Source organism: Prinia subflava, chromosome 4 (assembly GCF_021018805.1).
Source record: "Prinia subflava isolate CZ2003 ecotype Zambia chromosome 4, Cam_Psub_1.2, whole genome shotgun sequence".
Classification (NCBI taxonomy): domain Eukaryota; kingdom Metazoa; phylum Chordata; class Aves; order Passeriformes; family Cisticolidae; genus Prinia; species Prinia subflava.
In genome coordinates, this window is record NC_086250.1 from 26544600 (window position 1) to 26616688 (window position 72089).

At 38.6% G+C, this 72089-nt stretch overlaps 2 protein-coding genes across 3 annotated transcripts; both read right to left on the bottom strand.

Annotated features, from left to right (window-relative positions):
* Positions 1-9674: 9674 nt before the first annotated feature.
* On the bottom strand, positions 9675-27864 carry GAS2L3 (growth arrest specific 2 like 3). Its single transcript, XM_063396234.1, has 11 exons — positions 27803-27864; positions 24824-24985; positions 23958-24085; positions 22553-22599; positions 21443-21611; positions 20943-21061; positions 20054-20195; positions 17425-17488; positions 16614-16752; positions 14836-14943; positions 9675-14114 (listed from the first exon to the last, which is right to left on the bottom strand). Exons 4-11 carry the CDS (start codon positions 22568-22570, stop codon positions 12738-12740), a joined length of 2136 nt encoding a protein of 711 aa, XP_063252304.1. The 5' UTR covers positions 22571-22599; positions 23958-24085; positions 24824-24985; positions 27803-27864; the 3' UTR covers positions 9675-12737.
* A 1246-nt stretch (positions 27865-29110) lies between these two features.
* Positions 29111-55006, bottom strand: NR1H4 (nuclear receptor subfamily 1 group H member 4). 2 transcript variants are annotated; one of them, XM_063396236.1, is made up of 8 exons: positions 50734-51114; positions 45344-45484; positions 41282-41415; positions 40657-40755; positions 40011-40110; positions 38910-39056; positions 30404-30517; positions 29111-29349 (listed from the first exon to the last, which is right to left on the bottom strand). In XM_063396236.1, exons 1-8 carry the CDS (start codon positions 51077-51079, stop codon positions 29111-29113), a joined length of 1320 nt encoding a protein of 439 aa, XP_063252306.1. In that variant the 5' UTR covers positions 51080-51114. The 2 variants fall into 2 exon arrangements, with proteins under 2 accessions (XP_063252306.1, XP_063252305.1); XM_063396235.1 differs by lacking the exon at positions 29111-29349 and adding an exon at positions 54869-55006 and having other exon boundaries at positions 30245-30517; positions 50734-51096.
* Between the last annotated feature and the right edge of the window lie 17083 nt (positions 55007-72089).

The window sequence follows — 72089 nt, forward strand, 5'->3', positions numbered from 1 at the left end:
TTAAAATAAACATGTTGGGAAGAGATGACATATAGCTAACACAGCAAAAAATTCAAAATAACAGACTTAGAGTACCAGTTCTTAAATAACCCTGCCCGCAAACTATTAAGTCTGTATCAGCATTGTCTAATCTTGCATACTTCTGGTATGTTTATAGGTATATTTAGCCAAATGGGACGACAATAATTACTTTCAAGAAATTCTGTTCCAGCTAAGCATATTTGACATTCACACACAGCATAAAAGTGCATACGTGGGATTTTTTTCAAAGTTTAGATAAAGCAGAAAAACAGCTTTTAGATTTTTATTATCTGTGTGTTTCCCAAGTCAAACTTTTCAGCTTAACTCCTCCTTGTCCAGCTTGCAAATACTGGTGTTAGCTGGTAGACTGGCTAGCACATAACCAGATACAAAGAGCATGTTATACTAACGGGGATTTGACACGACTAAATATTTTACATCTTAGCAAACACTCTATCCTTTCCCCTCTGTAGAAGGGGAATTATCCTTTATCTGCCTCTCCTTGGAGGAGATACGCTGCCTCTGGTGAGCCATATCTCCCATGGCTGTTACTAACTAATATCTGGATTCCACAAGAACTGATATTTATATGAACTTTTAGTGGAAAATAAAAACCTGTACACATGAAAGTATATGCAATGTGTACTCACACTACATCTGCTGACGTGAAGTAATTTCCTTTGGTTAATATTAAGACTACAGATACACATGCAAGGACAGAGTTTTGCACTCAACTACAGACAAGATGCACAGCACACCATGTTGTACAGAAGAGGGCATATTCTCACTGCTTAGCTTCACTTAGCTGCTTTAGGAGGTGAGCCTCCATAAGTTTCTCCCATAAATGAAGACAGACGGATCAACTGGAGTAATGTGTAGTAAGATCAAAAGTCTAGTCTGAATAATTCTTGATAAGAGCTTTTCTCTTTCCTATTTACCATTAAGTAATGATACAGCATAAGGAAACTAGCTACCTAATTTAGCTGGCTAAATTAGTTTCCTGAAATAGGAGGTGTAAACCATGACCCACTGTATCCATTTTTTCATCCAGTTTCCTTCCATAATTTCCTGGATTCTATAAGCATTTCAGAGTTTATTCTGGGGAGGCACTTCCATAACTGTGTTATCTACCTCTGTGGGAAAAAGCAGTACCAGCCTCCACTGTTACAGCTTGTTTTCTTCTACACAGGGAATGCATCAAGACCAGGACACACTGCAAATCATAGGCAGATGATGAAGATCACACTGGCTCTGTACAGGTCAAAGCAAAAATGACAAATTATTGAGGAAAAGATGTCACATCCACCTGTCTCGCTTCAGAGCAGTGGGTTGAACCTCTGGCAGAGCCAGAACACACTAAGTGCTAAAAACCTCAAAAGGTTTCCTTGTCTTCTTATCCAAGGATTTTGATACTGCCTCTGTGGAAGAAGAGAGTGTAAAAAGCAGTTTTGGAAATATCTAAAAGAAAACAACAAGAAATACTTTTGCTCTGCTTACACACAGAAAGATCTATGTCACTAAGAAAAGCCTTGATCGTCAGCTAATCACCTCAGACTGCTTATCTGTCAGATAACTTCAACTTGATTGAGAGCCCTTGCTGTGACTTCTAATGTAAGTGTAATAAAATACACTGCTATGGTGTGGGAACTGACAGTGGTCAAATAAGGGGGTTTCAGTCTTCAGGCATTAGCTTGAGCCTGTGGGAAAGCCAAGTACATGGCTCTCTCACTGTGGTCTGGGAAATCATGGGGAGGAACCCAAACAATCCTTGTAGATATTCTCTTCCTGACACCTGGTGTTTTTCTAACTTGTTTACTGGCAGAGATGCTTACAAAAGGGTGTAGGCTCTAAATGACTGATCATATGCATTGTCCCGAAGTGCTGCATAAAAGGAGTTTGTTTCTAACAAACCTTAGCTATATGCCCTCCAAAGATGATCAGAGTTTTGTGTTGTTGTTCTATTGCCGTCCCTAATCAGACGATGACATTCTGGATGTCCATTTCATCAGTGATGTTGGTGACAGGATGGATTTTATTTTGTTTGTCTGCTTAGCTACACATGATGAGGTAGGAGAACAGTAAATCACTGATTTAAACATACCATAGCAGAGAGGCTGGGGAGAGTTGGAGCATACTGCATGAGAAACATTTAATTTACAACAATCATTTATATTTACACTAGGGACTGCAACATCATTAATAATCCCCACTGCAGAAAAAGCCCAGGAGAACAATGATTATAAACATCTTTCCTGAAAAAGCTTGATGCAAGGCATTGAAGGCCAAACTCCAGCAGAAAACATTCAGAGTGTGGAACCTAGATGATTCAAGACTAGAAGTTATTGGTTGTCCTCTTTCCCAGTAGTGCACTATAAAATTTTAAGTAATTATTAATTTAATTTTTATTTTTAATTTTTAAAAATGCACACTGATAACATATATTGGCATTTTCATGAAAAGACAAGTATCTCAAAAAGAGACTGGCTTGTGCATTCTATAGCCTACCCAGGAAGAAGTCTTTAAACTTGACAGCTTCTCTTCCCATCAATAACTGTGATATTCCAGCTGAATAAAAATTAAGTAAATCCTAAAAGCTTTTTTTTTTTTACTATGGAAGTGGAAAATAAAAGAGCAGACTTTACAGCAGCATGAAGTTCACTCAATCCTATCTATTTAACTAAGTTTTCATATCTAGTAAGGAGAACTCCGTTCAGAAAACAGCTTTGCTGCAAGTGCTGACAAATGGGCAACACAGGGTTTGCTATAGACCTTGACAAAAATAATTGAGGGCATCAATCACAAACTATTTGGAAAAACTCACTGTGTATTAGATACAAGTTATGACTGTCTCTTCCTAACTCAAACATTCATTCAGCACTGGTGAAGACTGAGATGCAGGTGCCAGCTTCCTGAAATACATAACCTAACATCATCATTCACCAAGTGGGTCCTGTCCCAAGAGCCTTGGCACAGTAGGTCTCACCTTTGCCTGAAAGTGTGCATGCTCAGAGACACAGAGGGACTTTGAATTCCACAGCAGGGTTTCCTCATACAAGATAGAAGAGACAGAAGTACAAGTTAAACCTTTAAAGAGAGACCTCTGCTCTGCAAACAAAGTAGACTGAATAAAGCCTTCCCATTGCGCAGAGTAGTACAAATCTTCTCCTCAGCTCTGTAACTTTTATCAATTTCCTGTCTCGTACAGATTCCACACAGACCCCCACAAGCTCCACAGTCTCTGCTGCTTTCAAAGGCCCAGAAGGCTCAGGTATGTCTGCCCCACCTTTGCAGATGCTGACACTGGAATGTAGGGAAACCTTGCTCCTCTGCAAGAGGAACATACTCTGAGTGCAGTGGGCTCCCCCAGGTGGCACCCAGGTTTGTCAGGATAAAAATGAACAATTTGATAGATAGTAAATGGAAAAGCTTAGTTTTCATTGTCACTGGATAACATAGTCTTACTGAAAAGGTCATAGAAATATGAATGATTATCCTCCTTTTCTGAACCCACTCCTAACTTCAGCACATAGCCACACACAGACTCCTAATGTTTTTACTTCTGTTTCAAAACATATATTTCTGTCCTGATTTTTCATCATTCAGCCCTTAACAACTGATTCATAAGCAGTTTTCACAGTTAAAAAAACCACAGGATTGTTTTCTAGCTCTTGGTATAGGATTATGAGCAAAAGAACAGGTACAAAAATAGCTGCTTTCAAATTCACAAACTCATTTGTTATTACTGAATTTCACATGTTGAATTGAATGGCAAGCATAGAATTTTAACGCATTTTATGAGGTTGCTCATTAAGGTTCATATTTGCAACTTCTTGAGCTTCAGCATAACTTTAGGATCCCATTGGCCCAAGCACAGCTTGAGAATTCCTGCTGCATAGGAATAAAGCATGCAGAGAGCTTGAGCCTTGTTTCCAAAGAGCCTTTCAAAACACCAGTACATACCCAGCTCCTCTTAAAACACTGAACTCGTCTTGCTTTGAGAGACATCATTACATCTCATGTTTGTCTTAGACTTCATGAACTGCAGAAATCTGTGAAGACTCAGGCAATGTAACAGCACATGCCCTTGAATTTTTATTAGTCTATGCAGAATCAGATTTTATAGAGAGCAGTACTTGTTCAGCTAAAACCACTTTATTGTCACAATACCACTGCATTGTTTTTACAGATACTGCAGTATTTTCCAAAACTCACATTTCTAATTTGCTTTTTAAAAATTCCTTTGTGCTTATCTGTGTGTCAAGTGAAAGGCAAACTAAGCCAAACACTACCATAATTCATTATCTACTAGAACATGTGGTGATGAGAATTTCCCAAGAAGAGCATTCACAGAGAAGTAAAAGGCTGAGCTGAGAACATGTGTTGAGCTCACCTGCAAAGTTTGCTTTATAGAGATGTTACTGAAGCATCCAGGACTCCAAAGGCAACATCTCTCTCATCCACTGGCAGTCACCTAGTCACCAGGTTGCTTTTGGTCAAAATTTCTTTATTTTTGGGAGATAAATACAGGTTTTTAATCTTTCAAGTGTAACAGAGCTGCCTGTCCCAGTATGTGGTTGAGGTGGTTGTAGGTTGTGACTGGAGATCTTGGCATGGAGGGAGAAGACAAGGCCTGAACAATGCTGTTGTAGAAAGCTCAGCAAAAGTTTTTGAGACCATAGGTATAACTTAATGACTGCTTAATATAATTTCCTTATTAAGGGATGGGGAAGCAGTCAAAGACCTAAATTAAGCTTATATGCTTTTTTCTAAGCTTCATAAAACACTCTTAACCCAATTCTTGGAAAATCAATCACACAATGCCTTTTTGTGCAGTCACAGCAACAGCAAAACTCTCACAAATGACAGTTCTCCAGGCACCCATTTCCATCAGAATGTTTACAAGAAGTTTGTTGTCCAAGTTGGAAGTGACTGGCTAAGAAGATAAATATGGTAAATACTGAAACATCAGCCATATGTTGTATGCGGCTACTCTTTCTTAATTGTTTTCTTTCCTTCACCTTTGGCATTTTACTATTAGTTTATAGACCAAACCCAGCTGAATAACTCAAACATTTGGATCTAGCATAAGCACCTATTTTTGCTTGATTTGAACAGGAACACTTGTGGCAGTGACATGGAGTAGAATAGCTAAATTGGAATGGACTTATGCCATTCATTTGTCACCAGCCATGCGACACAAACCAGACCAGCCAGGGTGGCAATTGAAATAGGGATGGGAACGATCAAGTGAGCCCGGAAAATAATTTTAATAATAGCTTGAGCCAACAAAAGAACATAAGCCAAACACAGTATGGGGCAACCTCAAAAGACCCCACAATGGGGCAAACATAACAATATATAACAATAATACAGACTCCAGCCCGGACAACAGACCAGTAAACAATTACATTACCACATTACGTTTTACATATATAAAAACGTTGTTCACCAATCATATACAAGAACTCAGAACATAACCTTATATAGTGCAACTTCATTAACTTAACCATACCCACAATTACATTCTTCTCTCCATAATCTAACCAGATGTTCCCCTTCCTAGTGTCTCGTTTCCCATGGTCTTAGATTAATGCCCACTTTGTTGTCAACCTGCTCCCAGTCTCCAGTTGCCTAATTCCCACATTCATTTAGTCCAATGATACTTACAGTGTGGTCCAGAACTGGTGGAACAGAGAGACTTTAGCTTTCATGCTACAGAGCAACATACAATATGGTCAAATAACTTTGCAGGCAGATATAAGTTTAGGAAATAACAGAAATAGATTGCTTGTAGCTCCTGAACTCAGGTCCCTTACATACATTTAAGCTGAGATGAGCTGTAAACTCCTGAAGATTTGCTCTGTATCCTTGGGAGAGATAGATGGGGAACATGAAGGAATACAGGAAACCTGTATGATTTTCCCTTGCCTCAGGCAAATAATTTCTGTCTCTAGGAACAAGATTTATATGTCCTCTTTTTTCTTTCTACCTCCCTGCATAATTGCATTAGACAAATGAGATAAGCCCACCGTTTCACAGAGAGCTACTTTACTTTCTCATTATATGAGTCTGACAAGACCATTACTCAAATTTGCTAAACATTAGTCAATGCTGCTAAGCACTCCCAAGATATAAAGCAAAGTCACCTGAAATGTCAAAGTTATTCCATCCAGTATCACACTATCACACTAAATACTTTGAAATGCAAGGCATTTCAAGTTAATTGACTCAACTGAATGGATAGTTTAATCTCAGTGACTTTCAGCCCTGACTTTCCTCACTTTTAAGGAGATAAGCCTCAAGAAACACTCAGGTGCTGGGATTAGATCCTGCAAATACCCATATGACAATGATTCGCTGTCTTCAGCACAGGCTAGAAAATATGGCAAGGGGCCACACACTGATGTACAGAGAATCCCCGATACTGAATAACTGCTTATGCAGGCAGAGCTGTCGCTTCTACAGGCTGACTGAAACAGCATTCTGATGAAATCATAATTTATAACAGACATGTGTCCAAAATGACAGAATCATAGAACGGTCTGGATTAGAAGGGACCTTAAAGATCATCTAGTTCCAACGCCCCGTCAGAGGCAGGGACAACTTCCATTAGACCAGGTAGCTCAAAGCTACAGCCACTCTGGCCTTGAACACTTACACAGATGAGGCAGCCACAACTTCTCTGAGCAACCTGTGCCTCACCACTCTCATAGTGAAGAGTTCCTTCCTAACATCCAATCTAAACCTACCTTCTTCCAGTTTAATGTCATTACCCCTTGTCCTATTATACACGACAATATAACATCATTACCCCTTGCCACTACCATGCTCCCATAAAAAGCCCCTCTTCAGCTTTCCTGAAGACCCTCTTTAGGTACTGAAGGGCTGCAATGAGGTCTCCCCAGAACCTTCTTTCAGGCTGAACAACCCCAACTCTCTGAGCCTGTCTTCATAGGAAACGTGCTCGAGCCCTCTGATCATTTTCATGGCCCTCCTTTGGACTTGTTCCAACCTGTCCACCTTCTTATGCTGAGGCCCCAGAGCTGAACACAGTACTCCAAGTACTTCATGTATGCTAGTGAAACAGTTGCACTTACTCACCTGAATTACAGCTTTCTCCGAACTGTGAATGTTTGACTTTACAGACCTAATATGTTACTTTTACACACCAGTGTAAATGGACTGTGACTTAAGGACCCAAGTCTTGGGGAAACTCAAGGGATTTTATGAAGGAAATCACAAAAAAACTTTTCAATATTTTTCATTAAACAATTAAGCCCATCCATAATCTAGCAGACATTCTTATGGCTTTTGTAATGTAGATCACCAAAAATGCTTCTTCATGGATAATTTGTAAATAATTTGACCTAGCAAAAATATCCCACTTCAGCTAAGAGTCTTTTAAAATCCAGACTATAGAACTGTGTAGTCAGAAAAACTTCCCAAATCTAATTATACAGGAGCTTAATTTCAGACACAGATATTTCGCTTGATTCTTAAATAAACTCATTCTGCTGCTCTTTCTTTGGATGCAGCGATAAATACAATCATGGTACTTCAAGGGTTAATGCTGCAGTGTGTACACAATAAAAGCAATTTATTATAGTTTTGTTTCACAGGTGTCTATAGAGCAGTGTATTCAGCAAAAAGGGAAAAAAAAGCTGTGAAGCAGCATTTTGTTCATCAGGATGACACATCACGGTAATTATTTCTGTTCTTCTGGGAATATAAGGTTCTGCCACACAGCACTTTTTGTTACAGCAGCAGTGCTTCAGAAAAGTAAATAACAGTAATGCTTATATGAAAGATGAGCAAATGAGAAGACTCTCAACCTGAATTTCAACAATTACTTTTATTTTAAAATGCAAGATGTAAAGTATCTGTCAGTGTAAAGATGCATGTAACTGATTTTAATATGGTTTTTATGAGGTGTCTTGTTTGAGTATTTTACCAAACACTAATGTATTCCACTCTTCCTGAGTGAATATCCTAATAGGGTGTTTGAGGAAGCACACAAGTTTGGCTTTGCATATTTTTTTTGGTGTTACCTCAGCTTTGTGCAGTACTTTCTGACTCAGCACTAAAGGCCAATTTTACAAAGTCCTATGCTGCAACCTTACCTTCTAAAAACTCCTAGCACAACAAATCTGTCAATACTTTCTGCCTAGCTACATTCTTTGGAGAAATGGCCAGCTGCTCCCATCCCGTAAGGTTTTTCTTCCATCTAGAACAAAATATTTCACACAAATTGTCATAATAGCACTAGTTTAGACATCAGTACCCCTCCCCAAGTAGGCCATCCACTGCTGGCATTGTCACCAGGTGATACACCTCATTTCTCAGTTAATGAGGATTGCTGGCTAGCTAGATCTGAACTGTGGGCAGATCTCATCCCTCAAATATTTTAATGTTTTATTTTTTATTAAAATGCCTGAAGTGTATAAGTATTGAACTTATTTACATTTCAGACAATTTATTTTTCAAAACTTTTAATAAGGAAGTGATCTTCAATTTTGGCTCTTAAAAAAAGAAACTAATGAAAAGGAGATTTTCAAGAGTGTATTTGCATGAAGTGAAAGGGTCTTATAGCATTAAACGTCTCTCGCATTATTTATTTCATGCTAAGTCTGGATTTTGCTAGCTAGAAGTTTTATTTGAATCAAAGAGAAAAGTTTTGCCTGTACATTTAAAGAAGAGGTTTACATTGTCATAGTCTCTATAAAATTAATAGACGCCAGATGGCCCCATAGCACTTGTTGATCTACGAAACAGATTTCAGTTTCCCTGTAGGGAAAAAGAAAAGGAGCTGCATAGTTCAGTGTTCAAAGCTATGGGTGCTTCAAGTTTTAGAAGGAAAACTGCCCTGAAATTTACCATATATATAAATTGCTTGATTGATAGCTATATGATTAGGATATATAAAATAGAGTTAGGATACTTATCTGAGAAAATCTTGGACTGCCTTTGCATTTTATTGGCCAGCTGTAACAGCATCTCTTAAGAAAAAAGGCTGTAGCTAACACCTGTGCAGAGCTTGGTCCTGTAGGAACAAGGATGGTAGATGCCACTTCCATGTGCTTACTGGACATACTGAAGTGGAAGGGTAAGTCTATGTGATTAGGCACCAGACTGGTAGGAACTGGAGACATTTTGGAACAGGCAGACAAATGCAGGAATTAAAAGAGTTTTAAAATATCAAATAGGGAAAGGAAAAAAAGTTAATTAGGTGGGTCCAGTGAGAACACTCTATTCTCCAATCAACAAAAATAATTAAATTTCTGTCATTAATGGCAACAGACACAGAGATAGGTCTTAAGTTTGTTGAGAAGATATAAGCAGGAAAAATGTTGGCACACAGGTGCTTTATGTTTCAAGTAGAGCTGCAAACATAACTTTCAGAGGTATATCTGAAACTACTTAGACTCAGCTAGGAAAGAGTAGGAAGCCCTTTTAACACCATTACTCATACTGACACCAGCACCAGAGTAAAAATGTCTTGAAATCCAAAGCAATGGTTTAGATGCACCTATTTATCCCAGAGATGGAATCTCCTATTTATGTCGTGGCAGAGAGAAAACATGAGCCTTCTTTCCCTCCTCGCAAAAAGATGGCAGGAGAAGAAACGTGTGTGCACATAAAAAGGTGCAGTGAATGTTTATTTTAAATAAGTATTCATACAGAGGACATTGATACCACATGGAGAATTCAGTCAGATTCTTGCTCCAAATTATCTTTGCCTCACAAAAGGTAATATAAACTGAAGATTAGACTTGCTATTTGGCAGCAAACATTGCAAAAATAGTATATATTTCCATTAGGAAGTAGTTTGTTACACCTTATTCTTGGCTCATCTCATGTTACATGACTATGCAGTTGGTGACTATAATTTTCACAGAAGTTGGATCATGCTCAAATACACTATTTTTATTATAAAAGCAAACCAAGACTACCCATGTGTAACTTTACATTAGATGATTAAGGTTTCAACTGTAACAGTTTATGCATTTTTATTTCATTTTGAACTTTAAAATTCAGTCTATTACATGACATCGTATACCACAAAGATGAAGCCATTTGCTTCATTTTTTCTGTAGTTCAGAAAGGTAGATGTTGAAGTTGACTTACACAAGATCCAAGAGCCTCAGTGTTTAAATTGATGCTAAAAATCTTATAAAGGTTTAAAAGGTGCTGTGGGTTGACCCCACTCCACAGCTAAGTGCCTCTGCAGCTGCTCACGCCCTTTATCTCTCCTCCACCCCCAGCAAGATAAGGAGAGAGGAGCAGTAAAAGCAAAACTCATTGGCTGAGATAAAGAGTTTAATTAATGAAGAAAAGATATGAAAAGTAAACCACCAAGTGCTAGAAAGGCAATCCTTCACTATTCCCACAGAAAGACTAATGCCCAGCCAGCTGGCAAAGAGCCACTTTGGAAGCCACACAATCTGCATGCCCTTCTTTCTCTACCTCTTGCTTCTTTTTGTTGTTGAGGTGAAGCTTTATGATATGGAATAGCTCTTTGTTCAACCATTTCAGGTTGGCCAGTTCCCCAACCATGTCACTCCCAATCTCTTGCTTACTCACTGTGGGGGCAGAGCAGAAAAAAGAAAGACTTGACCCTGGAAAGGGTTGTTCAGCAAGAGCCCAAACATCATTGTGTTAGCAGCATTGGTTTAGATTTTAAGTCTAGGACACAGCCCCATATGGGATGCTATGAAGGAAGTCAACTCCTTCTCTTCCACACCTATTACAGAAAGAAAACCCCAAAAAGTCAGCTATTAATCTTCATGAGATACAGCACATGTAACACATTTTGGAAGCCCAAAAACCAAAAGCAAGTCATCTACTGTAAAACGCTTTCAGCATATGAAACCATGTGCCAGGCTTATCAAACTTGACAGCAACCCACTATAGTCAATACTCTGCCTAACATGGTAGCAGTGGCTTTGACCAGTGTACCTAGAAAACAAGCAAGCCCAAGGCCTTCCCCCAAACATACAACTTTGTATGGGATCTGTGGGACTTGTGTCCACATTATCAAAACAGATCTGTTTTCCTCCTACAGTGTGGATACTGGCATCTCCTGCTTACTCCCAGGAGGTTGTGAGCAGTATTGTACAGCAGATATGCATAAATAGATTAATAAATAAAATAAGCTAACAAGGTGCTCAGAAAAGCAGCTCTATGACTCTGCCACATTGCATGAGAACTCAGTTTACGATATTTGCTTACTCTAGTTCCAGGGGGGAAAAAAATCCAAAAAAACCAAAATAAAACCCTTTAACAACAGAAACTCCATATTCCATGGAACTCTCCTTTTTAAAAGCCTTCCCTGTTCCACCATCCAGGAGCCTCTATGGCAGTGACAGCCACTCCTGGCCATAAATACATTGGGAATGGCAGGCAGAACTGATGGTCTGTAGAAACCATCAGCGTGTCTTCAAAGACCTTCAGAGCTTCTCAGTGTCTGTGGGGACAACTGTTCATCAACCCCAAAATAACCCTAACAAGCACTACTCCCAAAGACAGTAGTTTTCAGTCTACCACTTCTCAAGGGTAAAGGTGTTGAGCATCACAGATGTTTAACCCACTGAAAGACTTCAGGAGCTGGGTGTAAACAGTGCATAGATTTCTGGCACTTCAAGATGTTTAAAGGCAAATGCAGACTACATTCCTCTTTTGGAAACTACTACTCACCTCCAGAGAGTGATAGAGGAAAGCCAGGAAAGAGGTCTCCATTAATAACACAAGAAAGGCCACTGCAGACTAGAGTGCCACAAAAATGAACCTGTAGCACTGAGAAAACTATTTAGCAATTCAGTCTTACATTAAAAGGCCACTTCTGCAGAGGGAAGCTCTACAGTAAAGCTCTGCTAGAGCAGGTCAGTGCTTGCCACTCAGCGTTGCTGCAGCAGGAGCTGTTTTGGGCTCCAGCCCAGGGGAAAGTGTCTTCTCTGGAATTCAGGAGCATCTCTCCGTGCAGCTTTCTAGGAAAGCTAGTCAGATTTGAACACGGACCAAGCAAAGTTATCTGCCCTGGGTTTTAAAAGTAGTATTGCTCACTGAAGAGTTCTGTTCTGAATTTCAGAGGCTAAGGCACAATGAAAGTGAACAATCAAGGCCATAATTATCGGTGTGCAATTTAAAGTAAACCAGGCTCCACTTCCAAGTGAGCTGAATCCACTTAAAGGCATACAGTGAGGCATGAAGAATACTGATAACGGCACCTGTCAAATCTAAACAGGACTACAAATTTCTTCTCTTTCCAAAACATGTGACCCAGATTTGGGTTCTGGGTTATCAGTGAACAAAACCCAAAGTTTTGTTTGAGGTATTAGAAATTTTACAGCTTGTGCACAGCTCTGTTGCTTGCTACACACCTCAACATAGATTGCCAAAATTATCAGAATTCTGCTGCAAAAGCATCAGCCTTAACTCCCGTTTCCTCTGGCACACTTTTCTGCAGCAGATCAAGGATATTTGCCTTTCCACAGTGCTACCCAGCAAGTAAGCTCACTTCTAAACATGTCCAAATAGAAGTTTCTAAACCACAAAATAAACACAGTTCTTACAGTAAGTTAGACAGAAAAAGGCAGGTTATACCTAATATTCCATATTAAATGTAGTGTTATTTAACTTTTTTCCTTGCCTTCAGTGTAGCAGTTACAAGAGGCCCTTTTGAACAAAACGGAGACTTCCACAGAAAGAAACAATTTAGTTTACTTTCTGGGCTTTTTAGTCCCTGTCATAACAAAATAGTGATCATCTTGCCTGCTCTTCAGAAGAGGGACTTTGGACACACCAGGTGTTCCTTTGTTATATGCCTGCTCCTTTGGGAGTGGCTTCTTGGCTGCTGGGGCCAAGCTTCTGTTTGTTTGCAAGTTTTTGGTTGAATGCTGACCTTTTGTAGAAGGCTGTGCTGGCTTTTTGGTCGCTGCCGCTTTGGCTGAAGTTTGAGGAAGCCGTACAACAGACAAAGGTGTGCGTTCAGCAGGTTTGGATAAAGAGGGTCCAGCCTGGGGGGGATTACTGGCATTTGGCTGCTTCGGGCCAGCTGATGACACATTTTTGCTTGAAGGTAACAATGGAGGTGGTGATTTTGATGCTTTGCTAACTGCAAGGGAAGGTGCAGAAGCAGAAAGTTTTAGCTTGGAAGCAGTTTTCAAGTTCCTTGCTAGGTGAGAAGTTGTTTGTGGGGCTTTCTGAGGATGCTGAGACCCAGCACCTGAGATCTGAATACCAATTTCAGCAGGTTTTGCAAGGAGTTGCTGAAAATGTGCAAACTTGGGAATAGTGTGCAGATTTGTAACTGGCAGCCGAGCAGGCCTGGGAGTGGCTGAATTTGCTTTGGTTTTAGTGGCAGATACAGGTTTGCATTTAGCAGGGACACACTTCTGTTTTGAAGTTGTTGTTCCAGCTGTCCCAGACAACAGAGATGGTTGTTTTATAGAGGGTGAGAGGACAGGATGTAGTGCTGATGCTGGGGAGCCCCGAGGCAGGGCAAATTTCACCTTGGTAGCATCGGGGGACCGAATACGTTTGCGCAAAGTTTCAGAGGGAGCAAGAGCTGTTCTTGTTCCTGCACGTGAAGAACTTTTGCTTCCAGGCTGTGAAGGAGCAGAAGCTGGTGAGTTGCACACAGGAGACTCCAGTTTCTTTGAGGTGCCAGCTAATGGTTTGAAAGGAGACTGCACACCTGTTGCTGAGGACCCTTGTAATGTGGACCTGACTGTTGATGACTTGGTAGTGGAAGATGGGGTCACTGGCACTCTTGGTGATGCCAGGGCAGGGGACTGAGGACGTTTAGATAAAGCTTTCTTGGCACTGGTCCCAAGACCTAAAACAGGAGCAGGAGGTTTTGACGGCTGCTTTTGAAACATATCAACAGCTGACATTGGATTCATAAGAGGAGGTTCCTGATTTCTAGCTGACAGGCTGGGGACAGTGTCACTAGCCACTCCTTTCTGAAATGCCAGGATTTTTTGTTCCAGAGTTGCAAACTGAAGCACTCGGCATGGATCATATTTGAGCAGAAAACCTTGAAGAGTATCCCAGCCTCCACCAACACGTACCATCACATGCTTGCCATGTAGCATCTGAGAATGGAGAAGAGGGGGTGGGAGCAGAAGATGAAGAGAAACTTTTACTTTATTTTTCTTCATCTTACATTACCACCCATTGAAACTGACTAAAAATAGCACTTCTTTTCTTACAGAGAAACATTTTAAAACAGAGAAATTATGTGATAAACAAGGTTTATGCTTCCCAATTATTTTATTAGATAGCTTCTCCTGCATAGATAGTAATTCTGTGTCAGAAAACAATGGAAACATCTTTACAGAAGATATTTTAACCATTCTGTAAGATTTTTTTTTTTTTTTTAGTATATAGAATTCTGGGCATGGATTTCATTTGAGTTATGGATGTCCTTGTAACATAAACTCTTATGACTGCTGACAAGAGCTCTCAACTACCCCACAAATTATAAACCCTAAGAATCAGGTTTTGAAGAAACAATGTTCTCAGGATATTCTATGGCATTATCCTTATTTATGTTGCAAGTCATTACTGAAATTTTAGAGACATCACATAGAAACATTGCCTTAGTTTAGTGCGGCTGTAAAATCAATGTTTGTGGATCAAAGAACTAAAGAATGGAGCAATTACACCTACTTAGAATAAGGGATTGAATGACAAGTTGCCCCAATCTAAATAATTCTTTAATTCTAAAACAACTCCATAAAAATTAGAGATTTCACTTAAAAGTATTCCTTTCCCCAAAATAAATATAAATTGTAGTTCTAAAAAACTACTTACTCGTATGAAGAGTATTTTATCTCCCAGCCTATAACGTCCCTCTGATAAGTATTCAATTGAAAATCGATGGGAACAGCTGCAGGGAGGATCTTCTGCTATATGTTTTACCTAGTTATTAAATGGAAAGCATTTGTTAGTATTTTGACAGAAGCATGAGTTTAACCATCTATTGGGTTAATCTTCTATTAAGAAGGAAGATCCAAGAAGGAAACCACTGAAAAAAGGGGAAAGGGAGTCCCCAAATAAGTGCTGGGTCAGAGAAGATCTGCCTTGAAGAGCCACTTAGAAATACAACAAATTGTAAGGGTGAGATTATTGCCAAGAAGGAAAAATAGTAGTTTTCAGAGAAAGTAAGGATCTGGTAGCTGACATTCCCAAGGAAACAGAATTTTTACATTACAACACAGAGAACCTTTAAAACAAGTGAATTTTTAAGCAGAATAGGAAAATTGTTCATCATTTCCTCTGGACCAGTTCATAAACTGCACAAATATTTTCCTTTTCTGCATACGTATTCATTTCCAACTGGTACAGCTACAGAGGTTTGATTTAAAATCTTCTTTCAAAAGACTTTCATCAAAGCCTACTGTCCTGGGTTATGTAACCAAAAAAATAGTGTATTCTATTTCATCTGTAGAAAGCAGTTGGGAGATGGGGTTTTTGGGGTTTGTTTTTTTCTTTCCATCTCTTGTAATTCCGGGGGGAGGGGGGTGGATGCCTTCTGATAATAGACCATCTGTTAAAACCTGGTGGGGCAGTGTTTCTTATCTCTTTCATCAACCTCGTCCACCCTCCAGGGGATATCTTCTGTTAATGGGCCATTAAGGCTCACCAGTGCCATGACACATTACATCATCCCATTGTGAGATGCTCCACCCAGTGGGGAGGAGCCAACCATTCCCTACCCAGATTAAAAAATGGGGACATAGGGACCTCAGACATCCTCTTTTCCACTGGATTCTCAGAGGAAGACTGGACTCATCTCATCACCACTACAAGACCATCTCTACTCCAACAGAACCACACCTGTCATCCTCTCTGCTCCAGCAGAAGCACATCTGTCACTCCAGAAGGACTTATTTGGACTGCTTCCAACACTCTGGCTGACTGGGTGTCAGGTCGTATTCCTGACTCCATCAGGGTTTTCTAGGACTTTTGTTTGCTTGCTTTTTTTTGTTGTTGTTTTTGTTTTGTTTTGGTTTTTTTGTTTGGGTTTTTTTTTTGTATTGCTGCATTTGCATTTTTAATATTCCTAGTAAAGAACTGTTGCTCATATTCCCATATTTTTGCCTGAAAGCTCCGAATTGCAAATTATAATAATTTGGAGGGAGGGGTTTTTTACATTTTCCATTCCAAGGAAAACTCCAGTTTTCCCTGACAGGTATCTGTCTTTCCAAACCAAGACACCTACTTTAACATCTGATGAAGTTTTATGAAAAGAGGAGGAATTGAAGAGGAACATTCATTGCAGTCATAGAATATTGACACACTAGAAAAATGGAATGAGATTATTTCTTATACTCAAAGAAGCAAGGAAAGGAAGAGGGGAAAGGAAATCAACATTTGTTATATGCACTCCAAAACAAAAACCAGCATTTTATTTACATTAAAAAAAAATAAAAAGAGGTGTATACTCTTCTGTTTTCTGTTTGAGGAGGCTCACACAGAGCTAGATGTGTTATATGAAAACCAGCCTGCCCTTACTGAGACAAATCATACAAGTATGAAACTAAGAGTTTCATTTAAAGCCCATATCATACTAAGCAAGTAGCACTTACTGCCTCATGTAGCTCTCCATGATGACAACATGACTTTGGTGTGCTAAGAGGTGATGGTGGCCCAGAGGTCATCAGCAGGGTTTCTTCTAGCTCAATTTCCTTCTCTAGTTTTACAAGTACAGGAGGTTCAACTCCATACCTCAAATACCAAACCAGAGTATTTAATTACTAATTTAGTAAAGCAAACAAGAAGAAACTGATGATAACAAACTTGCAAGAATTATAAGAGACTTGACAGACAGGGACATCTCAATCAGTCAGAGGAGTAACTGCCTTGACAATCCAAAGAGAAGGAGCATCTCTGAGTTTCTAGCAGAAGCCCTTCCTAAGGTAGCCTTGGTGTTAGCAGAGGATGCAATAAAAATACTGCCAAAACGACACAGTTGAGGTCACATCCAATTTAGATAGACAATCTTAAAGCTTCCAGCTCTGCACTAGAAATAAATTAAGTTTACATTTAGATAATAAAGAGATACCTTCCAAAAAACTGAAAAATTTAAACCCTTAAAGTTGTATTTAATGGTCAGTGAGTTCTTCCAAGAGCTACACAAGCTGAATATATAACTTAAACACACTGCTGTAGTAACAAGCATGGAACAGCACTTCTCTATGGGAAGAGTCTGATAAATATCTGAATAAATATTTATATTGTATGATGGTCCTAGAATAGCTACCCATTACTTTTTGCACAGAACTAACACCCACTGCATTGCACTTAACAGTTGCAAATAATGTTCTAACTTTGTCTTAGCTTTTACTTAGTAGGATGCATCCTTCAATTTCTTGTTAGGAGCATGTGTGCATCACGTACCCAGAAACAATGCGCCCAATTTCCAGCAGACAAAGATACACTTGTCTTGGATCCTTGTGCAACACTAAAAGGGAAGAGAATAAAGAGGAGTTATAGTTCATATTTATTGCAGGAGGCCTATGCAATTAGGTACAGCCAAGAGCAGGGAAGATGAGGTATCCATGACTACAAATTTCCCACCATCCTACCCAGAGGCAAGGTACATTATCATTGATAAAACACTACATGCTTTACAACTCCAATTTTCTATTCTGTAAAGACTTTAAACCCATCCTGGCACTCCTGAAACCACTCTTCTCTTCCTCCTAAGAGAAATAAATATGTTTTATGATTTTCTTTCTTGATGAGAACAGGAAACAAAGACGTGAATGCTTCCCATTCCCTACCCCCAAATGCAATATCATAGTCTTAAAGATGAAAAGCACTTAACAACTACAAATAGGAAATACACCCATCTGTTCATGCTCATGCCTACAGACACAGCTAGGCACATGCACTTTGGAGGTTACCATCCACAGGAGGATACACTGCAAGGGCCCAAGCTGACAAGTGGATGGCTACACAGCCAGTCAGCCTGAGTGGTTTTAAACCTTGGCTGGGAAAGAACAGTCTGAGTGACTGTCACCAGTTAAGTAAGCAACAGATCTTTTTTCTTATCACTACCTCAAAAGTTCCAGCTCTGTATTTACAGATGAAATCCAACATCTCTCATGTTCAATTTGATATGTAAAATGCCTTTGCTTTAAATGTGTTTCCTAAAGTATAATCCAAGTATGAAGTCAGGTTTTCTTTTTTACATCATCTACTGCAGTTTCTAAGTCTGCTTTTTAAAAGATCTGATTATGAAGGGTAAATCTAGAATAGAAAGTTGACACAGCCATAATCTAAAAGCTTCTTTTAGCGGTCAATTAATCTCTTTTTTAGTGTATGAATATGTGTGTGCATATGGGTGTGTGTCTTTTAATTTGCTTAAATCCAAGAGGGAAAAATCCAAATATGCTCCTAGAAAAGATCAAGACATTTGTTTTGGCTTGATGTCAAAGGGCACCCCACCATGTCTACTCTTCCTTTCTGCTGTCTCGGGAGCCTCTTGATTTATTTCCTTCCCAGTCATCTACAATTTTCAGGAGATGCTGGTATATGTACCTGATGGGAAAAAGACAATTGTCAACTTATCCTTCCTGTATTTCATTCCTGAAGAATGGCTTGAAAGTCTGATGGAAAACATCAGTGGAAAGAATGTTTCATCTAGGAGGCTGCAAGTCTGCTCATTTCAACTGCCAAAAAGCTCACGGAAAATCTTTATGACACACAGCAAGCTTGTGTCAAGAGTTACAGACTTCAAAACACTTCTTTGCTATGAGTGAAAGCCACAGCACTAGGAAATCATGTCTGCTGATCTCAGGGAAGCTAGACAGGTTCTAGTCATCTGTCCACTTACAGGAATTCATATGTTTAAGCAATACAATTCACACAAGGAACTAAAAAAAAAACCAAATTAAAATATTCTCATAACTCAGTTCTACTTCTGTATTTCCTGGCACTGAAAAAAGATGACACTCACTAGTAAATCAAAATGAGACAGATGCAAATGATGGAGTTTTCTCAACTGTTTTAAAAGATGACTTATCCAGTAGAGATGCATGGGCACTCCAGCCAGCAGGTAAATAACATTTAATGGCATAAAGACTTCAAAATCCAGTAAATACTATGACAAATTCATATGATTACTGAAAACAAAGATACTTCTCATTTTTTTGCTAGTCTGTTGACAGGCAGATATTCTGCTTGTTAAAAAAAAAAAAAAAAAAAAAAAAAGCCACACAACAAAAACCAGAATTTGGCGTGCCATAGAAAGTTTTGTATTAATCAATTCTTACTGGCATAATAGCTGGTAGAAAAGCATTTCCTTATTTATTATGTGATGGAATTACAATCCTCTTAACTAGCAGTCCAAAAAATTTTACTCCATTGTATCAGTTTAGAAAATGCTATACAGCACCAGTTGTGCACTGGGGCAGGCATACTCATAGTTTGTAATATTTATTTTATAACTATCTTATGAAATGGGAAAATACAAATGGTTTAGAGCCATGTTAAGTGTCCTGAAGTAAATGCTAATTATGAACAGACTGTTGCCATTTCAGACAACACCCTGAAGTTGTCTGAATAACCAAATAACCAAATTTAACTATCATGAATGTATTATTCTGAGGGATTTTTACAACAAGAATGAGCTGTAATACCAAATAAAAGATCTTATTGTGAGTTGACTCCATGGCCCCGAGGTCTTCCCACACGCAGAAAGTGAAACCACCATTTCCCCCTCTGTTTCTCAGTGGTTCTTTTTACTGAAGGAAAATATGATATTTTGTTGTACAGCTCTCAGTCCCCACTTCACCCCACACAGTAACTTTCAGAAGTTTGGAAAAGCATCATGCAAGTTATATTAGTCATTGAACTGATTTTTAAAGGCTTTTACTTGCACACTGCCTGAAAATAAATAAAAGCTTGCACGAGACACGCAGAATCAAAAGGAAAAGTTCAAAAGTCTATAACAAAGCATCTCCCTGACCAGATAGTTATTCACACAGAGATCAAAGCAAATCTTACAAAAAGAATGAGTTACCTAAGCCTTCAGATTCAAAGAGATATGTCTCATCAACTCCAATGGCTCTACACCAGTTAAGAAAGTTGGCTGTATTATCTCTGGCAAAGAAAGATCCTGATGGAGCATCCTTCTTACATGGAACTTTCCTCATAGGAAAATTCTAGCAAGGGGAGAAAACAAAAAGTACATTGTGCGCATTAACACTGCCAACAGATTTCAAAGCATAGTTGCAAAGCAAAATACACCCTAAATTCAGAGTACAGAAACAGTTGTAACTACTTTGTGTTCACCTCACTATGTATTCTATGAAAAAAAGCTACACTAATACAGAAGGCATTCTACCTTATCATTGTGAATAGTCAACAAGTGAACAGTCCTTAGTTCTGCAGCCTTTGTACTCCAAAGAAACAAAGACTTGTTTGAGATTCACATTTCAACTAAGAATTGCTTCTCAGTGAAAACACTGAAGTCCATCTCCAGGTTTGGATACTTTTATGGGTGACCTGCACACGTGAGTTCAGCTACCACTTTCTGGCATAAATCATACTACCAAGTGCCAATCTTATTAACAACCCACACTGATGTCAGGGGAACAAACTCCAGACTTGGACTAGATGTTCCTCTGGCAAAACTTCTACTGAAATCAAACTAAAAACCTAGGACCTTAGGATATGATTAACAAAACAAGTAATTTGTTGGGTGGGTTTATCCATCTATAAAGCCACTTGGCTGTTAACCAGTCTCTGGATACAAAGCATACAAAACACTTCTTTGGGAAGCCTCACTCACCTGCTTTCCCTGTAACTACTACTTAAAATTTAGGACTTTATATATGTATTTTATATATGTTAGGTATTATTATGTATTTTATATACATATGTATTTTAAAAATCATTATACAACTCACCCTTAAGTTATTTGTGCTACAACATTTTTTAACTGTGTTTTGAAGCACACCAATCAATTGGCAAAGCAGTACCCCATTATCAAGTTCTTCTAGCAGTTGTTCTGCTTTGACTTCCATTCCTTTAAGAAAAAGAAGGTAATATTAGCGTTACTCCACAGAAGGTAAAGAAGTTTCATATGAAGGCAAGAGGCAACTCCAACAGCAGTCCAGTGAAAGACTGAAAAATAGAAGAAATATGTAAGTAAAATATTAGTTTAATTAGATTTTAATTAGACTAACAAGATTCAGAAATATATATTAGAATTATTAATTGTGCAACCCTTAAGAGGTGGCAGCTAATAAAACTGAAATCAAAGCATGAATTTTAATGCAATTCTCCCAGCCATTCAAACTCAAATACACTAGATCTGAATAGTACTATAGCTATTACACGTCAGTGCTGACTAGAATATTGGAAGTGCTTTGAAATTCATTAGAGAGTGATTTGTTTTTAAGCTCACCCAGCAAGCCAGACAGCCAGATTGAGAGATCTTCTTGCATAGGCACCAAGGTGGCTTCATGCCGCACAGATATCCACTGGTCATACAGGCACACGTCTGCCAAACCCGGCCCGTGTCTCGGAGTCAGAGGACTTCGGGGGCTCAAGGGAAGCTCGTCTCCAAACCACACCTGCACAAGATTTCAGTAAGCTGAAGACAGGAAGCTCTAATATTTGCAGTCAGATGGCAAAAAAGTTGTGGTTCTGAATTAGAGTGAAGAACTATTATTCAAAGAGTAAGTGTTCACTTCCCCTTCAACAGATACAGCAAACCAACACAGCAATCAAATGGTTCTGCTCTCATTAGTAACTCCTGCATCAATATACCACTGCATTCATTCTCTTGACTCCTTTGAATTTAAAATTACATACTTTCCTGAATATAGAATAAAGCAAACATGCATTAAATGTTTCGGGTTTTTTAACTCACCACATTTTAAGTCATGAAATCTGAAAATTATCATATAATTTACTATAGACTACTGATTTCTTGATCAAACATTTCAGAGGCATTTTGTGCTTAAATCATTAAAAATTACAACATTAAAAGATGAAATCTTCCCATACAAGGACATAACACATTTGTTAAAAACAAATACTTAGCATTTCTCTTCAGGACTGCATATTTTCTAAATAAGAGGTAACTTACATTTCAAGAAAAGGACCAGACTGTAAGTTTGTGAAGAAAAATTTCCAAAGACAGAGTCCTTCTGGTATTCTTAACTATTTTCCTTTAGTTCTCAGTGTATGTTAAATGCATTTATTATTTATACTTAAGTGATTAAAAAGATACTTCTTAATCATTATGAAAATTTTTCAATAATCTCAGGCTCTGACTTCAAAACCTTCTTAGCTAACAGCACTGAGAAGTGAATGGGTCACCTATCTGATAATAGCAGTGGGTTATCCTTGTCACATTGCTCCTTGTAAAAGGGGAAAATTACTTTTTTTTTTTAAATCAGAGGTAACTGGGGAATCTAGTATTTCATCTGCTTCAGGGCAGACTTTCGTATTTAAAATCAAAAAGTATTAGACATGTATACAGGATTTAAACACTTCAAAAGGCATTTACCTGAATTGAATTCTGCATGGTCACCTGCTTTACATTAGTTTCTCCTCCTGGGGAAAAAGGAGATTTTTAATACAATCTCTCCTGCTTTCATGACAATCCTGAGAAAAAAACAGTGCTGTTTTGGAAAAATACATCAGTGCTGTTTTGGAAAAATAAGAATTAGTCAAACAGGAAGGGAAGGAGAAAGAGGGAAATATCTTAGTAGTTCAGGTTTTGATCCAGTATTCAGTCAATTTCAGATCTCTGCCCTTAGATGAAAGTGCCATTATTACAGCAAAAGTAGCAACTAACTTTATATGCATAAACAATGCTCCAAAGTTGGCAAGATTTTTAGGAGGTGTATGACATATTTTGCCAAAGAATAATATATATACTTCAAACCATTCTTGGATTTAACACTGTTGACACTGATCTTTCCTTCCAAGTTATCAAAAGTGCATCTTGTACTTGTGTGCAGACAGATTTATGCATCTTCAGTTTAGGGAAATACTTGGAAGACCATGAAAACCTTAAAGCAAAGAAATAATTTTGACAAATAAGATTTTCTCTTATAGAATAATGGAATGGTGTGGGTTGGAAGGGACCTTAAAAATCATCAAGTTCTGGCATAGACACAAGAGAAATCAATGTTCTTATAAATCTCTGTTGGGATTGTGACTTTGCAGGCAGCATGCATGCACTAAGTTTTCAGCAGAATGCTGCAAACTATTGCAGCAATATAGTTAATCAGTACAAACCCCTGGCAAAATGAACATTAAGGAAACTTTGGAGACAGTCCAGTCAATGCTTTCTCTCCTGAAGCCAACACTGTATTTTCCAGCAATGCTTTCGACCATGGGAAAATCCAGCACAAGCTCTACACTGGGCTAAGGATTAGTAAGTCTTCCCCTGGAGGCTCCAGGTCTAAAGATTTGCAGCACTGGCACGTTAGCTGCATGCATGTGTACAGAAGGTATTTCTCCATAATAATTTTCAGTGGTATTTTAAAATGTCAAAGAGTTCCCATCTTCAAGTCTTGAAGCTTGTCAAAAACAATTTCCTTGCTTTGTTACTTAATAGCTGTAATAAAATTTCATCTTACTGATTAAACTGAAAACCAGATTGCAGACATTATCAGACATTTTAAACTCATCTGTTTTCATTTAAAAATAAGTAATTTTCCTCTCCTGTCCCAGATATTTAGGCTTTGTATGTAGATGGCATCTTCTTTTCTCCTGCACAACCTGGCCTTCCTATGACAAAAGGCAGAACAGTCTGTCACAGAAAACACAATTCTTGTAAAAATCCTCATCCTTTCATCCTACATAGAAAGCAGCATGTTGTTTCTCCCCATTGTTCCTTCCCACTGCCTTAAACTTCACAGAGTTCGTGGGATCACATGTATCAGGCATTTCAAACAACTTACCTCTACGACTGGCAAATGAGCAACCAGTTTGGTTTCAGGTGAAGACACTTCCTTGTACCAGGACTGCTAGCACTTCTCAGACCTTGTCAGAGACACTCCAAGTGATATCTTTCCCCTTCCTTTAATTTCTAGGGAGGGGGGAAAAAAAAAGAGACATCCTCTCCTTGATGTCATTTTTCCTTCTATGAAAGAACAAGGGAAGGGAAGGGTATATACCAAGCATTACTAATGAGCATGCTATGCTTCCCACAGCTTTGTCCAGGAGAATACGTTTTCCTTTGGCATAAGAAAGCTATTGTCCTAAGAGAAGCTCAATAAGAGGCTTCATTGACTAAAAAAATAAATAAAACAACAGCAGAACAGCCAGTATAGAAGTTGGTCTCATTAAAATAAGGAGTTCCATATAGGCTAACAAGAGCTCTAGCATATTAACTGCCAAGGGAAAACAAAAGACAGCCTAATTCACAGGGAGCACTCAAAACATGAACAAAGCAAAATATTCACACTGCAGCTATCACAGGAATGCTCAGCATCTGCAGTTTTGTGGCATGCCTAACAAAAACTAGTCTTGCCCAAAACAAAAAAAAGAGGGGATTGAGGAAAATTGTGGCACTTGAACTTCAAGGGCTTGCTCTTTTAAAACAAGTTATTTTGTAAGCCCAAATGTCAGATCTCTCTATAAAGTCAGAAGGCTTCACTTATTATCAGGGCATTGGAAAAACACTTAACAAAACCCCCCTCTGATGATGTGAGCTACAGTGCGTGAATTTTGAGTTGAAAAAGTAAAACAATACTATTACCCATTTCCAGATGCCAAATGATTCAGCTCAGAGATTGCAGGGAATACAGATTAACTTGTCACTTACTGTGAGAGGCACAGGAGGAGAAGACCCAGATCTGCCACCTTCAAGTAGTCAGCCTGTAAATGTGCAGATGGTGCTGCGGCGAGGTGAAGACTGCAGTATTAAGCAGAGTCATAACCAAATCTGACTTCTTCTAAAACCAGTTGGGTTCCCTGCATCAAAAAGCTGTACATAATGAACGAAGTAAGTATCTGATACTGAATTTTGGCAGCCCCAGATAGGTCTGCATCAGTTTCTACACACAGCAGTTTCATCAACTCTCATTCAACAGGCATTTGGTGTTCAGGCACTGAAGTTTGTGAAAGAAAGGACTTCAGAAAAAAAAGCACACCATAATAATGGTCCCTGCATAGCTTCAGGCCATGCCATTATCATTTCCAGGCAGACCCTGATACTCCTCAAGGTCCCTTGGGACAAAAGACTGAATAAGCCCATCACAGTAGAAACAATTATTTTAATAATTCTTTTCCTTCCTCTTCCTCTTCCTTCCCTTCCTCTTCTTGTTGTTTCTTTTCTTCCCCATTTTCCCCTCCCTGCTTCACCCCTTAAAACAAGGAAAACATCAGAAACTTGTGAGTATTTCCCAGTCAGGGGGCAGCCGATCCAGTTCCATGCTCAGTAAGCACAGAGGTCCCCCCCCCACCAACCCCATTTTCAGAAAACACCTGAATTTCTGCTGGTACTTCTGCTGCCAATGGCTCTGTGGGATGGAAGGAGAGGAGCTGTCGCCTAGCCACACCTTACATCTGGATCGATACAGAGACACTGGTTTACTAGGAGACAGGCGGTCAGCTCCAAATGATATAGGAGGAGAGGCAAGAATTGCCTTCAGCTGGTTGAGTGCCAAACCTCCAGGGAAGGACTAGAGCTATGGATCAACACCAGATAAAAGAGATGAGAAAAACACCCCTATCTGGTGACACATGGCATAGGGACAGGCATTCCTCAGGAAAGGGGGTGCAGACACACCCTGGACATGACCCACACAGACTTGTGGGACCATAGTTTGCCTCTGCTCTCCACAGAGATGTCCAGCACTTTGCCCCCAGACACTCTGAGAAACAGCAGAGTCAGCAAATACTAAAGCGCTTGACACAAAAACTTTAGGGTGTTAGCACATGTTCTTAGATGCTACATGAGATAGCCTGCTTAGGTTCAGTTGTATCAGGATTTATAGATCACTCACTGGGGCCAAATCGGCAAGACATGCTAAACTAATTACAACTCTTTCTGACACACAAGATGGACCAAGTCCAAATCCCATTTTACTTGACTGAACAGTTTACATATAAACAAACAAAATCCACAACCCTACAGTTAAAACATTGATGAAGCAGCCATTGGCATAGCTTAAGTGGAACCTAAAGGGATTCACAGGCTCATTAAACTGCCTTCTGTTAACAGGTTCATTAAGAAAAAACTTGGGTAGAAACACTTCTGCATCTTCACCCTATATTTAAGATATATAACATCATCTTCTATTCCATCAACATCCAAAGGCAGTCACAACACTCTAACCCACAGCAACTGGATTAGTCTTGACAGTACCTACTGAAACCCATGTTTTTAAAACACACTGAAATGAAAGAAGCTGTCATGTCAGTATCTGTTGAAACCTGCTACAGGAGAGTCAAGATTTTTTTACAGACATATCTACCAACATGCAGAAGAAAAGGGGTAGGCACAAGAGACATCCACTGAACAGAGCACTACTCCCTCCATCACCACAGCAATTACAGAGCCTTTTTGTTGCATTACTGAGTCAGCAGGAGCTCTGCTTCCCTGGGGAGGCCTCAGAGGCACAGAAGAGAAAGAACCAGCCTAGTCAGTCCGAGGTGATGGGCTTTAAGGCGGCAACCACCTCCTTACATTAAGGCATGCTGACTGTTGTCCTCAGAGACTGCCTTTCCACACCTCTCCATGAAGTGCACACCAGCTGGGGCAGTGAACGTGCTCTCCCCTACCAAATGGCAACAAAGGCCCTGGGTACACCTGTCAGGGCAGAGAAACCCACTGGAAATCAGGGCGGAGCCCTTCGTCTCAACAGCTGGCATCTCCGCAGGAGACATGCAGACGGCTGCTTTCCCACAGGAGCATCCAGTTCGGGCAGAGGCTGGTTAACACCAGACACACTGCCCCAGCTGCTTCCTAACATACACGGGCAAGTCCTTCTCTCCCTCCCATTTCTACACCACACTTCTTCCAGCAAAGCAACCTGGATGGGAGCATTTTTCGATGCCCATTTAGCTAGCTGCTGGCTAGCCTCAGTCAAGAGTTTATGACTTAAATATAAAATCGTGTTATATTCTGAAAGACCCACTCCATACAATTTCAAATGCATCGTCTAGCTAGGCCTTATAGCTACTAAAGGAATACATGTGCTTTTTCCCATGTCTGGATCTGATACTATGCCAAAGATGACACACAGCATCCCTGGAACACGGCCAGCTTTTGGGCAAAGAAAGGAGCCAGACGCTTTTCGACCTATTAAGCAATATGAATGAGTGTTTTAGCCAAGAGCACTGGGGCAAATTTCCTACAGAAACAGCACTGCATCCTCAAATGCCTGCGTAGGGCACAGGAGAGACTGCTTTGAAGGCTGCTATACAAAAACTCTCCCCTCTCCATTCCCCAGGGTAAGTTTCGAGGCACTTCCCTTCCGACATCGGTGACAGAGACTCTGGATAACACTGCTGCGGCCGCACGGGTGACCGGGCCGATCTCAGTGACCGGCTCTGCCCGACGCCGGGCTCCCGACCACGCGGGACCCTCAGCCCGCTCCCAGCGCTGCCCCGGCGGACAGACGGGACCCCCCGAGCGCTGCCGCTCCGGAGCTGCGCGCCCGAGGCTCCGACGCGAGCGGAGCTCCGCCACAGCGCCCCGCTCCCGACCGGACCCACTGCCCCTGAGCCGCCCCGCACCTCCCCCACGGGCCGGGGCCGTGCACCGCCACCCCCCGCTGCAGGCCGCCGTCACACCCACCGCCGTGCCGCGCTGTGCCGTGCCGGGCCGTGCCCTCACGGCGCACCGAACGCCGCCATCCCGGCCCGCGCCGGCCGCTCCTTTCGAAACCGCCAATCGGCGCCGGGGGCGGGGCCGTGCCCGCCGCACCTGGCCCGGAGCCGCGGCACCGCCCCGCTCCCGGGACAGCGGCCGCAGCCGGGACACCGCCCCCGGGCTGGGACACGGCTCCCGGTCTGGGGACACGGATCCCGGGCTGTGGACACGGCTCCCGGGCCGGGACACGGATCCCGGGCCGGGACACGGATCCCGGGCTGGGGACACGGATCCCGGGCTGGGGACACGGATCCCGGGCCGGGACACCGCCCGCCTGCACCCCCGGGCTCTGGGAGCCGAAGGCGCCCCTGGCAGCCGGCCTTGCTGCCCGCAGCGCTCGGTGCAGCGCTGCCCCCGCCCCTGGGCTCGCGTCGCGGGGAGCGGAGCCCAGCACGGAGAGTCCCCCCACCGTGCCTGCAGCCGCCGACGGCATCCGCACCTCCGCGCACGGCATCCAGACACGCTCACCTGTCCCAGGGGTGCTGCTGACGGTATTTCTGAGGGCGATTAAACACCAGCAATTAAAGTCATAAAGCAAAATAACCTGTGACACGCTTTCACAAAGTAAAGATACTCTGTAATTTTTCCTTCGAAATAACAATGCAATTGAAGTTACATATTATATCATGAAAAGAGGTTTTGTGTGTATGTGGTTTTCCTCCACGACATAATTTTTCGTGTTGTGAAGAAATAACATCTTGTGCACCTTACATGAACACATTTCAGATTTGAACAGCAAATGACTGTGACATTAACCATTTCGGCTGCTTTATTACTGTAACTATCTGGACTATATTCTTTGACAGAGGCAAAAAAAAACCCCAAACCAAACCAAACAAAAACAAAAACAAAACAAACAAACAAAAAACTGCAATGAAAAATTATGTATGGAAACTTGCATTTCCCCATTTCTTTACAGAGGAACAGTAACTGCAACTTAGCTTAATTGCAGCAGGAATTATTTGGGCTTCTCTGAAGAGCTGGTGGGCTCTTTCTGATCAGAGGGTATAAATACAGAAAAAGTTATACTCCCGTGTCAGGATCTGATAGCTATACAATATTCTGTGCATAGTGAACAAAATGACTTTTATGAATCCATGGCATGTTTCTATAAAAATGTAAAGTAAAAGTAAAGAAAATATAATGCATTGTGGGCTACTTTTCTATGAAAATAAGTGCTATGTGGTCCTTTAAAAAGATATTTCTCCTAAAAAAAAAAAAAAAAAAAATCCCTCACTGCACATCCCAGATCTCACAGAGAAGAGGTGTGAATTTGTGATCATTCACTCTCCATGACATCAGCATCTCTGCATGGTGATGGTTAAATGTCCGTAATTCTGTGAGACGACCCAGAAGACATGCAAAGTGTTGAGGGTTATCTGGGTGATGAAGTTTGCAGACTTTTTGTAGAATATCCAGCAGCGGTTCTTGAAGCCTTTCCACAGAATCTCTGTCTTTTATGTATTGTCTATCTGATGGTGGTTTTAAAGAAAAGAAGTGATTAGCAAATATATGCTCTAATACATTGCAATTATTTACACTGATAATTTAATACAAAAACACTCAAATATTTGCACTGGCTGCTGATGTTCATACCTACAAAGAATATTTATTTTCAAATTAATATGAAATTAAAATGTTTAATGCTGTATTTTTGCTTTAGGATTTTCATGTAAGCTTCCCACTTCTAGCTAGAGAAAACTAACCTTCTCAAAAACTGAAGTGTTTTAACTTTACAATGGAGAGTTTCACTGGAGTTCTATCATCATCTCTCCATGTGGTTCTGCACCAGAGTACATCTCGCAATGCATTGCAAAAACTGAGCAACACCCTAAGTTCTTGAAGGTGAGGTACTCCTGGGGAATTTAGCCAGTAGAATATACCAGCAGGTCACCAGGGTGAAATTCAAACATCTTCATCCTCAGATTAAATTTCTTTGTTAGAAAATACTTGTCTTTTTATTTTGTTCGTATGGTAACATGTTTGGATACTTGGGTTGGGAGGAAAAAAATGGGATTTTTGGTGTAAAAAAATTTCCTGAGACGCACTGACTCAAAGAGTGATGGAAATACTTCACCTTCTCATCTTTCATGAAACCTGATTTGGAAACTTCCCAAAAAAGTCTGAAGACCTGCATTGCCATACTCTATTCTAAGTTATAGGGTTTCCCAATTTCCCTTTAAAATATGTGGCATTTCATAATGGTGAGTGTTGGTGTTCATGTAGCCTCATCAGGGGTTTTCTGAAGGAAGAAGCCTGTTTTGCTAAGAAGTGAAGATATACGCATCAATTTTAAAAACAGGTTATTTAAGCAGTTTCTTCCTTGTATTCAAAACCAAATGGTGTAGCAGGACATTTGTAGTTTGTATTTATTTATGTGCTTGTTTTAGTTAAAAACTGAATAAACAGAATGAGCATGCACATTCACTTATTCCATGTAGAATGTAAGTTTTTATAAATCTCACATCATGTTCCTCATGCTTTCTTTCCAGAACAACTAATATTTAATTCCACATGAGAAGTTACCTGGAGACAGGATAACTATGGCTGTGAGCAGTGCATATTCTTCCTGTGTCATCTTCAGCTCTCCAATACTTTTATAAAAATTAAACATGGGAGTTATGAATTCATCTGCGATACCTGTGAGAGTGAAAAAATAGTTATATTATGTCTTAATTATAGAATCACTCTGGTTTATTGCTACACAGCAATTATTTCATATTTCATATTGACTGTCTTGATGGGAGAAATCTACTTCAAAAATCACCATGCAAAACAATTAGTTACAAAAATACAAGCACATCCTTGTTTTCCAGAGCAAACTAGACACAGGTAAGCACTGGAAACTTCTTTTTGCATGGTTTCAAAGTCTTTCTTTCAAACAGTTCATTTTACTCTGCAGGTTTGTCAATCTGGCTCTTCAGAACAAGTCTCATGTGTGGTTTCCTCATTGTCTGCTGATAATCCTCTTTGCGAAGCAGACCCTGTGTTCTCTGTCTCTGCATTAGTTATATGGAAACCTCTCCAGCCCAGCTCCACAGGTAACTGCCTTGTGCAGTTGCTTCAGTTGTCTCCATAAAGACACTTAATTGCTCCTTTTGTGTAGCCTGAAACTTTCATTAGGTCTAGGATTACCTGTAGTCCAAGATCGATTTGTTTGCAACTCCTACTACCTTAAAGCATAAAATAATGTATTATAAAATACAGAGCAAAAAATAGCTAAAATCAAGGCCTGTTTAAGAATGGGATCATGTGATTCTCTCACCATCAGCCTAAGCCTTTGGGGTTGCCAAACTAAGGCATGCCAATGGGACTGCTTCTTGCTAGCTTTGTCATCAGGTCACAATGTTCTTAGTTAGACTTAAATTACAGATGTACTCCATCCTGCCCTTTGGTGTAAAGGAGAAGTCCTGTGACATCAAAATTATTCCTTTTTTACATGATATGTGAGTCGCTCAGAAACTAAACTATTGACAGAGGCTGCTTACAGCTCTGAAGCACTGTAGACATCCAAACCAGTGGTTCTGCAGCAAGAACCTTTTGGCCTTTCTTGGCTGAATGGATGGAAACCTCCTCTGTTTCCACAGATAAGGTCCATGGGATCTCTTGTAGATTTAATCTTAATTTTGTGCTGTTCTAGGAGAAGTCTTTATAACTTGCTTTGGAAACCATATGAAATAATGCGAGTTTGAGTGTTGTGTACAACACAAAGCTGAAGTCCAGGACTAGTGAGGTTTGGAGTGCCAGCAGCAGGTGAAGTTCAAACTGAAACTCAGCAGGTGGAACTCAATGAAAGGAAACATGAAATCACTTGACTCAACTATTGAACAGTCACATTGTGCTGTGACAGTGAATTTACTTCAAGCAGGAGAATAGTTATGTGTCCCAACAGTGAAGGAACGGTCTTGCAGGGTGTAGTTTGTTTTATGACTGAGTCATGTGTTTAAACGCATGACATGAGCAACCTATGCTCACTTCAGATTACAAACCACAGATCTTGTTTCTGTGATGAGTTCAATACTACTGAGCCTAAGTCAATTAAGAGGATATATATGATGCAGGTCAGCTTGTCCTGTAGAATTTAGTAACACAGCTGGACCTTCTTACAGAGCAAACAATAGTCATAGCATCTAATGTGCTGTGAGGCTTATCTTGTTAGTCATCAGCATTAACTACGTAAAATTTTGAATGCTTGCTAACTTTTGGGGCGATCACCTGTCTCTCTTGGGTGGTTTTAAATGCCAAGGTTCCTTATAATATGTAAGTAACACATACATATGGCACACTAAAGTTTGCATAAAAGTAGGAAAAAAAAAAAAGTAGTAAGAAGCTGGGCCCTAAAGCAGAGCAAATGAATTCCTTTCATGGAAATGAGTAGCTCAGCAACAACAAGAGAAAAATACAAGAAAACTTGATATTTTCAGAAGTCTCCATGCAAGGAATCATGCCACTGGGCACAATCATCTTGACAGGAAACAAGAAATGGTAGGAAGTGGGCTGTGACTAAAACTTCCATCATTTGTTTCTCATATTCATATTTTGAAGGGTTTTTTCTCTTTTTTCTTTCAAAGCTCAGGTTAGCTTTCAGATGGATTAATTCATTGCTTTTGGTGACCCCGAACTCTTAAAATCCTGTTGTCTATATAGTAAAAGTAAGATGAAAATGACACTGGCAAACAGGATGTGGAAAAACTAATTCAGGTCCAAACAATGCCTAAGCATGTAGTGAAACAATCCCTGCCCAGAAAATTTATAAGCTAACATTAAGTATGGAAGGATGAAGCAAAAAATTAGTACAGATGTCAAAGCAAATGAAATTGCTGCAGAGAACTCTGCATTAGTGCACTTCAAATGGAGAAATAAAACCATAGAGTTGAAAGGGAGTAAAAAAGGGATTTTGAATAATGCAAGTGATTTACCACTTTTTCTAAGGAGAACAGAACTTCAAAATTTTTAATCTGATACATGTCACAAGACAATTATGAAAAAATCTACGAAAAATGAGCAATTTTGGAACTAGGATAGTGGAATCTTTTCTCTTAGTAGTTTTGTTGTCATCCCACCTATGCCGGAATTTCCCTGCTATTACTTCATCTTCCTGTATGCACGATACACAAATTGCTTTTTGTCACAAGAGGGGGCTGTTTTCTAACGTGATTGTAAACGCTTCGGTTTGGATTTAATGAGCTCCAACAGAAAGAAAAAAAGGCAGGAAACATAGGAAACAGATGTTTATAGTTGTTTGTGGTTTTTTCTAGCTACTGTATGAGATGTTGCCACTTCAATGCAGATTATCAGAACAAGAATTAAAGGTGATTTGGTGCTTGTAACTGGAAAGGCTAAAGAAGAAATGAGTTGCATGATTTTCTCAATGTCATTACTACAAGTTATAGCTCAAAAGTGGAAAAAAAATAGATTAAATATATTTCTGGCCTCATTAAGAACAGAAAAGTTAGTTCTGCCTAAGCCCCTATATTGAGATCAGATGAGAGCCCTGCACAGTGCTGTCAGGCAGGCAGTTTCCTGGTCACTGCTAATGCTGCCTTCTTTCTAACTTTCTTCCAAAATATTTCAAAAACCTTGTTTCATGGAGGATTATGGCAGTAAGAACATGCTTATCCTTCACATGTCATTGGGCATCTTCTGCGTTATACGGATTCCTACCTAACCCAACTCAGGCACCTGCAGAAGATACTGCAGATCATTTGATTATTTCGTTATGTTCATGCATGTCTGGCTGATAACCCAAGCATGGTCAGTGGGAAATACAAGCTTTACTGAGAGCAGCTTTGCAGCATCAAACTAGAGCAGATTTAAACACATGAACATTATTCATTCGACATCCCCTACTTGCACAAATTTATCCCTGTTTGTAGTTCAAAACATAACATTACTTTAGGCCTTGTCTTTTTGAGAGTTTTGTTGCTATGATTTCTCTTTAAAGATATGATGATTGATACCTTCATAAGGTTTTCAGTTTCAGGCCGTGAATAAATATCTGTTTAACATAATCCTGGAATACGTGTTTACTGTGAGATCAAGTCAGTATTGCCAGCTTTTTGAGACAGCATTCTTTCTTCTATTTCTATTTATTCAGTTTTGCAAAATTGAATAATTATTCTGTTGCAAAAAGAAAGCTTGAAAGTAAATGCTAATTAACAGTAACTAGCACTGTGTTATTAATATAGATAGAGATCATATTTTCTTGATGAGCATTGGGGTGTTAGTGAATATGAAACCAAGGGTACATTAGTAGCTGCTTTATGCAAATAAAATATTCTAATTACTCACAAACTTACGCTTTATCTTTCACATTATTCCATCTACCAGCATTGCTTTTCATGCTGCATATTAGCTCTCTCTTCTGAGCTATTCAAATGCATCAGTGGCCCTTTAAACACTGACCAAATTCACACCCTTGATGCTGAGTGCCAAATCAGGGGAAAATCTAGCCAGGAGAGAAGACACACCAGAGCATGGGCACATACTTTTCTGTCTGCCATAATCCTGCAGGGGCTAAATGGCCAGCTTAAATGAGATGTTAGCATGTGTTGAGCAGAATTCACAACTAAGTAACAAACCCCCATCTTCTTTAACGCAATCCCTAGGACCTCTGTTAAATAATAATTCCAAGCAAAGAAATCTTAGTTTAAAAAAACCCATCAAAACAAACAACAAACCAAGCCTGTAAGGAGGGTGCAAATGACCTTTCCACACACCCTCCTTTAGCAGTGGCCTGAGTGCCTGCAGTCAAGAGCCAAATGTGGTCTGGCACACAGTTGCAGCATCTGCACTGCCTTGAGCTAGTCTTCACAGGCAGTGTCTAAAGAAGTTTCTGGTCTGAAGAAGCACGTTTGTGCTGAAAACAAGAGATTGGGTCCCTGACATGTGTTCTTGCTTTCATGGGTATAGCTCTATTCTGTAGATATGATTTAAAGAATTTTAACAACTTTATTTGTACTTCAGATACCTATCACTGGATGACTCAGAGTGGTAGATTGTGCGGGAAAGGTGTGTGAGCAGAAAAGCTCTTTCCTGTATTTTGCCATTTAGAGTGGTCTAAATTTCTAAATGTTTTGGGCAGTGTGGCAGTTTTGCCTTAAGTCACAGGATGATGTGTCTCCTTCCACGAGGATGCACATGACCATTGGGAGGGTTAGACACTTTGGACACATCACTGAAGATCATTTTGTTTCTCTGCACAAACCCCAGCACAAGGGGGATTTGAAGCACCACCCTTGCTCAGTACTAATAACCAAATTATAAAAGACAAGGGCAATGGAAATTATTAGGTATCCATGTTCTCATACCAAACTTTGCTTTTGGTTGCAGGAGCCTCTTATCCAAATCAATGGGAACTTTGTATCCCACATTCAATGGCAAAAGGTGGCCTCTTGCCAGTCCTTTGAAAGTGCGGCTATTTATTTTTTTCCGTGGATCTGAGTGTACTTCAGCACCTGTAACCCATCCAGAAAGACAGCAGTGTATTTCACAATGTCAGAGGTCCTGCTACCAATTTAAAATTTGGGTCCAGATTCTTCCCTTTCTGTCAATATCAGCATTTTATTTCGCAATACTCAAATTCCTAGAACTGCTCTGTAGAGTAAAATGATGAAATAAAAATCTGTATTTCATGACTACTGAAACCTGGTATCTTTAGCAAAACAAACTACAAATGCTCACAGAGAAAAATTTCTGTATCTCAGCTCTGTTTTTAAAAATACTGTACTGCTCAATAATGGGGAAAATTTGCTTTCAAAATAAACAGAAAAACACTAAGAATTAAATTACTAGAATGTCAGCCTTTCACAGAATGAGTCAATCACAATATGGTATATGCAAAGTGAAGCATCAAATAAGATGAGTAAATGGCAACAAATCTCATTAACATTAAATAAAAGTCTGTATTTCTCATTAAGTCTCAATATTAGGGTGCATAGGAGAGGATTTCAGTTACAGGAGCACCTAATGCAAGAATTTCATAATGGCATACGGAGAAAGATCATCAGGCCTCAAACAAAGGCAGTCTCTGAGGTGCAGCAGGACTTGAGCAATATGCACAAGCTGAGAAATAAAAGTACACCTCATCAGCATGAGAATGAAAATGAATGCTGATAATGCTCAAAGGTCATCACCACCAGATCTCTGACTTTTTTTATCAGAAAAAATCCCCAAACATTCTATACAATCAGACTGGAGAAGACATAAATATTAATAGATGAGAGCAGCTTCAAAGTGGACATGATGGCAGGTGACAAAAGTCTGGACAGCTTGTGACAGTGACTTTAGGCAGCATCACCACCACCCTCCCTGATTTTATGGATACAGGCCTCAAAGCTTGACAGTAGAACTTATGTGCTATTCAGTCTTTATTCTGTACCTAAAAATATACAGACAGAAATTCTGACTAACAGCAATAATTTATGGCTGCTGGCATGACAATGTTTAGGACCTCACTAGCAGCCATAAATAATCTTGATGCTGTTTTTTCATTTGTTACCTATAAACTTGATTTTTAAACTCCCACTCAGCCATCACTGAATTTCTTCTGGTGCTCTCTATTGTCAAAAAAGGCTGCATTTAGCCTTTTTTGTTTGTGTGTTTGTTTGTTTTCGAGTGAGGCATATGGAAAAAGAGGGGTTTAATCTCTTCTGGCCATTCTTATCTCTTGGACCAGTCTATAACATGATAATAAGAATTTGTCCTTATTGGTTAAGACTGGAAAAGATTGCTTACTATTCCACTCTAATGTTATATTCGGTACAGGCTACTATGAAACCTAGAGCCCTGGTGTTGAGTCCTATGACATGCAGGGGTGTGAACTGCATAATATTTAATATTTTTAATATTGAAGATGTGTAATATTTTATTTTATTATAATTTATATTACGTATTATTGAAATAACATTGAAAGCTGCATGTGTAAACAATGGTAACAGAAGAATCTGGATGCCTTTCTTTCATTTTGTTTAAACTTTGACACATGAAAATAGTGAGGATTTAAGCCACAAAAATAAGCTATCTCTGTAGTAGATATTTTAAAACTATTTCAAAGTTTCATTTATTTAAAAGTTAAATAAGTCCAGTAACAGTAATTAAACTACAAATGCAAAGATTTACAAATGGCTTTTTTTTTTTGTCACAGCCCCATGAAATGCAGCAAAGCAAAATCTTTTAAAATAGGTTTCAATTTGCACTAAGTACAGAAATAAAATATTTGGGAAAAGTTATTTTATTCTGTATTCTGGCTATTAATAGAAAGAAATAATGCGGTCAGCAGCACTAAGCTTGATAATACATTATCCTCCTGTAATAATGGAGGGGGGAGTTCTAACAGAAAAAAGAATTGCAGGAAATCTATCACATTTGTTCCTTGTCTTGAAATTTCTATACAAATTTCTTCTGAGTTGTTCTACACAAAATGCTTTTTGTAAAGTCTGCATCAGGACAGGTAAATAATACTTAGGCAGGATACAACGTAATATTCCAGCCAGTTGTGTTGTCATGAAGTCAAGCACAAACTTGCAAAATACGATATTGTATCTCATCTCGATTCAATAGTTGCAGAGAATTAACAGAATATTTTAAAGTTATGAGTAAGGATAAATTATTGGTGCAACATAATGGTTTATGCAATGTTTTGGACTAAAGTATTTCTTGCCTTTGGGATTTTTTAAATGAACAGTTGATACCCTGAACAAAGAAGATTCATACTCATTGTACAGATTAGAGAAGAGAAGCTTTCAGTAATCATGTTGCCATATGGTTTCATTTCTCTAAAACCTATTTTTATCAAAAATGTGGGTTATAATCCAGTAAAAAATCTCTTAATGAAGACATTTGGATCTGTGGCAACTCATTACGGTTTCCAGGAAACATATTTGGCCTTCTTGGCATACTTCTCTGCCTGCAGAACCTGGACCAGAAGCTATTCATATCACTTTGGAAGTCACTGTTTCCAGTACATCTAACACTACCCTCTTATAATCAATCAAAATGAAGGAAATACAAATAACTACTAATTCTAAATGAGTGTGCTAAGCCAAAATAAATACATATGTTCAGCTAGTGAATTATTCTCATGTCTTCTGACTCCTTTTCAGTGAATCAAATATGTATTTGCTTAATTTTGCTTACATCAGTAGTACTTTTTGAACGGAATCCAAGCCCATTTCCATGACTAATATTGAGATTACATGTTCTTCTGGCTCTTCTCCTTCTGATTCTTAAAAAGGAAACTCAGAAGCCAGAATCTACAGACTGACACTGTTATTCAGAATTGTTGATCCACTTTAATATTCATTGGTAGGTGTCTGAGGGTTGGATAAAGCTTGCTGGTCAATACAGAAAAAGGCAAAATATTCAGTATTGCACTGGTGGAGCACGAAGGATGTATAATAATGTACAACACAACTTTGCCTACTCTATGGAACAAACAATACCTACTCCCATTTGGCTTTTCATAATTATTACAATTTATGTCTAAAACCAGTGGAATTTATCAGAGTCACTGAGCTTTTGATGGACCTTAAGAAGCAAAAAGCATACTGAGAACATTTCTGTATTTATAATTCTTCTATGCATCTTGTTCAATGTGGTTTAATTTTACCAGAACAACCCTAAGAATAGTTGCTTGCCTTCATTCATCTTAAGTAACATCCTAAAATCTTTTTTTCTTTTCTTTTTATAGAGATTGTCTTTGAAAGCATGATTGCCAATACTTTATGTGAACAATTTGAAATGGTAATAGTTCTTCTTTGTCCTTCTTCATGCTTATCATTGGAGACACGCACTAGGTTTATTTGATGTAGCATTATTCGTAATAGTTGCAATGTACTTGTAAAGAATCCTCTACCTTATGAACTTTAGACTCAAGGCTCAGTTAAATTTGTTCTAGTTAATGTAAAAAACAACATTCAGATAAATCTATCTCAATGCTACAAAACAATCTTATTAGCTTCCCAAGGGCCTAGTACTGACACAGAAGTGCGATGGTGTGGTTAGGTTTTGTCTCATTAAACAAGATACCTACCACTATTGCGAATTCTTTCTTCTAAAAGGAGAGTGTGTCCTGTGGGAAGTTTCCTGCTGAAGATCTCAGCTGAACGGAGGAACATGGCTTCCACTGCTGAGCCCTTCAGCAAAGCAATCTGGTCTTCATGATCAAGGGTTTGGAAGCCTGAGGACACATTAGAGACAAGTCAGGCAGCAAAAGAAGCAGGACCCACTTCCTTCTGTCCTGAAATTCCTGCATGTGAGGTGCCACACACCTGCATAACCTTGATGTTGGTGTCAGCAAGGTTGCTAAGGGCCGCAGACATTCAAACCTGGACTTCAGAAAATGACACTGATTTGTACCTCCCCCAAGTTTATGAGGATTACACACTTATTTCAGTGCTCATGGTACTTTTAGAGGATACGCAAAGTGTGTTGTAGCCTAACCAATAGTGAGAATTTTGTCTAACCTGGTGCTGCTCCATAATATCTTTTCTCGTGTTTCCACCAGAGCTCTCTACACTCCTTTCCCACTGTGATGCTGCTTTCAGTGTTACAATGCACCTTCCTTAGTTAAAGGGGACCCCTACCATATGCCCAGTGTTCAGTCTTGAGGTAACGTGAACTTGAGAGTTAAAAAACACTAATAAACTCCGATTTTCAGCACTTGTCCGTAACACACTATGCAAGGACCATAAATGTTGGTGCCACCAACTAGAGAAAGTTCTTGTGTGGGACTCACAATTCAGGGGATTTATAACCTAGAGGCATTGCTAGATAGGCAGCAAAGGGAATGAGGTAGAGTCTAGCAAGTGTTAGTGGTAATTTAGAGGCAGACTATTTGGCACTGCAGCAATATATAAAAATAAAAATAAAATCTCTCTACAAACACAATACCTTCTCTGATCATTCTCTTTGTCAATAGCTAAAGGGTGCCACATCTTGGAGTAGCACAGTTTGGATTGTTCAGTCTACTATTCTTCTGAGCACCTTTTCTTTATACAGTAACCAAACAATGCGTAGAAGGTTCAGGCATTTTAAAATAATCTTTAAAATATACACAACGATTGCCAAAAGGCAACAGAAAGGGCATGTAAGTGTTGCAATAACAAAAATTTCCCCAACATGCTGGATATACCTGGTAGTTTTTTAGTGAATTCCACAAGAACCTGCACATGACTGGTAGCCATTTCTGTTAAAATCAGAAAATTTCCTTCAGCACTGAATTCCTCATTCAACTGTTAAAAATCAAACCAAACAAAATGTGTTAATTTTCACTGACATTTCATATTTAAGAGCATAAAATACAAGAACTGTTAGACTGGGTCAGGCAAGAGTTCCAACAAAAAGTGTAATTTGTCTGCAATGTTGTCAAAACCAAGTATTTTGGAAGGCAGCATAAGAAGTATACAGTGTCTTTTACCCTAGAAAATATATTCAAGATTCCAGTTTTTACAGAAAGGAAGATTGACCAAGAAAAACCCAAATCACTGCCTACACTGAGAATGGAAAAAACAAAGCTCCAATCAGCAAAGGTTAGATTTGATTATACAAGTTTTATTCTAGAGTTGAAAGAATTTTCTTAAAATTTAAGTTTGATAAAGATGTGATCTAGTTGTTGACTGAATGGGAGAGATTCTGCCCCACTTTCAGCATACTTTAAATGTAAGCCTATGATTTAGTCTACTTTCTACACCTACTTATGCTGACTGCAAATATTTTTTGCTTTTTAATCCTCAGCTTCATTATCAATGTTTCAAAAAAGAATTTGTCAATATACTTACCAATTTTTTTGACACCTCCTGGGGTATTTGTTGTTTACTGTATGAATCCATAATATAATCAAGAAGTTTCTGCTGTTCTGGGGTAAATTCTACCTTCTCCTATACTGGCAAAAAAAAAAAAAAAAAGCATCCATCATGAAATGCAGTCATAGTAGTGATGTAGCAGCTCTTGCTTTAGGCAAAAACTAAACATCTATTTTTCACCATTTGGAGACCAAGAAGATGAGAGGTTTCCTTGTCATTGAAGCTTTTACAGAAGTGTAAAGAAGAGAGGTGTATAATATTTTTAAAGTGCATAGGTTTATGTGGTTAATTACTAGAAATAAGGAAGTGTTTAGCAAACAACTAGGTATGTTCAAGTTTCAATATCACACCTCACTGTATGTGATGTACGTACCACAGAAAAAATCCTGCAAGAATCATACAGATGCTTTACAGGGTTTTGACTAAAAATATCAGAGCTACTTCTGCACTCAAGGTATTTCCTTGATATAGTGGAAGATGCAGTTTCAATCAATACAGGCAGCTCCAGAGGGGTTTTAATAATCTTTATTCACTGTACTAGATGAATTTAACAAAAATCACACCACCAGTACTGTATGAACTAGTACAAGAATTCTCTTACCCTATATATTTTAGTTGTAGAAGTCACTTGTTTCACATCATGGCCTTCGTTGTCCTCACTGACTGTCTGATCTGGAGGCTGCTTCACATTTTTCCGTAGCCTTTTTGACTTGCACTGTATCTCTGTTAAGAGACCTAGGACACAATGCAACACAAAGCAATTGGCCTGAGGCACTGAAGAGGTACATAAACATGCCCATGAATGCCCTTTACACTAACAACCCACTTACTTGTGCAGATGTTTCCTGAGCATGTAATTATCTTTGGATGTGAGCGTACTGAGACAAGCTAGGCACACACTAGGAGCATTCTAGCCCACATGGAGCTTATCTGCAGAGCAAAACTGCTGGTTCTCCTGACCCAGAATCCACACACTGAGCATGTCTGGGGTCTTGCTTTGGACCAGGTCTAATCTATTCTTACAGGCAAAAAGCCCATTAGTGATGGGATTTTGCTGGATTGTGCCTTTGGTTCAGTTTTATACAAGAGAAAAGCCTTTCCTGTGCTCCAAGACCTGAACCATGGTGCGATAAATAGGAACAACTGGAAGACTCTCATCAAAATAATGTTCTTTTGTCCTGATCCAAAGCAGTGGTCAGGGTGCAGCTGCTCTTACACAAAGGACATTGAATATTTTCAATAATCTTTAAGCAATATTAGGTCTGTTGTGCAGAATATTTGGAAAGAAAGCCCATGCAGAAAAGGGGACTCCCAGACTTTAGCCATTACTGCATCACTACACAGGTAGACCAAGAGCTGAAAACGTAGACTCAGAAGTAACTCAGACTGGCAAACATACCTTTAAAGCATATTTAAGAAGTTACTCAGCTGATCTTGTTATTTTGTTATTGTATAAGAGGAGTGCATAAAATCCTGGTTTTATTATAGTGTTTCACTTGCAAAAAAGGATTTTTGCATTTGTGGTTTGGGATTTTTGTTTGTTTGTTTGTTTTGGTTTGGTTTTTTCTTTTTGTTTTTGTTTTTGTTCTAGACTACATTTTAGTGCCCTGAACCAGGAAACATCCTTGTGTGGATGTCATAAAAACTATCAATTTTCTTGTGCTAACAAAAGAAAGGAACAATAGGTACCCTACACAGTCTGTGGAAGACAGTCAGAAATCACAAATGAAAAAGAAGTAAGCACCTAAGTATTCATCTAAAAATAAATATATCAGCACAGGATTTTCTTTCTTTCTTTCTTTCTTTCTTTCTTTCTTTCTTTCTTTCTTTCTTTCTTTCTTTCTTTCTTTCTTTCTTTCTTTCTTTCTTTCTTTCTTTCTTTCTTTCTTTCTTTCTTTCTTTCTTTCTTTCTTTCTTTCTTTCTTTCTTTCTTTCTTTCTTTCTTTCTTTCTTTCTTTCTTTCTTTCTTTCTTTCTTTCTTTCTTTCTTTCTTTCTTTCTTTCTTTCTTTCTTTCTTTCTTTCTTTCTTTCTTTCTTTCTTTCTTTCTTTCTTTCTTTCTTTCTTTCTTTCTTTCTTTCTTTCTTTCTTTTCTTTCTTTCTAGTACTCTTCCCATTCTTCACCTTTAAAAATGCAGAGCAGGGAAAGAGGCTCATTCAGTGAGTATATGATGTGGAGGAAGATACCATGAAACCAGTGAATCTCGTTATGAATGTTTTTAATTTCCTGTTTAAGCCCTATATAAAATGACCTACCTGAACTGCAGGGAGAAGAGGAAATTTACATGATTAAAATAAGACCTGCAAAGAATACCTTGAAAGGAGGAAATAGGAATGATGGAAATAATAATTGGTATCGAGCCATGTAATTTGTGGTGCCACACAGCTCCATAGATTTCTTTTTCTAAGTTATTCAGTGCATCTTTTGGTGCTGTTAATGGGCTTCTGCTGTTTTCCACCAGCTTAGGATCTGTTCTATTGCCTTCCTAGGGAAAACTTGCTTTAAATTTGCCTTAAGCATTAAGACAGATTTTTTTCATGCTTCTTGCTAGTAAGTATTACCTTGATATCTTATTCTGGCTCCATGTAAGTAATCTGAAAAACTTGTGTGTGAGACAGGATGTCCCTTTTTAGCTCAGAGATAGCTAGGTTTCAATGGGTATTAAATTCCAGGAAGAGTGGCAGAACCTGGGTCTTCCCTAGGAAGATGTTTCACCCAAGAAACTTGCAGTTTAGATCCAAATGACAGCAAATGACTGAAACTGATGGGTAGTAATTTTGGTCTGTCTGTTGTTTGCACGTAAAGGGCAGGAGAAAGATTGTTGAGTAGCTGAGCCATAAATATTTATAGTATTTCAGCTCTTTGTTCAGAGGGAAAAAAGAATACACAGAGCTTGCAATTACAATCCTACAAAATGAGTAAGTGAAACAAAGTTCAAGGTAACCTTTTATTTCCTAGTCATACTTTTTCAAATAAATGCTATATACTACTAGAAGTTTCATGTTTTACTGTCCTAGATTGCCTTGAACTAAAAGCAATTATACGACACACTCTGACTTTAAAGCCATTAAATGGTGCTTTGCCAAACATCCTCATTGCAGTGCATTAGAGCACACTTATGTTTAAGTCATATGCAACACAAGATACCCCGTGTTTCCATTGCAGAGAGAGAGTCAAATGGCAGCGGCACCCACGGGCTTTTATTTCCCTTATGCCAGCTTGTGAAAATGATAGGCCAGTATAAAAGTTTCATGTGGTCCCAGTCAGTATTATTTACACTGACCTGTTTATTTTGTTTTTTTCAGCAGTGGGTTGCTGGGTTTTTTGCTGCACTGAGTGATTGAAGCTATTTTGAATCCTCAAAATTTTGAAGCAATGGATCAGGTGTGAGCTCCACAGAGGAGTTATTTTCCTCTGGCAATGCAGGACAAATTGAGTTCTTCCATCAAAGTGGGGTTTGCTTATATGTTTATGTATTGCACAAGAATATGTCCTATCTCAGGATCTTTGCAGCCTGTTCAATTTGCAGAATGAAAGATTAATTACATTATGCTGGCAACACCTTCGAAATATTGATGTATGTTATTGTTTCTCATATAACCAGCAGTTACTATAGCATCTTCTGATCAGATTGAAGGATAGAAATATATTAAAAATTCCAAGTAGATTAATTTCCTGTATGAACCTAAATTGATTTCACACATACGTGTATGCTAAAGTGACTGGAGCCATCAAGAAAAATAAATTGTAGTCCTATTCATGGAAGGAAAAAAAGCAGAGGTTTACAGAGTGTTTTCAGGAGCGAGCTTATAAAAATACTGAAATAACTCAAAGAGGAGCTTTAAACATGTTAAAAGTTGCACTCCAATTGAAGTTGCACTTCAATTACCCCACTGTTCTAAGTTATCCAGCTGGAAGCTCAATAAAGTTTTTAAAATGTCAGTCTGAATAGAATATTTGTTTTAATTTGAAACACTATTAAAATCCATAGAGTTCATTTCTGGTGACCTATGTGTCTGTAAATTCTACCTATGGGTCTATATGCAAGGCAGGAAAATCTACAGCCCCATGAGAAAAGCTAATAAGACTATAAAAAAGGGCTAGCCCTCACCCGGCTTTGCCTGATTGCTGGGCGAGGTCTGGGAACACACATTTGGCAAGTCCACAGAAACTTCCTGCTAGCAACCCTCCTGCTCTTTTCTTGAAAATGGCATTATGTTTGTGCCAAAAGTTGGGCTTGGCCAGCAAGAACTTGACTGGGGGAGCCCCAGAAAGAGTAGGAAAGAAAAGAGCCAGGACTTTCCTGCTCTGGCTTCCATAACACTGCCAAGCCCTCCCTCCTGGGGAGTCTCCCACAGACTCACTTCCCCTGCTCCTATCACTCAAGCAGACTGATAACTGTCATCCAGTGCAGGACTGGCCTTCCTTCACCATTTGCTCAGCTCCTCTGCCCTCGCATCCCTGACCACCAATTAAATCCCATTGCTTAAAAGTGCATTTGTCTTTCACCAGGGTTTGAGGCACATGCACAGCATCTTCTTTCATACACCTTCCACCTGCTAAAAGACATCTCTTACAACTTTATTATCAAAACCAGTCCACTCAAGCAAATACAGTATTTAATGCACACTCTGACTAGATGATGCAAATACCTGTATACATACATTCAGCCAACATGCCCATCTGCTTGCATTTCCTTAGACGGCACTCCTGGCATTTTCTCCTCATGTACATGTCCATCTCACAGTTGCCTCCATTTTTACATTTGTATACTGCATTTTTTGTGATGCTTCTTCTGAAGAATCCTGAAAAAACAGCAGTGATGTAGATGAAATAAAACAGCCAGAAGCAAAACCATCCAGGTGAAGTTCACCTCCATCTGCACTGCATTTTCTGAATGACACATGTTCTGCCAGACCATCAGTTTCTTTCAGTGCTTGGATGACTACATTCTTGATACTTGTACTGACAACAGTGTCCAAGTCATATAATTTAATAAATGAACCCAAACACTAGACGTTAGTCCAAGATAAAGTCCTGGAATTGTGAATGTTAGGAAATTCAGACCCAAATCTGAAACCTGCCAGTAGCAAGCCGAGCACCAGCACTAGAGCCATAGGGTGATACCATACAAATAACCAGCGGAAAAAAAATATGAGTCTGTTAACTCTGTTGAGGTACAGAATGTGCAGAAAGAGAATGAGTAATTTTTCACCTTTCCCCCAGCTCCTGGGAGCAACAGAAGCTCTACATGCTGATCTGCTGACCCACTCCCAAGTTTAATAAGGAAGCTGCACTGTAACTGCCTGTTGCACATGTGGTCTCCAGCCCTGTTTACAAGATACTCCAGCCTTATTCACTAAGTATTGTCCACTTTATGAGTTAAGCACAGGCAGTTCTACTGGTATCATCACTGGATTCACTCAAAAATTGCACAATAATCACTGCAAACAGCAACTGATACAAGAAACTGAGAGGACTCTTCCTAAGTCTGTCCAAATCTTCTATTTGGCTGCTGCCCGTATGTGAGAGTGGCACGGTGGGCAAAATGTGGGGTACACAAGATACTAAATGTGATTAAATAAGAGTTATCACAAAGCAACACAATCTTTGCTGTCGATGTTTCCTGAATTTTTAGTGTTACTCACTGTGCCATTATAATCTTCTTACATTGCCCTTCACATGGCAGAGACTATTTAGCATTAGCTACAGTGGGAATCAGTTTTCCTCCCCTTGTGAGGGCAGGTTTCCGAAATAAACCCCTGGGAGCTTCTGCTGCCACATCACTGATTTACACTGTGCTTGAAACTAGAGCTCTATGTACATTTATATTAACCGGAGCTATTCGATATTTCTTATCACCACTGCCTGGCACAATGAAGCTATTGTTTTCCAACCTGGCACTCTGATGCATTAAAAAGGGGACCAGATAAGAGCCAGTCTCCCATACTCAAATCATAGAGCAAATTCGGTTGTGAATCTAAAGGGTTGTTTGTGTGTTTGCAGAATTGTGCATTGTCAGATGACAATTTCCCAAATCTGACCCATGGTTTTATAGTTGCCTAATCTCTTCCAAGCACCAGTGTGTAGCAACCAGTAAAACAATTCCACTACCTGGTCACAAAAAATCTGGCATTTCTCTGAATCTTCAGTAATTACTGCTTGAAATCTCTTCCATGTTTTATTGGCTGCTCTTCAAACAAATATAGTTGACTGACATCGGTCTCTTTTGAAATGCAGATTACTTAGAACCTGCAGAAGCCCCAGGCATTGTTTTTATTCATTGCCCAGATGGTTTTAATACATTACCATTTACTGGTCAGGGAAGGGAAAAAAAAGCCTGGATTTAAGCTGTAAATTCTCGCTGTCAGTTAAAGGCAACTGCATGTGCTTTATATAGTTTATAGTTTCATTTGTTAATTTTAAATCCTGTAGTTTATGATACATTAATTAGTAGTAAATGCTGAAAAACTGCACAAATATTTATAACATTCTAAGACTGATTAATGACTTTATCACTCAGCCTATTCACAAGGTGTGCATTTACTTCTTCATGGAGGAAGAAAGAAAAAGAATTTTGGTAAATGATTTTTTTAAGATGTGCAAGAAAGAAAAAGGCAAAAACATGGATGCAAGAGCTAGGAACATTTAAGATTCAAGCTGTCAAATACTTTCTCTTGAACACAAAGGTTTTGAAAAAGTAAAATGGAGTGAAATGAAAAATTTTTTTTTTTTTTTCAAAAACTAGTTTTAACCCTATTCTTGCTTTAGTTTTGTTGTGAAGTGACTCTTGAATCATTGTCATCTTGGACAGATTTTTTCATAATTAATTTTGAAATTAGCTTTTAGTATGAACAAAATTTCTGTATTTATTATTCACCACCAATTCAAAATAAACTTAAACTTCTAGAAATACTTATTTGTGGCTTTCTATAACAGGAGGAGTTTTGCTGTAATTTAAAGATAAGTCAGAACCAGTTAAACTAACAAAGGGTTAGTAACCCAAAAAAGCTGAAGGTTTTTCTGGTACAGTCTACCTTTCATCTGAACTTGCCAAATTACAAAGAGCTCATGTTGGCTGGAAATGTTGAATTTGCTTTGTTCTCAGATAGTCATGAATATGATTAATTATGGTAAACCCACTCCAATCTTACTGATACTTATTTTTTCTTACAGAAACTATGAAAGTTAAAGGAGGACAAAAAAGCGTAAAAGGAGTAGATTAAAAGTTTGGAAATATCTCTGTTTGGCATCTTGATGAGTTTTAAATTTAAAAGTTTTTGAAGTTCACATTGCTAACAAAGCACCTGCTCTGCTCTGTCCTACTGACAAGACATCTTCCAGCGTTCCTTTGCCCCATGCCCCCGTGGTGGGTGTTAGTGTGAGGAGAAGATTAAAGAGGAACCCTTCTTTGCAAGAAGAATTCTAGTCTGGTGTGAGACATACCAAGCAGTACAGGAGTGGTTTGAATGCTGCAAAAACTCCTACTTCAAGCTTGCATGGAGGGGATGCATAACTACCTTTTCATAGGGTCATAGAATGGCTTGGGTTGAAAGGGATCTTGAACATGGGGGTTTTTTTTTCCAACAAAACTTATTCTGTGGCTTTATGAAGCAAGCACAAGGTTATGTCATTCTTGTTCTGTAACGTCTAACAATGGCCCTTAAAACCCAGTATAACTATCCAGGCTGAGGCTGTACCAGAATGGCTTTGATGTTGGTCTGCAAAGATTGTTTCAGAAATAGTCTCCACAGTAGCAAGTTTAAACACAGTGTATTTCTCCTTGTGCTGCAAATGTTATGTAAAATACTAAGGAAATAGTTCATACATATTTGTTAATGGATGGTAATGTATTAAGAAATACATATATATATCAGTGTATATTCCCACCAATATCTTCAGATGAATATTCTCATGAGGACAATAGATAAGATCTTAATATTGTTCCATCTGCCCAAGAAAGAAAATCAAAGAGAATAGAAAGTGTTGCTGAATGCATTACCCAAGAAAGAAATTTTTAAAAATATTAACATATTCATCACAGAGGATTGAAGCCCATAAAAATATGTGCAAAACTTCTTCCTTTGAATAAGAACATCCACTGCATCAATGAAGCAGAGGTGTTGCAAGGTGAGCACTAGTCCTACAGAAGCGGACCTGCTTATTATTTTGGACACATATTGAGCATGAATTAGCAGTCTTGTTGCCAAAAAGAAGGATAATCTCATACTGAGGTGCAAGACACAGACACATGAGGTACTTACCCTATTGCACTAAGAGCACAACTGAAGTGCTGGGGCTAATTTTGGTCTCTGTGTTTTGAAGGTAATGTATATCCATGTGAAAAATTCCATAGATAACAAGAATGATCAAGAGATATAGAAAATATAGTATCTGCTTTGCCTTGTCAGACAGAATTACTGTCCTCAGCACATCTCTTTACTGAATCAGCTGGTACTTTAGTCACCTTTAAAGTTTATTGTAGAAACAGAATCCATTATCTTTAAGTAATTCAACTTTTACTATGTTTGACTACTCTTTGTAATTGATGTTGCAGTCATGAAAATGAACAAAAACATAAAATAGATTATCCCAATAAAACAGTAAAATTATGGTTACATAGAGTGATTCAAACTGAATCAGTAAAGAAGTGGATGCACTTTTCCTTTCACCATGGGTTTTAGTCTGAATATTTACCTGATAGCTTTAACTCTTCTTCTAGAAACATTCTGTACAAATTTCAAAGTTTGTACTTCTAAGTCTTTGAAAAGTTTCTCACACATTTAATAGTGAATTTCTTAAAGAGGAGGAACAGCTTACTAACAGAATAAATGTATTATTACTTGGAATTGTCACATTGAAATTGAGTTTAACCTGGTTTATAATGACAGCATTAATATGAGTTAATTCAGTTTTTGACTTGGAGACTATTCACTGAGACATCAGAAAGAAATGAGTCTTTCATTTATTTGAATTATTGAGATAAACTGTGTGAGCCTTGACTGTATTAATGTTTAGAGTGCTTAGCTATTGTGGTCTGTTTTTACCTCACAAATGATTTTGTGATAGATAAAGCAAAAGTCCCAAATTGGGTCTACTTCCACTCTCTATAATAGTGAATTCCACATTAAGATATTTCAGTAATTTGGTAGCGACCATGCTTTAGTCTTTATCCATAAAACAGAAATGTTAATGAAATATTGATTTACTAAATGGGATGAAAAAATGGGCCACGATTTTTCCGGCCGTAATGTCAGCCCTGTCACAGATATATTATACCTTTTCGGGTATAATAGTTAACACAACCTCTTTTTCCTCTCTGCTAAAATATCTGATTGTTTACCATAACAGCAATGATTTTCTACATCACATTTATCTTTAATAATTATATGTGAATAATATTCTTCTAAGAAGCAAATATTTGTCCTACAGACACAACCTTCTTTCTGAAGAAGCTCCCTCCCTAGAGACAGGAGCTACCCTCAGAAGAAAGTACAGAACTAGAAATCCTTTCATTTCACAAGCCTGAGGACACCCATCATATCCTTTGGGATATGGAGGAAAGAGAGTCTCTGGGAACAGCCTGCAGGTGGGGGCTGACAGCTTTTACTTCCCTTCAATGCACACTACATCAGCCACTTGGGCTGCTTATAGCTATTTTCTAGGGCAGCCTAGCACTCAGCTCCCAGGGGCCTCCATGGATATGTTTCTTCCACAGGCACAGAATGGCATGAACAGCTTCCACAGAGAGCAGAGGCAGGCTGCCAGTCTCCACAGAGAGGCTGTCCTTCAGTTTACCAAAAGCTAGTGGTGCTCAAGAGCCGTGGGTTGGCCTGTTATCCTGTATAACCACAGGGTACAGTGGAAGATATTGCCAGTCTGTACTGGGGAAAATGCAGAATAGGGTACACAGGATCCAAATGCAAATCTCTAGTATGTTTAATGATTTGGATAAAATTACAAGAAAAGTAAAACAAAACAAACAAACAAACAAAACACCACCAAAAAACCTGAGAAGCTACTATGCCTATTAGCTGAATTGATTTCATCCTACCTTTGCATCCTTCACAAGTAAGGGCATTATAGTGATACCCAGAAGCTTTGTCACCACAGACCACACAGAGCTCTTCTCCTTTCACTCTTCCCGTGGAGTGACCCAGTCTAGGCTTTTTGGCTGCAGGGATATCCATTAGCTCTGTCTCTCTTGTGAAAAAGGTGTCTGAGGGTAACCTCCTGAGTTCATACATCCCAGGGGAATACCATTCCTCATGCTGTGGAGGGTAGAAGCCTAGGTTGGAGTAATAAGGTGGTGATGAGATCTGAGGCTGAACTTGGGGAAATGGCACATTGTTGTACTGTGCATAAGGTGACACATCTGCCTCTTGCACTGGAGAACTCATTGGTTCTGAAAGGACACCTGGAAAATAATAATGCAAAACCAATTTCTATTACTACATGAAATTCTAGTTTTCAGAGAAGTTTCCATTTCCAGACATCTATCTCAAAAACTAGACACAAACTCAAAGACTGCATTATCAAAACTCAGATTTGCTACACATATACACTGCAAAAAGTTTTAAAAAAATTTACTGTCTCTCAGACACTCCTTTATAATTGGTGGAAACATCCGACACTGGCAGTTACATTAAAAAAATCTCAAAAAAAAAAAAAGTGTAGGTAATTGTATAATTGTTCAATTTACAAGAAAGAGCAACCCACCCAAGAGAAGTTAACAACCCAAATTAGGCTTAAAAGCAGAATGGAAGAAATCCAAACAAATGGCAAAAGCCCCATGGTATTGGTGAAGGCTAAACCAAGACTCAAACATCATGTTAATTTCTATTTAATTCTGAGTGACTACATCATGACAGACAAAAACTGCCCTGGGGAAAAATGACAAGGGTGAGGCTTAATTAGAAGACTGAAAACATGAAATAAACCTTCAAGAAGAGCCTGCAATATGAAGGTGAGGTTACCAGGAAAGAACAAGAAGATATTCCTAATATAAGTGGTGAAATGCAACCTTCTCACCATCCAGCCTCCAGTGACCAGCCAGCCTCTGCAGCCTGGTCCCCAGCCCCTACAGGCCTGTGCCTTTCAGTGCAGCTGTGCAGTTCTCATAGGAAACACCTCTGTAAGCCAGCATTAGTCACCCCTGAGCCAGCAACAGGCCTGGCAGTGGCACAAGGAGTGGCAACCTTTTCTGTCGGGATCAACACAGTATATGGAGGTTGCCCTAACCTTGCTCATTAAATACCATGTTTAAAATTGCAGACAACTGAACTCTAATTTCTTTTCTGTAATCCAAGCACAAATAACATTTAGCAGTTCCTGGATGGAGTAGGTAAAATCAAGTCCATGTCAAACTACTGAAAACTGAATTCTAAAGTTATTTGCAAACTATTTCCTATTTTCTGCTGGAGATAGCCGTATCTTGCTGTTTCATGAAATCATTGATTCAATTCCTTCAATAGTTCCAAGAAGAGAGTCTGAGAAAAATAGTGCATATTTCCAGGAAAATGACCAGTCCAGTTTTATTTGAATCAACAGCAGTATTTACAAGGAAATCATGGATTAATGTTCATTGTTGACCATCACTAAACAGTACTTCAGAAGAACTCCAAAAGCATTTTTGCTGACATAAAATTGGTCCCAGACAAGTGTCCTTCTTTTGTGAGGAATCAAAAACAATGAAGAAATGCTAACAGTTAAGAAGAGGGAATATCTGCAATGACAAAAATAATTAAAATCTATAGTGGGGGATCCTTCCCTCTTCTTTGTCCCACTTCAGTTAGTGCCAGAAACTAACTTTTAATTACATCTGCTTTTTACTTTCAAGGTCTCACGCTCTTGCTCTGCAGCTTTCTGCCCTTCCTATTTTACCAGGCTGCAGGAGCCATACAAGCATTTTGGGTTTGTGTGGTCTATTAATATTGCCACAGCACATATTTGCAAATAACAAGTGTTGAGGTCCCAGTTCCAGAACAAGCAGCTAGATGTATGTCTGGAAAAACGTGACACAAAATCAAATTAAAATAATGGTCCTCTTTATTACCAGCAATTAGTTTAATTATGGTTGCATTTCCTTGCTCCAAAAGAGGCCGGGCACCAAGCGCTACATTGTCAGGAGTAGGAGAAGACACTCCCCAAATCCAAGGTTAAGCCGTTTAAACACAGTATAGACACACAGAGGGCATCTGGGGACTCTATGAAAGAGCCTGGAAGTGACATTACAGCTTCATGCATCAGATGCAAACTGTCACTGATACCTGCCAACCACAGCAGTGCCAAAACAGGAAAAGGGTGAGGACAACAAAGGTTTAATATCTAGTGTGGGTTTAATGAGTGGTAAGCCTTCAGCTGTATTTACCACTTGTTGAGACTGCTAAAGGCCCTGGCCAAGGCACTTCAGGTACAAAAGCTGGGGTTAATTGTGGGGTACACAGTCATTCAGTCTCTCTTTGGAAAGGAATCTGTTCAGTGTGGAAACCAAGGTTTTCATCTGCTCATTAGTGATTAGTTAATTGAGTTTGCTAAAAGAAAGTGGGACAATCCCAAAATGAAAACAAAGAAACTGTTGATCTTCAGCTTTCTTCCATACACAGGAAACTCCACAAAATCTGTACACCAGTGTCTTGAACTGCTTAGGCTTCTGAAAGAGCAAGAAGAGAAGGCAACATTCTTTCCACAGAAAAAAGTCCCAGGTTTTGTTAAAAAACTCAGAGCTACTAAAGAACTGCAGCACATCCTGAGACAATACTGGAGGTTTGGTTTAAACAACTGTAGAGCTATTTGGGTTACAAGTATGTTTAGAAAAAAATTTCCCAGTCATTAATTCCACTCTGCTTCCAAAGGGGAAAAAAAAAAAAAAAAAAAGAGTCTTAATTATTTAAGTTAAATAGAGGAAAAAAAGCCAAACAGTTCATATCACTTCCTTTTTCCTTCCATCAGACACAGTTTTAAACAATTTAGCTGAACTGAGCCCATGCTCAGATCAATGGAAGGGAGAAGGAAAACCAGATAGGTTTGAGAGCAACTGAGAGACCCTTGTTTTACGTAAAACAGACTCACAACTTAAACTCTGGTAAGTGTTCAAACACCAAGATGATTTTTGAAGATAATTAGGCTGCAACTATGTAGATTTTCCCACTTTAGCTCAAAGTTTTGAGGGTTTTTTTGTTTGGTTTTGGTTTTTTGTTTTCGTTTGGTTTTGGTCTATTTAAGTAGACCTGAGCATGATGTACCTGTAGCCCTGTACATGAGAGTCTAGACCAAATAATTTCTTATCACAAAAGAAAAGTAATCTTATCTTACCAAGTGGAATGTACATAAGCTTTTCTCCAGATATATATATTAGTAGAGGTCTGGGATGGACTGGTCTCATGCAACTAAAGCATGAGCAGCCCAGAAAAATCATTGCAGTTGCAGTACTATAAGCAGTGAAAGTGAAATCAGAAATGAGCTCACTGGACTACACCGACATTTTGTGTGGCCTTAAATATTTTGAAACATTCAACTCTTTTTTTCTTTTGGAAGGATACCTTTCAGATTTTTTAGGAAAGACCATTTAAGCACATGTAAATGTTAAATTACTTACACCTTAAGAATTTTTCTCTTTGTATATCTTATATTTTGTAAGTAAGTGTTTTTCAATTGAAACCTATTATAAAATTATTGAAAGCTGACTAAAAACAAAGTGAAACCTTCACACGCAAAAAATATTTGAGTTGAAATATTCCTTGCAGGAATAAAGAAACTGTTTTCAGTTCACAAAATTATACTGAGATTTTGTGTATGCTAAAGGTGATTTTATGCAGAATATGACAGAAATTACAATGAGATCACATTTTAATGTAAAAGTTATTGGTCCACTAGTATAAAGTTCAACAAAGAGAACTAAATTCTAAGCAGGTTTAAAATATGAACCCCTGGATCTCCTTCATTATTCATGAAGGAATATAATAAAATAATAATATTCAGAATTAGATAAATCAGAAACCATGGCATAGCCATTAACAAAATCCTGGTTTAATTCCAAACAAATTATTTGCATGTCTTGTAAAGACATGTAAAGTCTTTCAGTTTTTAGAAGACTTGGTTTAAAAAACCTACAAGCATCTTACAGTTTCAAAGAAGAGTGCAAGAATAGATAACAAGAATATCCAAGTGAGAATATGGCAATATCCTACCTCAGGCTGTGTTCAGTCTGACCATTTCTTGATGAAAAATACTCTCCTTAAGATGCCTCAGTCCTTGTTTCCCTCTCTTTTTTATTTTTTACCTCCTGAAGTCTATATGTATACATGAAAGCTCTTAATTCTGCTTTGTCTGTGTCCTGGTCTGTTCTTTACTGTGAGAACTTTCTTTAAGATTAGAAAGGAGTGACACAGACCAGAGGTTATGTAGTTTACTAATTAACTTCATTACGAGCAACTTGTTTGTAAATGCCGGAAACAATGTCTGTTCCCAGTGTGGAATTACCTGGAGAAAAATCTGAGGGGATGCCTCCAAGCAGCCTAGCCATTGTATTTTTGTATGTATTGTGGTTTACTTACATCAAAGTTTTGTATCAACAAATATTTGGTAAGGTCAGGCGGTTCTGTGCAATACATTGACCACTCCAGTATCACAGGAAGCAGATTTTTTGCGTGCAGAATGCTGCATTCTCAAAAAAAGACCAAAGTGCCCAGACCATACTGGACACACCTGTATGACAAGATAGGATGGTTTGGGCAGGAAGGGACCTTAAAGATCATCTAGTTCCAAACCCTGAAATAGGAAGGGACACCTTTCTCTTGAACAGGTTGCTGAAAGCCACATCCAGTCTGTCCTTCTCATTAAATTTTTTCCTCACATTGCCACTCTGTTTTGTTTGACTCTCTTGATTATTATGCATCCAAGTGTTTTCTGTTTTAATTTGTGCTGGTTTGTTTATTTTTGATTTGGGGTCAATTATGAGCCTAATTATCTTCTCTGCAGGGATGAAGCCAGATGTTGCATCAACTGCCAGGTGGTGCTAAAGACAAGAAGTTATTTAACATACCTTATGATCTTGAAGCTGTTTAATCAGTTTGGACACTTGACCCTACTAACATTTTTATTACTATTTTTTATTTTAAAAAAAACAACTCCCAAAACAAACAAACAAACAAAAACCAAAAACAAAACAACAAAATAACAGAAGAAACAGAAAAAATTTGCAGATTTGCCTAAAAGGAGTCAGCCTTTTAAGCTCCTCTTAGGCACTGTTCTTTGTCTACAACAATTTTCAATGGTATTTGTTGTTCTTTCATTGAGAAGTTTAGATATATTGCTTTTTCCCCCCTTTTGTTACATGTCTTTTTTTTTCCTTATTCTTCCTCATCCTTTTCAATACAGCTTTTAAGAATGTTCATTCCCCCAAAAAATTTCTTTCCCACTTAAGGTCATGTACAGTGAGGGTGGAACTTCTTGCCTTGTTATATTTTAATATCACATTACAAGAAAACATTTTCAGGTCATCAAAAATACTTGAGATGCTTGAAAATACTTGAAATAGGTCTTCATTCAAACTAAGCATATAATTTTCTTTTCAGGTTCTTACAAATAATTCCATTTCCAACATCTGAAATTTCACAGTGTCTTGCATACTAGCAACTTCCATATAAGGTGCTTTCACAGAAAATAGAATGGAGCTAGTACTTTAGAGGCCTGCTACTCACTTTATCATAGAAATTATGGTTGGAGTCACATACTGTATATATTTCAGGTGCTACACAAATATGTAAGTTTTCTAAATCACCTGAGTAGAGTTAGAAAAAGAAAAGCAGTTTTGCAGGAAGACAAGGTGGAAGGGAAGGATGTTCACTTTAACTAGGTTAAAGATCCTTCATCATTTGAATTTTGAGGCCCTTTTCTCAGGGACTCATAACTACATAAGTCAAAAACAATGGTTAAAACACACTAACTCCAAAGACATACAGAGACTCTTTACCTTAGACATATACCGTTAAAATGGCAACATACAATTTTCACCTACTGAAAGGTAGAAAACCTTTTTTCTGAAACCTGCTGCATCTAGAAGTCCTGAAGCTAAGGATGTAGAAGTGCCCTGGAATTACCATGGTGATGAGGGTCAAAGCACAATCAACTCAGTATTGACAACATTTTTTTGAAAGACCTGAACATGGAGCTAATGTTTGGAGATGCAATTAGATGTGCTTCTGAAGGTCTAAGAACACTCTCCCCATAGACTGAATAAAGCATGGTGAAAACAAAATGTATTTCCAAGGTTTTTTACACAGTGTGAGTATGCATTTTTGAATAACAGGTTGTATAAAGGGTAATGTTAGTAAGCCAGCAATTTTTAACTTGTGAGCTGCAATGTATGAGAAGACCTAAAAGAAACATACATTATAAGAACCATGTAAAAGAGAAGCTTTCTTCCTGTTTTCCGGGGTTCATAAGTCACTTCCTGCCAAAACTGAATGACAAAAATTGCAAATAATTTACAAAGATAAAGAATTGAGAGGCAAAACCATTTCCTACAAGTGTTTTGCAGAGATGAAGTCATATTTTCACAATTAGTAACTTTCATTGTGCACTCAGTTGCATATTATTTCTGACAGGCTTTTTTCTAGCCTTAAAAGCAAAAAAAGACACCATATTAGAGTGACACCCCACAAAACAAAAGCCAGCTTAAGTGAAACACAGCAGGAATGCTGTTTTCTTCCTAATGGGACCCCTGATTCAATTATTAATACATTATTTCTTTCTGTTACAGAAATGTCAGTTTGAATTAAATCTCCATTGTGCTAAGCTCTGGACTCCTGTAATGAGAGACACAATCCCTCTTCTGAAAGCTTCACAATTTTAAAGTAAGATTACCCTGTGGAGGGAAGGTATTCTACATTAACATTCTTCCTTGTATTTTCTAGCCTTATCATTACTCCTTAAAAATAATGAAATAATTAATGAAGAAGTAGATATTGCAGGTAAATTTCTTGACAAAATTCTGAAGTAGCTTGGGTATGCAAGGGTTTTGAAAGATGACTGGATATAAAATTTGGCGCCCTAGATCTGAACATCATTCTCCTCTCTGTATATCATGGCCTGACATTGGAATGTAGAGGTAGCAAAGGAGTGGTTTAGCTGTTAGTATATTTTTTTAACAACTCCAAATCACTTCTGCAACCAAATCCCAAAACAAAGAGGGATAAAAAACAGTAACACACAATAATGGAGTGAGTTCATCATTAGTGATCATACTTTATTTTAGCTGTATGGAGCCAGGACAGTGCAGGTGTCTGGCTTGTAGCGATGGTCTGCAGCTGTACTGGCTCTGGGTGCCAGAGTCCTTCCTTCCATGCCCCAGGAACTACTCTTGTTTCAGACAGATGAAACTAAGATGTGTTTGGTTTTTCCAACACTCAAAAGGCAGAATTCTGGTCTTATTTCGACTGTAAATTTCTGAAGTGTTGCAGCATTTTGCAGGGAGGTCTGTATGTGTGTGAGGCCCTCAATGTATCATAACTTACTCAGTGAAAGACCCACTCTCTTGTTTCCAAATAAAAGGCAAAAAAGAGAGAATTATTCTCTCTTTTTTTCTTAGCAGTACATATACCAGAAAACAGCTTACTCATGCTTATAAAATATTGATCAATACTTTTTCACTCATTAACAAACTCATTCTTAGCCTTGAAAAATTCAGTGGAACTGGAGCAAGGAGAGTCTTCCAGCCTGCCTTATAAATTTTCTTGTGCACTGAAGTTAATAGGATAAGTTTTCAATGGTATTAATAAGACAAAGATTTTAATTTAGGTGAAATTACTTTCATAAATTTGCATAATATGGCAATGCAAATACATTGCACTATAATTTCATTACAGATTAACTGGATATATATCAGATCGGCTTGTTTTAAGTGACTTACATGAAGGTAACATCCAGCCTCCATACAAAGGTCTATTTTTGCCAAATAATCTCCTGTATTAGAAGAGTGTCCCAAAAACAACCTACAGCTTCAGATGTGAGCAGTGATGACAGCAATAATGTGCAGGATTACATTAACACCACAGATCTCTTGTTTGTTATTCCTCTCAGAATAACATTGAAGAATCTTTTGAAGATTCAAGAAGGCTGGCATGTTTCAGCCACATATCTTTCTTTGACTTGAAATTTTAGTCCATTTTCTTCCAGGTTTCTGAGTATAGGACAGCTTGCTATTTCAACGTAATCTGGTGACTTACCAAACAAATGAGGACCTTCAGCAAGAGGAAATCCATCAGCAGTGGCTAGCTGATGATGTCCTATTAAATTCATTTCAGATCCCATTTATTCTTCAGTTTAGGAGGAATATGCTGATTAAACAGGAGGTTGAAAAGAGACCCTGAAACATATGAAGCAAAAAAAATATTTAAAACAAGATAACTGACTTTGGTGTACCTAGCGTAAAGCAGGGTGCAGGAGGTTGTTTCAATACTTGCTGTAACAAACACTGTCTTGAAATTATAATACCTAATTCAGCCTTTAAATAAAATGCTACATCCAGCCTGCTTGTTTTATCCTTACTGTGGCAGATTTTATTCACCCTCTTTCTGTTAATTTTAAATTAATAGCAGTTTATGCTCAAATTTATTCAAATATTCAGACTGAAGCAATGGCCTGACCTCCTGAGGGTATGCTGCCGAGCCCCTCTACCATGCAATACCAATTGTTTGCCTTATTTTTCACCACTCTTTCATAGTTCCATTGCTTTCACTTACTGGAAAATGCATAAGTTTATGGTTAGATCAGAAGAGCACAGACAGGAAACTTGAGTTTAATTTCTAGAGACCAGCTCTTTATCTTGTCTTCAGTAATTAGTGACCAAGATAAATGGTGGCAATCACAGAGAGCCTCCAATGACCGGGCTGGCCCGGTTCTCTCTGTGGTCTCAAGCAGGCACACAGCTCTCACTTGGGAGGCTGCGAGAGGTGTGGAAGGGGCTCCCTTGCCCAGCTCACGTGGGTGGAGTGGGCCAACACCAGATTGCATTTGGGGCAGGACCAACAGAACATAGAGCTCCAACAAGTAGACGTCCCAAGGGCTTGTACAGACACCAAAAGGATTCTGCATAGAGTTGACAGCAATCTGTTTTCCTTTGTTTTACAGTCTTAATTCTTTATTTGGTTTTATTACCGTGAGACTGTCCCTGGGACTGCATTTCCATTCACTGAAGGCATTTGAGAGTTACAGCCCAGTCTGCTTCCCAGTGAGGGCTCAGCATGTTTCTTGAGCAGAAATGAAGTCATTTGACAAGAACTTGAATGCTGCAAGAGGCCCCAGTGCTGTGCAGGCTGGGAAGTAGCTTGTGAGAGTGGCAAGCACACTCTGTAATTACATTCAGATTTGTCTGTAAGGATTCATTAAGTTCTTTTTTAACATAAACAGAGGCCCTCTAATTAGACAGATGAATTTTAAATGTCTGCCCACAGATAATTTAAACAGTTTACTTAGAAATGTCAAAAGCTACTTGTATCACAGACCAGATAGGGTTCTTGTGGTAAATCACACGTAAACACAGAGCCTCAAATCTAGCACAGAAACATAGTTTTGCAACAGCAAAAAAACTCCATGTATCTTGGATGGGATTTGGCAACCAGCCCGGCCACCCCACTAGGTCCACATTTATTCCAACTATTTTATTGCCTTGCTGCCTCGTTTTCCAGGGAAGCTGGAAAATCTGCCGAAATCAAGAGGTGTGACTACCCACATGGCTCTAAGGTCTTAAAATCCCTGACAGACGGATTTCTCAATAAACATCCATGACAAACCCTTGGGATGGGATTTCTCTTACAGCCCAATATAACTGTTCTGTGATGGGAGAAGACAGTGGTACAGTCAGTCACATTATAATGGCCAGCAAGAAAAACATGAAAATGAGGTATTTTCAGAGAGCTAATGAATATTTTTCTGGATTTTCTTGTTGAAGACCAGAGAAGAGAGGCCATCAGCATGCTCTCCTCATGTCCAAATCATTTAATATCTTCCTTACACCCATAGGAGCACAGCCTTTAGAGCACCTGGCAGGATCAGCTCTCCTTACAGCCAGACATGAAGTCTGTTCCAACACTACTACTACTTCTCATGTCTCCTTATCTGCCCCTGCTTGAGGGCCTAACACTGCAACACCTAACATCAGCACTGGGCTTGTGAATTTCTGTATGTTCATACAGAGACTAGAATTTATCTTAGGGAGCGTTGGAAGTTATATCAAAATACTTTAAGTACAGTCCCAAGAAGACATCTATTTAAAAGTATTTACTGCCAGTATATGGTCAGACTTTCAATGCATAGCTTCTTAGCTTATAATTTTTATATTCTGGATCCCGCTACTTTGTGCTGCAAATGAGCAGGCAAGCTATGTTCCTAAATGCTTATAAAGTGTCTGTGTTTTTACAGCCTCTTTGATATGTCTATAAACTTCTCCCGTTTCTTTGAGGACATTCCATTTTTTAACATATCATTGTATAATGCCCTTCTTTAACCTCAAGATGGACCCTTTAGAATCTATTATTCTTTTCACACACACACAAAAACTGCCAACCCTCCAGTTATTAATACTGCTTTGTTGATAATAAGGATCTTGAGGGCATATTCGTAATAATCTGTGCTGTTGTAGGACGTTACAGGTTTTGTAACTCTGCACCTCCTGCCACATAAATTTTTGTCTGGGTGGATTCAGTTTAAGCCAAATGTTCATGATGATTTTACAATTCCCGTCATTTTAATACATTGTTTTCTTTAATATATCCAGCTGATGTAGACCATTTACTAGATTTCATGGAAGAGATTACTCCTATCTTCTCGGAGTTTCTGCAAGGCACAAGATCACCATAAAAAGGTCAGAAATACATTTCATGTAGCTTTGGTACTGTAAATTTCATTGAACACTAGACTCTTCATTAAATACTGTTTGATAATTTGCTTTGATTTTTTTCTCCTGGATCCAGCTTACTGTGAGCTATCTAACCTACATTAGATTTATCCATATAATTATTTTCACATGTATTTAAAAGCAGCAGATGCTGATTTCCAGCTCTTAGACCTACACTAGGTACACAGTACAGAGCATTTTAGCTACACTTACTTCAAACATTGTTCAGTTTTGGGAAATAATGTAGGTCACTATATTGAACTGATACTCCATCCTGAGGTGCAACAACAAAAACACAGAGATCTGACATTTAAAAGCTGAAATAAAGGCAATGGAAGGACAGGAAATCAATATTGCTCTCCAAAATAAGAGGTCTTCAAGAGAAAAGAAGCGGCATGTGATAAATTAGAAAGCCTCTTTTTCCAAATAATTTTTATTTAACTTTTTAAATAAACCAGCGTACTCCACAACCTTTGGAGATTATTTTCATAGGCTAAAATATATAGCAAAGAAAACTGACATCAGTATGTATAAAGTAAAATATGTGCCCAACTGCTTGAGATTATTGTCTTCAACTGCATGTTAAAAGCTCCAAATTGCATAAAAATTTATTACATGTAACCTTTAACATATTTCAGAACATTCAATGTGTGTTTACATGTTCTATATTTAACTAAGAAAATTTACATGTATATTATTATATATTGGGCTTGTTTTTCCACTGTATGGGTGTACATACATATTTATTGTGATTTCTTATGGGATGTATGTTCATTGAGGTATACAAATATGTGTGTATACACAATTGGGCTTACCACTGAACTCTAAGTTTCAGCTTTATTGTGGGCTCTTATCTGTGCACTACCCCTGACCTTGCTATGGCCAATAGTAAAGCTTTCCCTGGCTTCAGTGGAAACAAAGCCAAGTCTCTTACTGAAATAATTAAAGTTAAATCAACTGAGCTCACTGAAAACAAAAGCATCATGGTCTCACACTTTCAAGTAATGTAAAAATACATTTGATCATCAGAGAAGCTCCATGACAGTCTAATTGTGATTTATCTTCGAGGAATGACTGAATCTATTTCAATTACTCAGCAAAGGAAGATATATCAAAGCACATGCAAAATCGTTCACAAATATTAGTGAAGTACATTTCCTTCCATGTGTCCCATAATATTTTCCTATTCTTCACACATCTGACTGCCTATTGCTCAAAGAGAAATTTCAGTAACATCAGTAATCTATGGCCCAATCCAAACATTGTTAACATCAATGGGAAGATAGATTTCCTTCTCATTCACAGGCTTTTGATGTGGCCTCATAGCCTTTCTGTAGAATATTTAATGCAGTGCCTCAGGTACTTTAGATGCTATTTGTTTGCTTATCTGTTTGTTTCAAAGTGTATCAAAGGGACCTGAAAGCATTAGGAAGATGCAAGCTCTCTGTTTCCAGCCTGTTGCTCTCAGGTCATTTTGGCAAGTACAGCTCTACAGGAAACTACACAGCAACTGATGCAAAATGCAAGAAACCATACCAGCAAGTTTGAGAAGCAGAGGCAGGACTTGTGCTACTGTGTTTATTTGAAATTTTCTGATACATTTCTCTTACAAAATATGGAGTTTAAAATCAGAGCAGGAAAGAGACATAGGGCACATTAAAAAAAAAAATAGAATATTTCTACTTCATAATTCTGAAGCGAAACCAGATATCTGAGTCCCAAGTAGAGCTGAAAACTCTATGAGGAGTATCAATGACATTTCTGTAAGCAGGCAAGTAACTGGAAAGAGTGGGACCAGCCTCCAACTCTGCTTGGGATTACCTCCTAAACACCATTTGTGTATTCCTTGCTTTCTCCAGCATCTTTTTCATGTCTCACCTGAAAAAACCTGCAAGCCCTCCACTTCTAACTTGTTTTTGGATGCCATTTAGACTAGTGTAATTCCAACATAATTCCCAACCTCTAGGTTCACTGTAACACAAGCAATAGCACTAAAAATAACAAAGGGAAACATGTTCTGCCATAGTTATAGTTTTCTGAAGATAAATGAGTAGCAGGAACACTCAGAGTAGAATTACATTTTCTTAAAAACTAGCAATGGATTCAAATAGTAATCACTTGAAATTTGAAATCCCCTTTTACTCTTCAATTTATGGGAAGTATGTGCTAAAGTTTTCAGCTTTGGAAGATGCACTTGGAATCTCCACACAGAAGTGTGAAAGAAAAAACTGTATAAAACGAATACAATTTTGCCTTTCTGTATTTTTCTCTGTTGTCCCATAAATCACATTGAAAATATTTCCTGTTTTTAAAAGGATCAAAAAAATCAAACATATAATTTCAAAGTTAAGGCACACAATTAACTAGGTAGTACTGTTACAGGAAAGTTTCAATATGGAACTTATGCCTTCTGTTCTGGCGACACACAGAAACTAGCTTTCTGAAAACAAATTTCAACATGACCTTATTTTTCACCTTACCATTTTTCCCAAGGGGAATTCCTAATGTTGAGACAGTTTTGTGGATGAAATTGCTTCTTACATTATTCTTCACTATATTTTTTTTTCTGATCAAAAATCCATTAACGTCCACTAAATAATTCAGGTGATAAAATTCCTTTTGTACTACACAACAAGAAGAGCTATCAGTTTAAGGAGTTATTACTTACTGTTCTTTTCTGGAAGACTGCAGATGGCAGGATGTAAGACAGTTCTGCGCTCAGTTCAGTATCCTAACGATTCTTACATGGGAACATTTTTGTTTTGTTTTTCCTTCATGTTTAGCAGAAGCCTGTAGTGATAACACAATGCATCAAAGCTTGGGTTTGTTGGCTTAGTGCCCTAATGGACAAGGATTACTCATTAACAATTCCTTCTTTGCGAAACTCTCCAAACATGGGCTATATTAAAATGTTGTGGATTCCAGCTTGACCATCAGCACAGAGATTTGAGATGCTCGTTAATACTCTGATTGGGTGCAAAGGGGAAGTTAACTCAGACAGTGGGATGATAATACCTTGTTGCTAATTATAACACTTTCCTTGCACACATACATTTTTATGATACCCAAAGCCTCCTTGTCTTTCGCACCCAAAGAGCCCAGATGTTATTCCAAGACTTAAACTTGATTTTTAAGTCTTTCTGTTATTTTTCACACTTTTTAGGGAGTCTGAGCATTGCACTGCGTACTGAAGCAGAATAGGTTATAAATTATAGCATCACAGAGATGTGAGGACATTAAAGTTTAAATCCTGCATCTGCAACAATCTCAAAAAAAATGTATCATTTTGATTTGGGCTCATCACATAAAGCTTTAGACAAGAAACTGAGGCCCCTAATTTTAAATCTGTTGGACTCATGCACTAGTTGTGCACAGGGGGAAGAAATTGGTACCTGTAGATGGAAAACCACATCCTTGAGTGTGTTGAACTGCATCTGAAAATGCTGCTGCACTGTCACTGAGAGAAAGGAGACCTTGAACCACAACATCCCATTTACCCTGTAGAGGAAGTTAAAATGAGGAGGAATGGATTGAGGCTGTTTTATTTCAACATTCCACCTACACAGGAAGCGTAATAATTCCCTGGTTTGCATTGCTAAACCTGCCCAGTGGGCATGAGTTGATATGGCAGTGGTACTGACAAATTTCAGTCAGAGGAGACTACTGACAGCATCACTCATGGCAAGTGAGTTCATGATTGCCACACAGCATATGATGTCCATCCTTCCCTACATATTTGCACTGTCTGAGCGAGATTGAATACACAGAGACACATGCCTCCTGCTTGAGCAAAGAGAGGCACTGGGCAGCAAACATGGTCCTTTCTCTGAGAAACGTGAGAACTGCTGGCCCTAAAATTACCAAGAATAAAAAATTCCTTCACTTTGCCTCATTTTAAGAGAAGAAAATAATACTTTAAAAAGGTATATTAATCATCAAGCTTTTATCAGGGAAACTCAAATTCTCTATAAATTCTCTATAAATTCTCTATAAATTCTCTATACTTTTCATGAAAATATTTTTAATAGAGAGTCTCTTTTATGTGTTCTGTCCCTTGCAAATTCACCTGGTAGCCACCCAAACACTTGTGGTATTACAGATTTCTGAAGAGAGCAATGGTAGGATGTCACTGGACACTAACTCCCAAGGACTACTGTTTCCAGCAGGCAATGGATGTATGATAAATACATTTAAGACTAAGGCTCATTTCTGAGACTCTGAACACCATCTCACTTCTGTAAATAATGAGATTTCTGTTCGACACATTCATATTTAGAAAATCAACAAAGTACTTTCACGTAAGAGAATTCTTCCAAAACAACCCTACCCACAGGAGACAGCTGGTCTCTTCAGCCAAGCATGCCAGCATGCCAACAACCAAGCCCATCTGTCACTTTCCACTATATGTCCACTCCAGTGGTGCCTAGAAAACACATGCCAAAAAAACTAATTTCTTTGGTCATCCTGAGGCCAAACCTCATATGGGTTTTGTCCCATGTCAGGAGAAAAAGCAGAAGTGGAGCCAAGAAGTCCAACATATGTTATATTGTGTTTGATGGAGCTTTTAGTCTCTCGGTATGTTCAAAAATCTTTCTTTTTGCACCTTCAGCTTCCCCCAGTCTGCTATAGCTGGTGGCACAGAACAATTGCGTTTTAGAAGTCCCTAGAGACTTTCAATAAATATTCTTTCCCAAAAAGCATTTTCCTCTGTGTGGATGTTGTTTGTCATATAGCTAAGCATTTCGCACAAAGGAAACGGAATTTAATACCCCATCCACCAACACATTTGTTGCATTAAAACATTTTTCCTTTCCTTACAATAATAAAGAGGCAAGTGCCAAAGTGCTTCTTTATACACTAATCGATACATTCAAGATACTATTGGAAGAAGCAAAGAAATAATCCACATGATTAAAAGAGGAGATGTTGCCTGTAGCAATTATAAGGGGCATTGCTGGCTAAATCCGGGTGTTCTTATTTATTGTGGTTCATGTACAAATGAGAATTGAAGAAAAAGGAATTGGAGCAAATCAAATGCATCTTCTGTGGTGTTTCAAGAGATTACATAGCATCACACAGCATCAGGGGAGAAAATAGAATGAGGAGATATTCAAACATAGATACTTGTAAATGGAATATCTTCTCTAAGATAGCATTGCATTCTATAATTTTCAAAATTTCAGAATATTATGGTTGTTTCTGTACAAGTTAAAATAATGGTAAGGAATGGGTGCAAAGTTTCAATAAGTTAACTCTAATATCTGCTAATCTTTTTTTTTATCTCCTGCATTTCAAAAGTGGAAGATTAATTGTTTTTAAATTTAGTTTAGTTTGTTGCATAAGTCTTTCATTAATCAGAGCCTCTTCATTATAGGTTGCTTTCTGATTATTCAGTTTCTGAGCAGGGCAAAATTTATTCAATAATCTTATATTTTGCCCTGATGAAATAGCCTTTGTTACACACACATTTCAAATGGAATGTCATGAAGGCCAAAATGACCACAAAACAATCTGTCCTAAGAGGGAGAATTCCTCCCTGATGACAGGCAGTTAATTGTTAGCCAACCTGCTCCAGTGAGACCATATGTGTGGGATGCCATCTTACAGCTGCCTGGGTGCAAAAGGAGAGCTGACTATATGTGGAATCATCTACAGCATCAAAAGTTAAGTTTCAGTAGGGGGAACTTGGACTACTTCCCTCTAGCTGACTTAACTGAATTTTCAGATGTGTTTTTCTATTGAGGAATTCTGATATTCCACATTAGATTATCTTTCATTATTTTAAATTTTAATTGAGACACTGACATTACATGTTCTTCCTCATCCTTACCCTCTTCTAGAGGTCACAAGTTTAAAAGTTCCCGAAGAAATCACAGCTTTAAATTAAACATGTTGGTACAGTATTAGCTGATAGAAGTTCTCCTAGAGGCCTCCTCCTAGAGGACTAAGTATATACTTTATTCTTAATTTTTTTTTCTCTTGACATTTTGATGTTTTACAGTGTAATAGTGATTGAGTTCAATAAGCATTAGCCTTCATCTAGGTAAATATTTGGAGAGATAAAATTGTTGATCTATTCCAGTAAATGAAAGCACTGTCCTTTAATTAATAAGTAGTTCTCTTAAACAAAATGTCAAAGGTGGTAAGTGAATTATTATTAATAAATAAATATTAGAAGATTTTTAGATGGGTTTTTAAATAGTTAAAATAATCACACTAAGTAAATTCATTCTGCAAACTTTTAAACCTCTATTTTTTTCTCATTCTTCATCTAATGTCAAGGAAAAGACAGATGTTTAAAAGGACTAGCCCAGTAGCTACCAAGAAACCATTTCTTTCAGGAGGGCAGAGGCAGTGTAGACTAGACATCGTATGAATGGACAGTGTAAAGGAGGTGCAGGACAAGCTCTGCTAATGCTGTCTGGCAAGGCAGAGTCACCGTTAACCCCTTAAACCCTCAGTTCTATAATTTATTGTTCTAGAGGAGGCTCTACCATGCCCTCAGGCATTGCAGGCAGATGACTGCTCTCGTTATTCATTGAGAGGGAGGCCACAGAGCCAGCATCAGCTGCCCAAGAGGCAGAGAAGGCAAAGCCTGGGGGAATCTCCCTATCCTGTCTCAAGTCCATGACCAACCAGGGGAAAATGGGAATATTGCACACTCAGCAGCTGATGGAGATGTCGTGACATCTGCCTTCACATCGAAGAGAAAAATGAACATCAGATTCCACTACAAGTAATACTGCAGTGCTCAATTTGGGAGCAGCTGCCTTCTTCCTTTGGCAAGGCAGGGATTGGTACATCAGGAAGGAGCAGGAGCAGGAGCAGGAGCAGGAGCAGGAGCAGGAGCAGGAGCAGGAGCAGGAGCAGGAGCAGGGCTGTTTCATGAGGGGATAAAACTGGAGCCAAGGACAGCTCCACAGTAAGTGAGGGGCCAGGGTGCTGATAGCAACAGGCCCAGGGGAGGCAACACTGTAAATCAGGATGAGGGTCCATCCAGGGATCAACCAAAAGCAGCAGAAAGAGGCAGGGGCAGATGCAGGCCTGGAAACACATTGCTTGCAGCGTCAGCCCTAGGCCCTTCCAGGAGATAGAGCAGAGGCAGGGCTGCAGATATTGTAGGCTACAGCTTAACACCTGCAGTCCACCTGGGGAAAAAAACCACTCATTAGCTAGGACATGAGGAGACAATACCAAACAGGCTTCCAGAAACTTAACACAAACCACGACTAGAAGGCCAGGCTTGAGCTTGAACAGCATCCCCAACCCACAGGCAAGGCAAGTGAGAGACTCCAGATGAGGCTGATCAGATATTTTAAAGCCTATTAGAACCCCAGGACCCTAATGTAGAGCAGCTCTTAAAGCTTTTGTTGACTCTTCCCTGTTCCCTAAGAGAATTTAGACAAACAATGAACATAGTTATGATCACATGTGGCAGGCAAGAAGAGTAGTGGCAGGATTAGAACTTCAACATCCAACTTGCACAGAAAATACTGAGATATGTCACAAGTTTAGCTGAAGAGTAGTCATGACTCCACATAGCTAAGAAGAGATAAAAGGGACTAGAACTTAGATAATGTTGGGTCCTGGGTACAGCTGAGATATTTCCAAACTCAGAAAAGTAGTTTCATGTGCCACGGCCCAGGTCAATCTGATTGTGCTTTTCACCTATAAAGAGCTGGGACTAAGGAAAGAAAGGGATTTGAAGATCAATGAAAAGTGTGTTCATTGAAGAAAAAGTTAAAGGGATATTGAACAATAGATCTTGGAAGAATTAGTTTATTTTCTTTTCTTTCCTAATCTTCAGTTGACATCATTGCATTCTGAAAACAAATTACTTTCCTTTTTAGAGGAAAGAAACTAAATGTGGTAAAAAGTTTATTAAATTTAAATAATACATATCAGGAGATGGTGAGCTTACTTATCTCATAGCAGTATTAGCTTGGGCTCAATCTGAACAAAAGCTTCATTTATCAATATCTAATCTGAATACCATTTTTGTCCAAAATTGGGTCTCATCCCAAAAGGGGGATTGTTTGCATTGGCAGATCCCTCATTTATGTCAAATCTCACTTGGCTGATGCATTTCATCTACCCCTCTTGTCCTGAAATACAAAACATATAACAAAACCAGGTTATCTAGAGTAGACTGCATGCATGGGAAGTTTGTCTAGTTCTGTTTCTTGTCTTTTGTGACCCTCTCCTGCAAAACCTTCACAAGGGAGGGAATCTTACATATCTGTGAATTTTAGACATTAACTCTTTCTCTAAGTAGGTGTGTAAGATGAGAAAATTTATGAGGAAAAGGGAAAAAAAATCGATTCAAAGCATGGTAGCTCACCTACTCAGCAACTTAATTAGCAACTAAAGCCATTATTCTTCCCTATGCACTGGCTCCTCACAAATATGGAGCCAAGTTAGAGATTTCTATCCTTTCCCTTGAGGTTTCTTCAAAATTGCCTCAGGTTAGTGGAGGACTGTGCCTATAGCTCTCTGAATTTACAAGCCTTCCACCAAAACTTGTATTTCCCTAGGTCAATGTAGTTGCCTACCCAGAGAATGTGCTGTGCTCATAAGGAGATAGCCCTTTGTCAGCTAATAACCCATGGTGGAATAAGTCCTCAAAAGCCTGTGGGATTCAGTCCTATGTGTCACAGCCAATTGCAGCCATATTTGTTTCTTGGACATAGAACCTGGTTACCACAATGGAAATGGGGAAAGGAAGGTGTTATCATTACAGAAATACCAGCAAGGAAGTTCTTCAGAGAAGTGACTGGATTGAGCACCAGCCCTGGTGTTAACTGTTTCATCCAGCAGGAACTAAAAAAGAACTGGACTCCAGGATTCCGGAGTCTTTCTACCAACATATTTGATGTGCAGAACTGCTAAACAAAAACATCCCCAGTCCACATGAACCAGCCGCCACATAGCATGGAGAGTACAGTTCCAGTTTCTGATCTATTCAATTTAATTAAAATTAAAACAAGACAGCACCAATACTTGGAGCTGCTGTTCTGGCTATCATGAGGACTACAGGTAAGTCTCAGCTGCAGCAAAATTACACATGAATTTTGGGGGGATGAAGCACATATATGCCCATGTGTAAGTGTTGCTATTTCTACTCAAAGGAAAGAGAATTTCTACATGCGTTTAAATTGACATCACCAACAACTGAGGGACAAAAGTTGTACCCTATTCTTTTTCCTGCTGTCTTAACCCATAATAACTGCTGCTGATGTTTCCACCAGTGGTACCAAATACTGGAATAACAGTGTGATTACAGATGCAACTAATCTTGTCCTAATATTAATAAACTGATTATTTCCAGTATGTAATGTATACCTCCAGGAAGTCATCCTCATGTAAACTCGACAAGAAAAGGGATTCCTTCCTGTATACACATAAATTACCTACATACAGGCAGATGATTCTGTGTCTTGCTAATGTGCAGTCGCTGAACATGCATGCTGCCAAATAAAAGATTAATAGAAGAGGAAAATAAATGCATGTAGCAATATTAGTTTCTCAAAACAGAAAACATTTTCCTCCAGGATATGTGATATCAATCTGGAAATGTGCATAAACCCTGAAACTGCATTCTTTTTTTCTCCACATCCAGTTCATTCCAGAGAGAGCAAAGGAAGAATATGCCTAGCTCTTACCACTTTCAATTTAGTTAAAGGGTAGTAAGTCAAAGTGAGAAAACATGAGGGAACTGTTATTGTCCTGATGACAGAACTGCTCTTCAAATAGGTAATGAACTGTAACCTTAAACTATGCAAGACCTTTTGTCACTGCTATTGCATGATATTGTCTATATTCCAAGATATTTGCCCTGAAGAAACATCAAGGCTTAAACTTCTTTGGAAAACTGACAAAGCATAACCTTGCTGTGTTGAAAAGTTGATCTGTAAATGTAATTTGCCAAAAATATGCCTCTCCTCAAACATTAAATATTATACAAAAATAAATTGCCTGAGAAAGAAGATAATTAAAAAATATCAGAGACTTTAAATAAGCACAGCAGAATAAATTTAGTACTTCAAATTTATTATAACTCAGAGAACTGGGTTTTTTCTTCATACTTTCTAAATATCTTTCTAAACTGGCAGAGTTGATACCCATTTTATTTGTTTAATCATTGACTTGTTGCTTAACTTGTCTTGTTACCTAGGCCTTTTAAAGTCAACAGATAATAATATGAAATAAACAAAACCTTTGTCACTTATTCCTACATCAAGTTTTATGCAACTCTCCTAAGCATGGGTTGCAATAGAAACCTTTGAACAGCATGCCAGTAAAATGGACTGTATTGCAAAGAAGCTGATAAAGCCTTGTTTGGAATACCATCAATTTATTCCAGGAATTAACTATAATTAACCAGATATTTTAGGCTTCTTGAATGTAAAATCTCTGTTCTGTTAATATACTGTTCCTTGCTTCTTCAGGTGGAAAATCTTGATCCATAATTGCCTGGATACAGTTTTTGAGATTACCAGTAAAAGTGGGCAGAC

What these genes read in the sequence shown, in the direction of transcription:
- GAS2L3 (XM_063396234.1), bottom strand. An exon ending in CTGGCTGTCTGGCTTGCTGG is followed by an intron (nt 21,062 to 21,442) that starts GTGAGCTTAAAA and finishes TTTTTCTTAAAG; the next exon opens with GAATGGAAGTCAAAGCAGAA. An exon ending in ATTGGGCGCATTGTTTCTGG is followed by an intron (nt 16,753 to 17,424) that starts GTACGTGATGCA and finishes TTGGTATTTGAG; the next exon opens with GTATGGAGTTGAACCTCCTG.
- NR1H4 (XM_063396236.1), bottom strand. Translation starts at nt 51,079, where the DNA reads ATGAGTTCTCCAGTGCAAGAGGCAGATGTGTCACCTTATGCACAGTAC. An exon ending in CTACAACTAAAATATATAGG is followed by an intron (nt 40,756 to 41,281) that starts GTAAGAGAATTC and finishes TTGCCAGTATAG; the next exon opens with GAGAAGGTAGAATTTACCCC. An exon ending in ATTCACTAAAAAACTACCAG is followed by an intron (nt 39,057 to 40,010) that starts GTATATCCAGCA and finishes ATGTGTCCTCAG; the next exon opens with GCTTCCAAACCCTTGATCAT.